The sequence below is a fragment of the Nothobranchius furzeri genome, chromosome 7, assembly GCF_043380555.1.
Source record: "Nothobranchius furzeri strain GRZ-AD chromosome 7, NfurGRZ-RIMD1, whole genome shotgun sequence".
Classification (NCBI taxonomy): Eukaryota; Metazoa; Chordata; class Actinopteri; order Cyprinodontiformes; family Nothobranchiidae; genus Nothobranchius; species Nothobranchius furzeri.
This window is the reverse complement of record NC_091747.1, coordinates 70,880,008-70,949,844: the sequence shown is the minus strand read 5'-3', so window position 1 is coordinate 70,949,844 and position 69,837 is coordinate 70,880,008. Positions and strand designations below refer to the sequence as shown.

Here is a 69,837-nt window from a genome sequence, read left to right as displayed (position 1 = left end):
TGCAAAGAATTTTCCTAGGACTGGTTGTTAAAGATCCCTTTCAGCACAACAATTGAATGAAAACTTGGTGGAGTGAGCTTTGCCATAGATTTCGTGATGAAACCGGCGTGACACATCTTCTGTTGTGTGCCCCGACCTCATTGGGTGTTTCGGCCACTTATCACAATACACCCTCTGCCGGGGTTGGCACACCCCTGGCTGATCAGACCCGGGAGTGTGTCACTCGGAAGCACCACGTCATCATTTGGCAGCCCAAATTGCATCCCTTCATTTCAGCCACAGCCAGTGACTGCTCTGTTCCGCTGCAGTGGCAAGCTCTTTGATTGACCTCCTTTGGGCCTGGCCTCTGATTCCTACTTCCTTCAAAAGTCTTATTATGGAACTGGCTACAAAACCTCTGCATCCCACTTCCACTGACCACACCTTCACCCCCCCCCCCAACACCCAACTACTCCCAGCCTTCGCTACCTAAAGAAGGCGTCAAGCCTTCCCTCCTATGGCTGGAACTGCCACCTGCTCAACTATCTTCGTCGCCGGCAGTCCTAAACCACTGCGAACGATCCAACCCCCCAGGATCTGGTGCCACAATGACAGGTCGACCACGCACCCCACCTTGGTAGATCTGCCACCCTTTTGTTCTCTCCGGCCTCATTACCCGTAACAAGGACCAGCCAGCGTCCAATCACCACGCCCTCAGAATCCGGCAACTCCCGTCTTCTGTCTTTCACAATATTAAGCATGTTTTTAGAACAACTTTCGCGCTGCTACCGGTCTGTTGGGTTCAAGATGTGTGACGCATAAGAGTAATTGGGCACCCCCTAGTGGTGATATGTGGTTACAGCATCTGAAAACAGAGATTTTCATGACCTGTCACCACCAGACATGAATAGATTCTCCATTGAATGCTGGAGGACGTGGGTGGGTCTCCTCACTCTCCAAACCCAACTGGAGTCAACGCAGAGTGAGTAGCCCTTGTTTGTACAGCCTATGGTTGCAACAACCAGCGTACTATTGAAAACAGATCACGTGGGACTTTTCTCGAACTTTTGTAGCCTACATGTACTTTAATATTTCTAAAATGTGTTTTATGTAATCATATTTATATTTTTAAAGATTAAAGTCCCATAGATGTCACACACACTGGTGTGTTGTGCGGCGAAACTTTTCCTCTGCATTTGACCTATCCCCGTGAGGAGCGGTGAGCTGTAGACACGGCCGCGCTTCTATTTGGTGGTTTTACCTATCATGCCATACCTTTTGTCTGACTTTGTGAAAAAGCATATTAAAATGTGTTTTTTAGTTGGGTAAACACCTTCTTCAATAAAAATAAATGCACTGGGGGCAAATAGAGACCCATCTTAAATGGTGGCCAGCCATAACGGCTGCTCCAATTGGCCAGTCAATGGGTGTCTATGTATATATGTGTGTGGTCACCACAACTGTAAATTGCGTAAGTAAATGATCAGAATTATGAGCGATGAGGCTATTTTTAATACATTCATATTGTGAACATGTTTCTAATCCGCGTTTCTCCTGAAATATTTTTGTTTTTGACTAGAATTACGATGAAATAAATAATTTACGTTTTTGACACTTTTTATTTAAACACTCCAATCCAATCCACTTTTATTTGCACTACAACTGTGTCGACCAAACTGCTGTACAGTTAAATTAAAAAGCATAGACAAAACACTAAATACACACCAACAATATGACACATCACAACTTAAAATAAGCATAGATAATACACAGAAAAACATACAAAAACTCATACATCCATCCAGTTTCATAACCCGCTTATTCACGCAGGGTCGTGGGGGACTGGTGCCTATCTCCAGTTGTATTTGGACAAGCAAGCAGGGTACATCGCAGGGCACACCAAAAAGACATTACAACCTAAAACAAAAATGAGTAAATAAGTGGTAAACAAGAGTGCATGTCCAGCAATCAAGTCGTGTTAAACGCTAGCGAATAGAAGTGAGCCTTCAGAGAAGAAGCATATTGACAGGCAGCTGATTCCATAGGCCAGGAGCAGGCACAGTAAAATACCTATCACCTCTCTGCCTTAACCGTGCCGTCTCCAAACACTTTTGAGACCCATGTTTCAGTGAGTATTTTTATGTTATTTTTTCCGGCTTGCGTGAACTACTTTGCTGTTGGCCAGGAATATGACTCATTTAGAAGCATTTTAAGGATTTCTTATTCTTTTTTTTTTAAATAACCCTTCATTTCTTTTAAATAACAAAGAAACGTTAAATATGAGATTTTTTATATCTGGTGCGAAGGTGTAAACACTGGTGCAAGACTGCTGGACTTCCGGGATACACAGGAAATGGAATTTCAGAGCGCGCTTTGCGGTGGCGCGCGCACAAAGAGGAACTAGAAAGGCGGAAGAGAGGACAAACTTGAAAACTTCTAGCACACTGGCTAGAAACACATTTAGATATTATGTAAACAGTTGAAAGAGTTTCGTACTTGTGTACATATTTCGCAGGCTAATCAAACACCCTGACTAAATCCAGTCACTGCTGTCTCTACTCGCCACGCGAGTCGCGTCGGCTCGTGGAGTCGACGTTGCCCTGGCTCAGCCACCCCGAAGCCATTCTGTTCTTTTTACTAAGTTACACTTAGTAAAAGTCTTAGTCTGCGTGATTTCCAGTGAACCAAATTGGTTTTTGGTTTTGAATGAGTGAAGTTTTTCCTCCTGGAGGGAAAAGTTAGTCGTTTTGTTGACGATCCAACTAGAGGCCTGTCAGCAAGTGCGAGGACGAAGCCACACGACTAGAGTAACATGTCGGCCCAGGCGCAGATGCGAGCGATGTTGGACCAGCTGATGGGGACAGGGAGAGACGGTGAGCTCGACTCGTTTTGTCTAACCGCTGATTCATTCAGGGTCACGGCTAGCTTCGGTCGTGCCACAAGCTAATCTGCATCCGTGAGGTTGGCTAGCATGAAGACAGCTAGCTGCTAGCTAACCTGTTGTTTCTGTTTACAATTCAGTTCAATTCAAAAATACTTTATTAATCCCAGAGGGAAATTAGAGTTTCAGTACACACAATTCTGAGATCAGACAAAGATGCTATAAGGACGTGACCTTTATTTTTCCTATTTGTAGGAAGCAGATGTTTAGCACAGATCTTGGAGTTATTACAGTTTTGTATTTATACTGTCGGTTTCGCTCCCGCTAAGTTTTTCTGCTAAGAAGTGAAACATGCAGGCAGCTGGGGTACTAATGACGTTAATTCAACCATAAATCTATTACTTCATGGCTATTTTTGGCGCTTTTGTAATAGAAGGTGGAGGGCATTTTAATGCAAATAAAACGAAATTGTAAAAGTCATGATTTTTGCTCTCCAGGAGACACCATGCGGCAGAGGATCAAATTTACAGACGACAGAGTCTGTAAAAGTCACCTCCTGGATTCTTGTCCACATGACATTCTGTCTGGGACTGTGAGTATTACCTTTTCACTCACGCTGACCTGTTTCTTGTGATGATTTTAGTGATCAGATTTAAAAACTATTATGCAAAACGGAGAACTAAGAAAGTACATTTGTGATTTATGTAGGGTTAATGAACTACATATCTAGGAATTAAAAAAGTTAAGAAATTTATTACTACACAATTTAAAAGACAGTTTATAAAAGCTTTGGTATTAAAACAACCCTGTGTTTGGATGAATCTAAGGTGAAGTGTGTTTTATTTGCGGGTGAAGCAATGTCTCAGAACGTGTATCTTGGAGAGAGGACGCCCTCTGGGTGAAAAAACATTTGGCTTTGTCAATAAGCTAAGTTGTTCTTATTAAAGAGCATTCAGACGCAATCTGTGTTCTACCTCACCGTCAGGCGACCCTCGTCGTGGATCAGGACGTCAGAGGAGGATGTTGAACAGCCTCAGGGTACTGGGTCCGGTAGGGAAGACCGATGGTATTGACTCGTTCCGGTCCTAGAGATGCCACAGGCACACAGGTGGAACTGGTTTGCGTCTGCAGATTCTTAAGAAATCTCGTAGCATCAGCTTTGTTCTGCAGGTGTCGTTTTGTTGTGTCGGAGCAATTCTGCCAGCGTGACAGAAATCGCTTTGTTGGTTAAAGAGCGTTGGGCAGGGAGAGTCCCCATCAGCTGGTCCAATGGTGTGTGTGTGTGTGTGATATATATAGCACACACACACACACATGTACGGTTATCACGATGTGAAAATTTTACCTCACGGTTATTGTGACCAAAATTATCACGGTTTTCGGTATTATCGCGGTATTTTTTTTAATCGTGTTACATTTTCAGACAATTAAATAAACCCTGTATATCAGGAAAATATTGTCCTCAGTTTGTCTTAAAATTTGTTATTTTGTAATTATGTTGTTTATTTGTTTACATTTTTCCCCTTTAGTCTTTAAAATACCAATATTTGTCCATAACTTCTTATTTTTTGTTTGTTTAATGTCATCATTTTAAAAATGTTAGATCAGATGATACTCAGTACTCAAGTAGCCTTCTAATCAGATACTTTTTTACCCTTACTTGAGTAATAAACCCTATATCAGGAAAATATCGTCCTCGGTTTGTGTCCTTCCAGTGAGCTTTGCAGATGTGGGAAAATGTCATCAGGCAGTAATCATTGTTAAATTCATAATTATTCTCGGAGAGAGACCAACTCTTATCTGCCCCTGGGAGCCCCGTAATGCATAGCGCCATTTCAACATGGCGGTGTCCGCGACACGGTTTATATGCAGGTAGCGGCGCTGCGGCTGCTTTATATAGCGACTCGTTGCATTCTCCCTCAACCCAAATCCTCGGATCACGCATTTTAGCTAAAACGCTAACGTTAGCTTGCCTTGCGTTGACTGCAGAGTTGTGGGTGATGGTCACGCAGATGTGTCATGAGATTTGAAGCGTTGCTGCCTTTCACAGACACTTTTTCTGCATGTGCTGCAAACAGGATAGCCGTCTTCTATCAACTGTCCCTCGGCATTCTTCAGATATCCAAAAAATGCCCGTACTTCCCACTTTGTCTTCTTTGAGGGATAATAAATGTCCTGAGCGCTGCCGTCTCCTCCTTTGACCATTATTTCAGCTTTAGCTTCAAGAAAGTTTTGGTTGTAAACAACAAAGCGCGCATGTGCCGCCGGCAACTTCAGCAGATGGTACGGTGGCTGGTAAGGGTCACCGCGCCTACACCACAGCCACGGTAATCCACCAAGATAATATATGTTTTAAAAACAAGACGGTTATTATTTTTGTCAACTTTTTTACCGGGGTTTACCGCTACACCGGTTACCGTGACAACCCTACACACGTATGTGTGTAACACTGAATGCCAGTAATAAAACATTACAAGGGTGTCAGGATGACTTATTACAATGGACCATTCAATTCCCAATTATTTGTTGGATTGATTGTTGTCTGCTCTTTTGCTATTGAAAATAAAATATTGGTCTTTACTCAGGAACTAAAACCAACTTGGTTTTTATTTGAAACAATCTTGCTGTATTCAGCCAAGTTTTATGAATTATTGCACACAAATTCCTTTTTAGTGAATTGTGGTCTTATTCGCCACATAATCAAAATAAAAACAAAAGCCAGGTTTAAAAAATTACATCCTTTCTATTGTACTGTACCTTTACATTTTGGGCGTCACATTCATAAAAATCTAGCTCTAAGATTTTTTTATCGTAATTATTGCTTCAACTTTCTGAGCTGTCAAAATAATACTGTTAGTAATCATGGCTGCAAATTTAGCACCCCCGCACAGTAAAAGGTTAGCCTTTTTGTTGCCATCTACGTCCCCAGATGGAGGTTAAGAAGCAGTTAAAAAAAGGGGAACTGCTCCTTTAGCTTAGATCACTGTGGTCTACTGCAGGTGAGATACTGACTCATCAGAGGTCTTTGCAGAGTGGAGAAGAAAAGGTTTCATGTCTACTTCTCTAAGAGAACTCTAAGAGAACATAATGTTAATTTTGCATGACCAACACTCATTGTGTTGTTGAGAATATATTCATATTATTCTAGGATTTTCTGTTTTTATCTTTAAAACCAAAAAATGAATGTTGTCTTTGATAATTTCATAATAAGCATGGTGTGAACGGTACGGGGTATAACCTGTATGGCCTATGATATAGAATTGTTTACCACTAGCTACTAAATCAGATCAGACACGAGGAGTTTTTGTTTGGTACAAACAGAAATCAAAAGTTATCGGTGTCCCGACCAGGTATTTTAATATTTAGCAACAAATTTTGCTTTTCAAACGCTTTTTTTTTTTTTTTTTAATACTGTTTTCCTGTCTTGTCTGTCTCTTATCTTCCTGCGGCTCCTCTTTAAGTCCTCCAGAAAAACTGTTTCCTGTCTTCCTTCTTTTTCACCTCATGGCTTGATTTTGAACTGATGTTCATTTTAAGCATAGTTGAGATTAGGGATGGGTACCTTTGACATTTGAATCGATCCGGTACTAATTCCCGGTACCTACGAATCGATACCGGTACTTAACGGTACCAATTTTCTATACTTTTGAGTGTTTATTATTTTAATTCTCTTTTTTAATTAAATACATATTTTTCTCAATATAGAACCATATTTGATAAATATCACGATAAATAACATACAACTGTTTGTATTTTAACATCGTCCTTGTAGTTTTATAAGCTGATAATTAAACTGAAGCAAACATCTTTACTGTGAACTAAATTTACTGTGTATCTTCATTCCCTTTTACCGTCCTTTTTCATTTGATTTTTCCTACTGGGAAGTTAGAATTTCCGAGGAGAAAGCGAACGCACCATTAGCTGATAACAATGGTGGCAATGGAAGCTAACATATCAAGCTAACGTTATCTTTAACAGTTTATTTAACTGCTGGAGCAGATTTAAACGATGATGCCTCACACTTAGATCGTTGTTGCTGGTTTCATCTTCACCCAATCACCCGTCGCATTTAGTAAAGTGAAGCCAAACTTTAGAGCGCGTTCATGTTCTTCTAGTCGGAATTTCGGAGTTCTGAGGAGAAAGCGAACGCACCATTAGTGAAACTGAAGCTAACAAATCAAGCTAACGTTATCTTAAACATTTTATTTATCTACCGGAGCAGATTAAGATGAGGATGTCTCACTTAGATCGTTGTCGCTGGTTTCATCATCACCCAGTTACCCATCACATTTAGTGAAGTGGACCCAAGCTTTAGCGTGCGTTCTTTCTGCCATGCTGCTCTGTTTACAACTCGCTCGCAGGGACCGATGACATAACGCTCTTGCGCATGCGCAGCTGTCTAGGCAAGTTCTCTTTGTGAAGGACGAGTACCGAAACGAGGCACCGTTTCAAATGAAGTGAATCGGTGCTCGGTCGGTACCTTAAAAAGTACCGAATTCGGTACCCATCGCTAGTTAAGATGCACAACCACACGTCACTTCTAATGTCATAAACTCAGATGTAGCTAAAAGAAAGTAACAGAAAATGGTCACTGATGTATGCTTATCATGATGCAGCTGAAGGCGTGTGGTTGGCACATTTATGTTTCCTGATATGATGTCAGATAATAAGTGAAGTGAGCTGAGTGATTTTACTGTTTCTGTAGAGAATGGACCTGGGAGAGTGTGCCAAAGTCCACGACTTGGCCCTTAGAGCAGATTTTGAGATCGCCTCCAAAGAGCGGGAGTACTTCTTTGAGCTTGACGTAAGTCTCTCTAACACACACACACACACACACTGTATTCTGGTGTTTTATTTTCTTCTATCAACTCTTACTATTTTAACATGAGGTCTCCAAGCTTGCTGATAGCCTAAAACATTGTGTTTGAAGCCACTCTCCATAATTATTATTTATTTACATCCTTCTCTGTGATGAGTTTATAAATGGAGAATTCTTATTTTTCTGCATTTGGCTACTTAAATTACAAATGTAACATAAAGCAGGTTGGACTAAATGATGCTATTTTAACAGAGAAACCGTTTTATTAAAATGTTCAGAGAGATTAATGTTTCACAGTTTTCGTATCTGATAGATTTATCTGTTTATCTAGATCTGGTGGGTGATTTTATTCAAATTTATGAGATAATTTAAAATGTGCCGTTTTACGGTGACGGGGTAAAAATAATTAAGTATAATTGTAACAGTTGAGTGAGTTGGGTTCAGCCTGTGTGGTAGGGCTGTAGCGAAGCCTCGACGACGTTGACGGCTCGATTCTAAAAACGTCAGATCCGGAAGTCGACGCACCGCGCCCACTTGTTGCATCCCCAGGAGTTTGTAAATAGAGGAGGAATCTGCCTGTTTTTCCTCTAGTTCGCCCTCTTCTCCGCCTTCACTAACATCTCCGCCAAATACCGAAGACCGGAACAATGTCCGTCCACTACTAGATTATTTTCCTGTTTTGCCCGCCTTCGTCTCCCGGCAACGGACAACAACTTCCGGGGTCAGATGTGCTGCTTCGTCTCTACCGCAGATGTAGAACATCACCGGGAGCGTTTCTCCCTTCATTAAGGAGCTTCTTTCAGACATTAGGAGAGCTGTTTTGGTGGTAGCAGTCTCTCCTCCATGCTGCTCTGTTTGCTGGGTGTTTTTGGTTTATTTAAACTTGATAACTTGAACTTAACGTTGGTAAAGCTACTGTTAGCATCTTCGCTAACAGCTTCTTGCGTTGGGATAAGCTGTTACGTTTTGGTTTAGAGTTCATGTTTTTTGTGGTGCAGATCTCCCTTTTATTACATTTAGAGTGTTGTGGGTTTTCGGTTTAGTGTAAAATATCACCTGAGTTTGGTTTAACCGCCCAGTTTAGAGTTTGGACTTTTGGAGATTCTTATTTTGGTCCAGAACCCAGTAATCTTTGCCCAGTGGGACATCCCTACTTATTTGTACTTTGTTTTAATTCCCCACAGGCAGAATTAGTTTTATTACTCCCAACCTGTGGATGGAAATATTTATGATTTTTTGTAGTTGTAAATAAACCTGATCATCATTTTAACTTTTAAATCCCGTTATTGTCCCTTCCTTTTTGCACACGAGCCAAACTTCCCAGGAAGAGTCGTAACACCACTCGCCTCACGCACATAAGTGACCAAAACAAAGCAGCATGGAGACACTCCATCTTCTACCACCTCTCAGGCAGCAGCCTGCTCTCCCAAGTTCTACATGTCACCAGAACATAACCAACCAACACAATAAAAGCAGTGTTATACAAAATGGAAGGCCTGTAGTGTTTATTCTCTTACAGTAAGAATTTATCAGTTTTTTTGAGGAATTTATTTGAGATTTTCTGGTTTTTGTTAATTGTGCAATAAAAAATAATCATTAGATTAATTTTCTAAATAGTCATTAGAATAGTCGACTATTCGATAAAATAATCGTCAGAATAATCGTTTTAAAAATAATCGTTTACCCCCAGCCCTACTGTATGGACGTTCCTCTTATGGCTCTGAAAACTCAGACTTTCTATCAGCTTTTCCGTATCGGTCTACAGCTTCTGTAGAAATGGCGTCTGACTCCTCTCCCTCTCCCTTAGGCTGCAGAGCATCTCCAGTCTTTCATCGCCGACTGCGACCGCAGGACTGAGCTGGCTAAGAAGAGACTAGCAGAGACGCAGGATGAGATCAGTGCTGAAGTGGATGCAAAGGTGGCAAATACTTTTGTTGTAGTTGCTCATTGTTCTGTCAGGCCTTTGTGATAATGTGCCTGTATTATTACAGAAAGGGTTTATTCTCCTGGGGAAAGCAGCATGTCATGTTCTTGAACTCCTTTGACTTTAATCTTTTGTGTTCCCCCTGCTGTGAAAAGGCCGAGCGTGTCCACGAGTTGAACGAGGAGATCGGGAAACTTCTGGCCAAGGCGGAGCAGCTGGGGGGTGAGGGGAACGTAGATGAGGCACAGCAGCTTCTGGAGAAGGTGGAGAAAACCCGTGCCTTAAAGAAAGAGGCAGAGGTCTGTGTGTGTGGTTTGGTTTGGTTAAAAAGCATCTCGGTTTTGTCAGACGTCATCAGGCAGCTAGGGCCTGTTCAGGCGATCGGTGCACAGATTCGCCTGATGTTGCCTTAAGCAAACCCCTCTTTCCAACTGGACGCCATGACTTTTACTTTGAAAGTTTCCAGATGTTTTACCCTGCTTTTATATTTCCCGATCTGATCTGCGGCAAATCAGGTCCGGGTGGGAAAAATCAGATCTGACGATTTAAAACAACAAACATTGCCTTAAATTCATCCTGAAATAGAGATTTTCAAACTGAATAACAGTGGCTTCGTTTTAAATTCAACAAGTTCCTCTACATCAGCATTCTTTGTTTCACAGACAACACCGTAAAGTCCCACAATTTAAGCTAGTCTGGGAATTCACGCACCATAACATGTAGCAGTTAGCTAACACAAAGCATAGTTTACTAAATGTCTGTATTTTGGATGCATTTTTAAGTGAACAGCAAAGGGAGAGTAATAAACGTGTAATGTGTGCAAACTGAGCATTTAACGAGATGGACCCTGCTCAGTTCGCTGCAGCATTTAAGCTAAGTCAGCCGAAACTAAAGATACATTAAGGAACCAAGAAATGGTCTACGGAAAGCAAAAATGCCAAGATGGCAGCATCTTTTGTAGACTGGATGAGCGTCTGTGGTTGCAAACGTCGGGTTCTGCAGTCTCCTTCAGTCGTTGTACGATCTGCTTTCTCTTCCTACCTTTACAAACGCAGCAGCTCTGCAGGTGTTTTGTAGAAAAAGGTTACTCTGCTGCTCACCGTCATGTGCCGTGCCATCCCTGTTGCTGAAAACAGCCACACACCGACTAAAGGATTTAAAATATGAGCGATAAGGCTACTTTTATCTTTATTCCTATTAAAGTAAATGGTAAATAATTTATTTTTATTTTTAATATTAACATGTTCCTCAATAAAGTACTTACTAAAGAAATTACATAAATACAAAAAAAAAACAAACATATTAATGATTAAAAAAACTTTTATGACAACTCCAGTGTGTTTTCCTTTTTTCTTAATGCATTTCTAAAGTATCGACTCGGGACTCGGTAACTACTCAAAGTAATCAAAGCATTCCTTTGCTTCTGGGACGCGTCCTAAACGTTAAACATCGCAGTAGACAGGAACCCTTCAACCAAAATGGCGGCTAATTGGCAAGGCAGCTTTAGTTAGTAGCACATTTCAAACAGGGCAGTTCAGCGTGCTTTACAATTAGCATGAAATGGCACAATAGCAAACATGAGAACAACAAATTAAATGATACTTTGGAGCTAAAAGGAAAAGACAGAATTAAGGTTGAGCTATGACATCACAGATTACAGATGCAGCAAAAGTCAACCGTTCATTCAAAGGCTGATGAGTACATTAGCGTGTTAAGCTTTGATTTAAACAACACTAGAGTTGGGGCACATCTGGGGTCCAGGGGGAGCTGGTACCATATGTGTGCAGCATAGTAGCTAAAAGCAGCTTCACCCTGTTTGGTTCTGACCCGAGGTTCTACCAGCTGATCATTACGTAAGGATCTCAGAACCCTGCTGGGTGCATATACTGGGATGAGATCGGACATGTTTTTTGGCCCCATGCCATTGAGTGGTTTATAAACTAGTAGTAGCACTTTGAAATCTATGTAGTTTACTGGTAACCAGTGTAGAGATCTAAGAACAGGAGTGATGTGCTCCGTTCTCTTAGTTCTTGTGAAGACTCTAGCAGCAGCGTTCTGAACAAGCTGGCTGGTGGAATTAAAGCGACCGTTTCTGTTGCTGCAGGATGTCTACAGAAACTCAATGCCAGCCTCCAGCTTTCAGCAACAAAAGCTACGGGTGTGCGAGGTGTGCTCGGCCTACCTGGGTCTCCATGACAACGACCGCCGACTGGCCGACCACTTTGGGGGCAAACTTCACCTTGGTTTTATTGAAATCCGCGAGAAGCTTGAAAAGTTACGGGTAAGGATAATTATGGGCCATTCCCATCTGTACCGGGTCGGCCCGGGCCGGGTAGCCCCAGTCGGCCCCAGCCTGGCCCGGTTGATTCCACACATCCTTGCCTTAAGCCCATGTGGGCTGATTCTACCCACCAATCAGAGGCTTGCTCTAATGGAAGGTGTGAATTTGCTGTCAGCAGTGGGTGTGTTGGCCCTGGTCGGCCTGAAGCAGACCCCCTCGAGAAGAGGGTTGAGAATGAGCCTTGGCTGGCCCGGAAAAATACCAGGCCACCCAGATATGTAAACAACCTACGCTACCCGGCCCGGGCCGACCCGGTACAGATGGGAATGGCCCATTAGTCTGGAGTTGCCCATGAAGGCGTCTGTATCTAATAAATGTAGTTAAAGCATTTTAGTGTTGTGTGTTTGAGCTTTGGAGTTTTTCCTCAGTTATCCTTTTCTAATGCAGAAAGCTGTGGTAGAGAAACAAGAACGAATGCGTTTGAGACGACGAGAGGAACGGGACCGAGAAGACGAGAGAGAGCGACAGTGGGAGATGGAGCGAGAGAGAGAGCGGGAACGACAGCGGGAATGGGACAGAGAACGGGAACGCGAGCGGGATCGAAGGAGGTGAGGCGGAACGGTTAATCTGCACGCTGAAGAAGCTGTTCAGTCTGCATGACGCGTAATCCACATCTTCATGTCTGTTGTTGATGCTGCAGGTCAAGATCTAGGAGTGGAGAGCGGTACAGGTAGGTGTGTGTGTGTGTGTGTGCGTGCGTGTGTGTGTGTGTGTGTGTGCGTGTGCGTGCGTGTGTGTGTGTGTGTGTGTTAAAGGCTCGTTAAAGTTAACTGGTATACGATGAGTTTTCTTTACAGACGACAGATTTTTAATACTTTGCTTCTGCCTTCAGAGATGTCTTCATATCAGCGTGACATGACACGCAGATGACCCGTTTGTTTGTTTGTTTTACAAAAAAATGACGTACTTCATTCCTGCAGGATGCATTTAGCTTTCTATAGACAGTTAGCTGTTTTCTAGTCACATTTGGATTTACAACCATAATTTAAAGAACAATAGAAACTCATTTCCTCCTGGATTGTTAGAAGTAAACGGTTGAATTTCACCACAGTACGCTGCACTATGCTGCATTTTCTCACTCACCGATATAGGGCTGCTCAATTAATCAAATTTTAATCCCAATTACGATCTGAGTTTTGAACGATTATTAAAAACAAAACAAGCCGATTATTTGCTCCTCCCACTTGCGCTGCGCTGAGTTGCAAATGAAGCGCTCCTCCCTGTTGCCAACTTAGCGACTTTGACGCTATTTCTAACAGCTTCTCAGACCCCCTTCTTGACTTTTTAAATCTTAAAAGTATCTAGCGAACACCTCAGAAACATCTCTGGTAACCCTTAGCTACTTTCTGGATAACTGTCGTCGACATTTCCTGCAGGTTAGCTAAACACTCCACCTGCGCTCCCGACCGTTCTTCAGGACATTAGGAAAGGGAATGATGTAGTGATGTGTCGGTCGCTATAGAAACGGCTCTCAGAGCCGGCTCCCTGTTGGATTAACCAGAGTGAGTGACACACACACCATACCTGTGGGCTCCTGAGCCGCTAAAAACAACTAAATGTGCGCGTGCTAAACGCACATACAGCTTGCCCATGATTGCTGTGAGACTGGGGTGGGGGGTGGGGGGTGCAGCTGTGGTTGGGACAATTATTACATTAACTGATGGACTTGTAAATAAATAGTTTATAAATAAGGTAGATTAAGTTCCTCACGCTGATAAATAATAACTAATCTCTCTGAGGACACGGTGCTAGTGCACTCTCCTTCAGCACCTTGACACGACTCAATAAATGTTATACAACATTTTATGAACATCAATTTATTTGCATTTATTTGTTATAAATGCCACTGTATAATTCTTGCTGTCAGTATTTGCAGGATATTGGTATTTGGGTCTGTACTGGTTAGACTTAAATGAGTTAGCCCTTGGGTCATAAACTATGAGCTATAAGTATATTGGTCTTTTTATACTGGGAATCAGGAATTCTTTTAGTGATCATCTTGTTTCTTATTTTTGTCCTGATTGTGCCCTGAGCAATTCTATGACAGAATAAAAACTAATAAAATCAACATTAATTGAAAAATCGTCTTAAATAATCGAGATCTCAAATTCAGTCACAATAACTGTGATTATTATTTTTGCCATAATCGAGCAGCCCTACACCGATATCATAACTTCCTCCGATCGTCAGTAAAGAAGAGCATCTCTTGCTTGAGCAACAGGATTTAATTAATTATTGGTCAAAGTTTTACGGAAACCATATTAAGAGTCAATTATTTCAACTTCCATCCTGACTTTAATCTTACAGGATTAAAACAAACGGATAAATCTTTATGTAGTCAAACAGCCACTTTAACCTTTAAACATCAGTAACAAAGTCTGGTCATCTAAAGCAGTCACCTTAATCTGTTCATCGCACCGCAACTTGCTTTAAGTTATGTTGTATTTATTATCCAGGGAAGGGGGAAGTTCTTCGTCCCATCGCCCCAGACATCACCGCTCCTCCCGCTCCAGAGAAGATGGGTCGGACCGGGATCGTGAGCGAGACAGGAAACATCGACACAAGGATCGACATCGCTCACACTCGCACAGGCACAAGAAGAAGAGGTGTGAAGATGGCTCATCAGTCACGCTTCTGTCAGCTGAGGAGGTGCTGGTGCCGTCCAGCACCTCCTCAGCTGGATCATTCTGTAGAGCAGGAGAACTGAAGTTTTACAGCTTTTAGGAACTCTGGCTGATTGTTTCCGCAGATCCTCCAGAGACGGCTCATCTCACACTCGCGACAGAGAGCGCTCGCTGTCCCAGGAGAGGCCGCGGGAGCGCCCGGAGGAGGGGTGGCGCAACGACAGGGTGGAGTGTGGAGACTGGGAGGACAGGGAGCGCTCCGTTTCACCGGACATGCCCAGGAGCAAGGAACGAGAGAGATCCCTGTCGTTGGAGCGGGACAGACGCTCCAGCTCTGAGGAGCGAGAGTCCGGGGAGATATAAACAGTTTGGTTTTGATGAGATGTTAAAAGGAGCATGAGAAGAAGCGTGTGCCGGTGCGAGGGCGTTTGTTATCCGACTCTGTGCATGTTCAAGCCAGGACATGTAAATATGGCTGGTGGGGAACGAAGTAACACCAACTATGAGAAAGTTTACTGGACACAGTCTATTAGTTTCTCGTCTCGTCAGCCCAACAGGGAATTACTCACGGTGGCGCAGGATGAGCAGGCAGCAGCCCACATTTAACTTGGCTTTTATTTTTGTCACATGAAGTGCTATTTTTATCATTTTGGTTTGTTTATACAGGCATCTTCCATTTTCTGTTGCAGCCTTTGTGATGCTGTGACCCACAGAAGGTTCATGTGTTTGTTTTGTTTGCTGCCTTTGAGTCGGGACGGGTTTATTAGAGAAATGCGACGAGCATCGTTTAAGAGGCAGAAACGACCGGGTTCTTTAAAAATCAGCTCAGTGCCCCCCGAAACGGATCATCTTAATACGTTTCCTCGTCCGGAAAGATGAGACCATATTTACACACTCGTGCTGATACTGTGGTGCAGACTGGATTTACCTGGGGGGAGGGGTCTAATTTGGATTGGCACCTCAAAAGTAAATAAAATCTTTGCTTCTGTTGAAGTGTGGGACAAATCTTTCATTTTTTATATCTTGAAGAGTTTAGAAATAATTAAAACTCTTTACAGAGCTGTAAAATCAGTGTTTAAATGGGTAAAGGAGGCTGATAAACGTGTGTTGTAACAATTCTACCCAAATGATGGTTATTTCTTACATCAACAAAATGTGTTTTTTTGTTGTGTTTTATAAAAAAAATAATTACCAAGAATTAGTTTAAGAGCTGAAGACAAGCTGCTGAAGTGAATCATACCTAAAAAACATCCGTCCGTTATCTGTTGCTTATCCGGGGTCGGGTCGCTGGGGCAGCAGTCTGAGGAGCGAGCCCAGACTTCCCTCTCCCCAGCTACTTGTGCCAGCTCCTCCAGGGGAATCCCGAGGCGTTCCCTGGCCAGATGAGGGGCATGGTCCCTCCAGCATTTCCTGGGTCTTCCTTTAGGTCTCCTCCTATTTGGACATGCCTGGAAAACTTCAAGGAGGCTTCCTAACCAGACGCCCGAGCCACTTCAACTGGATCCTCCCGACATGGAGGTGCAGCGGATCAACTGAACCCCTCCCAGATGACTGAGCTTCTCACCCTATCTCTAATAAGGGAGAGCCCAGATATCCTGCGGAGCAAACTCATTTCAGCCGCTTGTATCCGCGATCTAATTTTTCCTGTCTCTACCCAAAGCTCGTGACCATAGGTGAGGGTAGGAACGTATCTACCTCTAAATTCAGAGCTTCAGATTTCAGATTTATTGGCCAAGTAAAATTACATTTACAAGGAATTTGTCTTCGGTAGATGTTCGCTCTCTAAAACATACAACAACCATAATAAATGAGAATAAAAATACCTAAAAACACATAAGAACATGTATACCCACACACATGTTAATTTACGCATACACCTATATACATACCCACACACGCACGCACGCGTGCACACACACACACACATATCCATAAGCATACTGATTAAGTATTAAAAACTATAGTAAAAGGATGGTAAAAGAATCTACAGATTCAGGAGAGAAATGGCTGAAGGAAAGAAACTGTTCTTGTGTCTGGTAGTTTTTGTGTACAGTGATCTATCGCGTCTGCCAGATGGGAGGAGATGGAAGAGAGTAGATGCAGGATGTGTGGCATCTTGGACAATATTCACTGCCTTTTTCCTGGTCCTGCTGATGTACAGTTCCTGGACAGAGGGCAGTTGGGCACCAATGATTTTTCCTGCTGTTTTAATAATACGCTGTAGTCTGCATTTGTCCATTTTTGTGGCTGACCCAAACCAGACAGTGATGGATGAGCAAAGTATGGATTCGACTGCAGCAGTGTAGAAGATGATCAGCAACTCTTGTGGTAGGCCGTACTTCCTTAGTTGCCGTAAGAAATACATCCTCTGCTGAGCCTTTTTGAGGATGGAGTTGATGTTTGTTTCCCACTTCAGATCCCTGGAAATGATAGTTCCCAAGAACTTGAATGAGTCCACCATTGACACTGGGCTGTTAGATATTGTGAGGGGGGGCAGCACTGTGGGAAGCTTCCTAAAATCCATGACCATCTCCACAGTCTTAAGGGTGTTAAGCTCAAGATTGTGCTGACTACACCAGACCACCAGCCTCTCAACTTCTCAGTGATAAGCAGACTCATCACCATCCTGGATGAGCCCAATGACAGTGGTGTCATCTGCAAATTTCAGGATTTTTACAGCTGAGTCATTAGAGGTGCAGTTATTGGTGTACAATGAAAAGAGCAGTGGAGAAAGGACACACCCCTGTGGTGTACCGGTGCTGATCAGCCTTGTGCCAGATGTTTCTCTGGCACTCACCTTCTGACTTCGAATTCAAAGATACTTTATTAATCCCAGAGGGCAATTAGAGAGTCGCTCTCTTCACCACGACAGATCGGTGCAACGCCCCCATCACTGCAAACGCAGCCCCAATCCACCTGTCGATCTCACGCTCCATCTTTCCTTCACTCATGAAAAAGACCCCGAGATACTTAAACTCCTCTACTTGAGGCACGACCTCATCCCTGACCCAGAGAAGGCATTCTACCCTTTACCGACTCACAACCATGGTCCCGGATTTAGAGGAGCCGATTCTCATCCCATCTGCTTCACACTGCTTAGAACCGCTCCAGCAAATGCCAGAGATGTATGATGAAGCCAACAGGACCACATCATCTGCAAAAAGCAGAAACCCGATCCTCAGGCCATCATAACGGATCCCCTCAACATCTTGGCTGTGCCCAGAAATCCTGTCCATAAAAGTTATGAACAGAATCGGCGACAAAGTGCAGCCTTGGCGGAGTCCAACTCTCACCGGAAATGAGCTCGACCTACTGCTGATGTGACAGTGTGAGCGTCCTGTCAGTGTCCCGATTGATCATGCGCCCTGGCTACTTGGCCAAGGGGATGTCCCTTTGGCTGACTGGTTAGCGGGCATGACTCTCACCCGGGAGTCTGGGGATCAAATCCCATCCGGGCCCTCGGTGCTCCACCTTGCCACACTGGCAATATGGGCCAAGCTCTGACACTGGTCATACAGGGACCTAACAGCCCTCATCAAAGGGCCTGGCACCCCATACTCCCAAAGTACCCCCCAACGGACGGGGTTGAACAAAACACGTGTAGATTGGTTGGGCGAACTCCCACGCACCCTCCAGGAACCCCCTAAGGGTATAGAGCTGGTCCAGTGTTCCACAGCCAGGACGAAAACCACAATGTTCCTCCTGAATCGGAGGTTCAACAATCCGATGGACCCTCCTCTCCAGAACCCCAATAGATCTTACCAGGGAGGCTCTGGAGAGTGACCTCCCTGTAGCGGTCCGCCTTTGTAAACCTAGAAAATAATTTTCATGAAAAGCTTCACTGGTAAAATCTGAGTTGCTACACTCAGTACGGCCACCAGGTGGCAGACAGCAGCCAAACGTTAGGCGTAATGACGTCAGAGAAATTTGAAAAAGATGCGGCAGCTCTTTCTTGCTTTGGTAAATAAACGAAACTAGAGCAATTTGAAGTATTTTCCTGCTACTATGGCGCTCTTGAAGCCGTTTAGTAAACTCCCTGGACTGAATACGGCTATTATCTTGGTAAGTTAGGTTTTTTTCGTCATTTTGCAACTAAAGGAGCACGTAAGTAGCTAATAAATGCTAATTTTGTTAGCTTCTGCTACATAAAATAGGTTTCTGCGTACTGCATTCAGTCTGCTAAAATAGGGGGTTTCCTAAAAAACACGTTCATGTCAGTTAACGTGTTTTATTCTGTTTGTCAAACATTATTTAGGAAGTTTTGCACTTGTTTCGAGTTATGCCTTCGTTCGGCTAAACATAAGAAACCCCAAAACAAGCCACGAGGCTGAAGTTAGCTTCCGATTCCAGCTTCTGGTTCGGGAAGTGGCTAAAGGGCAATTACACCCAGTTCTTCTCTCCTCTGACCATCTTTAATCTGCTCGAGCACAGACACTCTTAAAACCTGTACTAGATTATTCTAGACTAATAGCAGATTATGTAAAACAGTTAGTGATTTGTGAAACTTCAGTAAAACCAGATTTATGCATTTTTTTAGCATCAGGCCCACACTGGAACTGGAATCATCCCGACAATAAAACATTCTTTAAGCTGGACATGCTTTTTAAAATTTTAATTGATTAACTTTCCATATTCATGGCCACAACTCACTTATCAATGTGCAAGGATGTGTTCCAGGGCTGGGCTTTCCTGAGAGGATCTCCACTTAAAAGCACAAAATAGTTAACTTTTTGCTAATAGAGTTGTATCGTAAGCTTTTAAATAATACTAACCGATTGTTTTATTAAATTAACCAAATCATCCAATGATGCAGGTGATCCAGTCATTTTCTTTCAGCACCATGGACAAGAGCTGATAAAGTGTGTCTTCACCTTTGTTGCTTGTGGCTCATTGACCGGCTGTGAAGATCCGAACAGACAACCACACAAGCAAATGTTTTATCAAAACGTTATTCCTGAAGATACTCAGGGTGGGCTGCTCAGGCGTTTACTTTCATGTGGCTTTAAATTACTTATTGGTTCATTAGTTGTGTCACATGCTACAGCAATTCAATTCAATTCAAATTTATTTATATAGCGCCAAATCACGACAAGAGTCGTCTCAAGGCACTTCACATAATAAACATTCCAATTCACAGTTCATTAAGCCAATCAGAAATAATGTGTCCTATATAAGGAACCCAGCACACTGACGAGTGTCGGTGACTATACAGCAATCCTCATACTAAGCAAGCATGCAGCGACAGTGGAGAGGGAAACTCCCTTTTAACAGGAAGAAACCTCCAGAGGATCCTGGCTCAGTATAAGCAGCCATCCTCCACGACTCACTGGGGATCGAGAAGACAGAGCGCGCACACACACACACACACAGACACACACACACACACACACACACAATAATGTGTCTATAGTTCTATTCTATTGTCTTAGTAAATATTCTATTTGGTGAGATCAACTATTGTATTTATCCTAGTGGATCTATAATTAAACGGGTAGTCTGAACTATAAACTGCACAGACGCAAACCAGGCAAACGTGCACAGAGCTTCCTGTGTGTGTGTGTTTGTTAAAAATGACTCTTGCAGGTGTGCCCAAAGCGGGGAATCTGGTCATCCCTACTGTGAACTGGTCTGTCGCAGATGCGGTCCGAGTCTCTTCAGTGCACAGTTCACTTGAGTGAATAAGTTTTATGTGTCAAGTAGGCTTGGGCGGTATCCAAATTTGAATACCGTCTAACTTCCACTTAATTAGAAACGACTGCCAGCATATTTCCACCAGAGAAGAGGGTCTTCGTCCCCATGAATAACAGGTTCCAAACAGCACGCTGTTATTTCAGCTCCAGCTCGCTGCTCTGCGCTGATGGGACCCTCCGGCGCAGCGTCAGCGGCTCGTTTTTGCAGGAGAGCCCCCAGAGACATCTTTTTGCGTGGGGGTTCAGGTTGTGCTCGTTCCTCTGGTTCGGATGGCCACTGCTTCTGGTGCTGTTTGCCCCTCTAAGCTCACGATCTCAGCCTGTAATTCAGCTTTGATTTCAGCCAGTGCGTTGTCATCAAGCTCATATCTGCCACGGTAACGAGGGTCGAGGAAAGTGCATTTTCGCATTAATTTGCGCACTGAATCAGATTCATACTTGGCCTCCAGCTTTTTTAGAATTGTGGTTTTTATTGACTTTGTATTAGCTGGAGGTCATTTTCTGACACAGCCAACACGCTCTCCCTGCAGAGCTGGAGTATGGGGAGGATAGAGGAACTGGTCAGTCGCACAGCTGTTTTTCATGACTTTATTGGAACTGACACGTCGCTATTTTGTAATACCGCGTGTAATACCGTAATACCGCCCAAGCCTAGTGTCAAGACACTGATGAGAATCGTATCTTGATGGATGTTATCTCTGCGATGCGTAATGTTTAAAATGTCTGCACATCTGCAGGGATCATTATTAACAAACTTACGCATAGGCAAATAAATTTACAAACACCAAAGGAAACCCTGTGCGCCTCTACCCAGTTTGCATCTGTGCAGTTTATAATTTAGATGCGCTGTAGCGCATCACAGTTAATGAGCCAATAAGTAATTTAAAAACATATGAAAGGAATTAAAAATGAAGTGAAAATTTGAAAAGTCATCGCATACCTACAAGAAAGACATGGAAGAACTACAAACAGGACAAAGAGTTGGAAAGAAGGTGAATGAGAGCGTCTTGGTGTTGGTTGCAATTTCTCAGTGGATGTCCCCTCTATGAAGGTACCACAGCTACACAGAATGCCAGGTTGGATGTATGGTATCTTCTATGAAGACAGAACAACTGACAAAAAACAAAAAGTTTAATTATGCGAAACAAGTCATGAAGAAAAACTGGACATTTAAATAAAATGCGTTCTACTGTGGTCAGCATGCATGAAAAGGTATTAAATAACCTTTTATGTAGGGCTGCACAACATATCGTATATCTGGTTACTGCGTTCACCAGATATCAACATAATTATGATCCGCTTCTCACGTGTTAACCTCTTCGACATGTCAATGGCTGTGAACAAAGAGATACTTGTAAATAACTCATGAAAGAATAAAGTTACGTTAACGCCAAGCACACCATTGTTTTTCTTGTGAAATTCCCAGTAAGTTTTATGTGTCACATGACCCTCTTCCTATTAAAAAAAAAACAACAAAAGTTGGATCCAAAATGGCCACCATGGTCTTGAAAAGTTTGCCCCCTCACATACGTATACTAATGTGCCACAAACAGGACGTTAATATCACCAACCATTCTCATTTTATTAAGGTGTATTCACATAAATGGCCCACCCTGTATTTTTATCTCCAGATTAATGACAACTTTCTTTTCAAATGGTGCCAAGGTCCACGTCAGCCTTCTGAGAATTAGGACTTCAGTTTTTGTGTCATTCGGGAGTAAAAAGCTAGAAGCCATCCAGGATCTAACGTCTCTTAATTAGCCCAGAAGTGGAGAGACGTGTCCACCGGCCCCCTGCTGGAATGGAAGATAAATCTGGCAATCATCAGGGCCCAGATACTGTGGTGGACCACAGTGAAACAACTGTTGCCCAGGTCTGTGAAGGTTCTCAGTCATCCAGGTCATTGTAGTCTAATGAGCGTTGAAAGAAAAGCGTCTGGACTTCTTTGAGTTGCTTGAAGACGTTTCACCTCTCATCCGAGAGACTTCTTCAGTTCTAAGGTCAAATGGTGGAGAGTCCCAGATTTAAATCCAGTGGGAGTTTCCCCCCCGAGGAGGGAACAAAAGACCCCCTGATGATCTTCTAGATAAACACATTGAGGGTGGGTGTGGGACCTATTCAGCCAGAGTTTCGGGTGAGCTCATTGTGAAGCCTTGCCCCACCCTATCATGTGAATTCCTGAGGTCAGATGGCCCAGGATATGCGTGGGCATTGAGGCATCTGGGAAGGGATCTCAAAACTGGATTATAGATGGCAGACAGTTGGTGTCGTACACCGTCCAGTCCCGGCTGGACTACTGCAACGCTCTGTATGCTGGTCTGGCCCAGTACACGGTTGCACGGCTCCAGTTTGTGCAGAACTCTGTGGCTAGGTTCCTGACAGGCACTAGATGTCGAGAGCACATTACCCCAGTGCTGGATGCTCTGCACTGGCTCCCGGTAAAATATCGAGCTCAGTTTAAAATCTTAACTCTCGTTTATAAGGCCCTCCAGGGCAGTGCCCCCTCGTACATTACTGCGCTTTTGAACAGGTATGCTCCATCTCGGTCTCTTCGCTCAGCCGAGCAGGAACTTCTGGTGATCCCCCGGTCGAAATTTCGATCGAGGGGTAGTCGTGCTTTTTCTATTTTGGCTCCAACTCTGTGGAACGAATTGCCACTGAGCATTAGGCAGGCACCATCCCTTCAAGTCTTTAAGTCTCGTTTAAAGACTCATTTTTATTTGATTGCGTTTTAGCGCTAGGGTCATTTGAATTGCCCTGACATTATGGTTTTAACTATTCTTCTTTTCAACCCAGATGCTTGATTTTATTTTGTCCGACATTTGTTTTTTTATCTATTAGTCTTATTCCTATATCTCTCTTTATCTGTAACAGTGTTTGCTTGATATTTTATGATTTTATGTTTTTATCCTGCTTTTATGCCCATGTACTGGGAACGTTTTTCTTTTAATGATGTTGTTCAGCACCTTGGGCTTCCGATAATGTTGTAGAAGGTGCTCTACAAATAAAATTTGATTGATTGATTGAAACCACCGCCTCTGTTCAAAGATGGTTGCTCACAGTGGACATAACTGTTGCCCAGCTCATACATCCTGATGTAAATGCTGCATCCATAAATGATAAAAATTAAGATATTACGTCGGGATTGTTTGTCTTCAGTGTCAGCGTTGGAAGTAAAACACAGTCATCTCTTTTTATTAAGAAAAAAATATTTTAGTGTAATATCGTAGACTGTGGCATCCAGGCCCATTCTCTCATGCTGGGGTTTTGGTGAGGATGTGATGGTGGATAGGACACACCAGTGACTGTGTGTGTGTTTCTGCTTACAGCTGGTGGAGAACGAGGAGAAGCTTCAGCTGAGATTAGGCGACGCTCTGCTGAAGGAGACCAGCGTTGTCGTGAATGTGTGAGTCGTGCTGCTCTCATCCTACCTTCAGATGTTCTCTGCTCTCCACTAGAGAAGCTCCTGAAGGACAGAACTTTACTGTAATTGTATCATCTTCAGTAATTTTGAGTTTAAAGGCAGACAAAACCTTTATTTTTTTTGACTGATGTATCTGGCAGGAGGCTTGCTAAGAGTTTACCTCTGCCTGTGAATGAGAGGCGTCCCAGGATCGACCTGGTGGTGTTCATAATCAATCTGACCTCAGAGCCCAGGTAACGCTTACCTCCAAGTTCTAATCTCATGACTACGTGAAAACACAGGCAAAACCTCCTAATCCTGTAGTTTTAGTTGGACACTCGTGGAACCTTTCATGGCGACAGACTTTATATTTACAGGTTATTATAGAATCTACCCGCTAACAGAATTATGAAATAAGTATTTTTTACATGCGAGGCTAATAGATGCATTTATCTATTTGGCTGACTTTTACACTGCTAATAAAAATGAAATGATATTTAATTGAAGTCATTTGGTTGAACAATTCGTGTTACTCCTGTTAGTAAAAGTAATCCCATGTATGCTTCTTGTTCTGTGATAGTTTCCAGTCTGCTGAAGCTTCTTTGAAATATTTGGACCCTGGATATTTCCTGGGAAAAGTCTGTTTCATGGTTACTAAGGGTATGACTCCCACTCCTAATGGTGCTGTGACTTGTCAGGTTCCAGAGGTCTCTGTGGCTCTCTGATCTTTGCTTCTACCTCCCGTAGCTCGTAATGCCTCTGTCCCCACAAGGCGTCTGGATGCCGTCAGGATGTTAGCTGCATCGCTCCACTGCCCCCTGTTGTTTGCGGAAGACCAGGTTTGTGTGCACCAGACTGTCTGACAGTTTATACTGGTTGTTCAGTAAACAGGGTACAGCCTTAGTTTGGAGAAATAGGGTTTACATCTTTAAGGACTGATGAGCTAACAGCTAGTCTCAACATACAGGGAGTGCAGAATTATTAGGCAAGTTGTATTTTTGAGGAATAATTTTATTATTGAACAACAACCATGTTCTCAATGAACTCAAACAACTCATTAATATCAAAGCTGAATGTTTTGGAAGTAGTTTTTAGTTTGTTTTTAGTTTGAGCTATTTTAGGGGGATATCTGTGTGTGCAGGTGACTATTACTGTGCATAATTATTAGCAGGGTATCCGCGGGTCCTTAAAAAGTCTTAAATTAGCTTTTCCTAATTCAAGGCCTTAAAAGTCCTTAAAAATGACAAATAATCCTTAAATCCAGTTTCCAAAGGTCTTAAATGACCAAAGACCCAATAAACAAGATTCTTTTATTTCTATAAAAATTTCCTGAATTTCTAGTTGGTGTTCAGCATTTTTTGTGGATGATGTTGGCGTAAGCGGAACCGTACGCAGTCAGTTTGGTTGTGAAAGGAGGCTATTTTTTTAGATGAGCACATTAGCTGGTTAAGCTAGTGGGAGCTTGCGCCATGGGGAAGGGCAAGTTTAATGGTAACTGGATGGCTAATCCCACGTTCGCGACGTGGTTAGCACCGGCTCCAGGCAATAGTTGGAAATTATAGCTTAAATTTAATTTTTAAAATAGCTTAAATTTGGTCAAAGTGGCCTTAAAAAAGGTCTTAAAAAGTCTTAAATTTGGCTCCCTTAAACCTGCAGATACCCTGTATTAGGCAACTTAACAAAAAACAAATATATACCCATTTCAATTATTTATTTTTACCAGTGAAACCAATATAACATCTCCACATTCCCAAATATACATTTCTGACATTCAAAAACTATACAAAAACAAATCAGCGACCAATATAGCCACCTTTCTTTGCAAGGACACTCAAAAGCCTGCCATCCATGGACCCTGTCAGTGTTTTGATCTGTTCACCATCAACATTGCGTGCAGCAGCAACCACAGCCTCCCAGACACGGTTCAGAGAGGTGTACTGTTTTCCCTCCTTGTAAATCTCACATTTGATGATGGACCACAGGTTCTCAATGGGGTTCAGATCAGGTGAACAAGGAGGCCATGTCATTAGTTTTTCTTCTTTTATACCCTTTCTTGTCAGACACGCTGTGGAGTACTTGGACGCGTGTGATGGAGCATTGTCCTGCATGAACAACATGTTTTTCTTGAAGGATGCAGACTTCTTCCTGTACCACTGCTTGAAGAAGGTGTCTTCCAGAAACTGGCAGTAGGACTGGGAGTTGAGCTCGACTCCATCCTCAACCCGAAAAGGCCCCACAAGCTCATCTTTGATGATACCAGCCCAAACCACTACTCTACCTCCACCTTGCTGGCGTCTGAGTGGGACTGGAGCTCTCTGCCCTTTACCAATCCAGCCACGGGCCCATCCATCTGGCCCATCAAGACTCACTCTCATTTCATCAGTCCATAAAACCTTAGAAGAATCAGTCTGGAGATATTTCTTGGCCCAGTCTTGACGTTTCAGCTTGTGTGTCTTGTTCAGTGGTGGTCGTCTTTCAGCCTTTCTTACCTTGGCCATATCTCTGAGTATTGCACACCTTGTGCTTTTGGGCACTCCAGTGATGTTGCAGCTCTGAAATACGGCCAAACTGGTGGCATCTTGGCAGCTGCACGCTTGACTTTTCAGTTCATGGGCAGTTATTTTGCGCCTTGGGTTGTCCACACGCTTCTTGCGACCCTGTTGACTATTTTGAATGAAACGCTTGATTGTTCGATGATCACGCTTCAGAAGCTTTGCAATTGTAAGACTGCTGCATCCCTCTGCAAGATATCTCACTATTTTTTACCTTTCTGAGCCTGTCAAGTCCTTCTTTTGACCCATTTTGCCAAAGGAAAGGAAGTTGCCTAATAATTATGCACACCTGATATAGGGTGTTGATGTCGTTAGACCACACCCCTTCTCATTACAGAGATGCACATCACCTAATATGCTTAATTGGTAGTAGGCTTTCGAGCCTATACAGCTTGGAGTAAGACAACATGCACGAAGAGGATGATGTGGACAAAATACTCATTTGCCTAATAATTCTGCACTCCCTGTAGACTAGATCAAACTATTTTGCTACCATATTAAATTGACTTCTAATTAGGGATTCTCCGATCTGGTCAAGTGACTTTCAAAGAGTCAGAATGGGGTGAAAAAGGTCTAATTTTACCTTAGAAAACCACAAATATGACGTTTTAAATTCTTCATGAGATAGAGGTTTTTTCTCAACAAGTTCCTCTACCTCAGTATAACTTCTTTCTTGGAAGAAAACGACACCATTTACTTCACAATTGGTGTTTCACTATGGGAATCGCCTCAGCGTGACCAACTACAGAAGCTCCAATGACATCACATCTATCTTTGACAGACCAGTTGCATCGTGCACCGGCTCCTCCTGCCCGGGCTCCACCCACCCAATATTACTACAGCCAACCGACCCCTCCTTCTGATTCTCGCTTTCTTCCCATGAGAAACTACACTTTGCTCCCTTAGAAAATTTCTAAGGGATGCTTTGGAGTATTCAAGCCCCTGCAAGAAGCTGTTTTTCTCTGTCCGTCACTGCTGTGAGAAGGCACACACACACACACACACACACACACACACACACAGCAAAGAAGGATGCAGTATCAGAATCAGAGTCTCCAAAAGCAAGACTGCTCAGGCCACATAATGGAGACACTGCAGACTTCTCCAATCTTTACGTGCTTGGAGATGCGCTCATGACCTCACAGACCCCCCCATGTGCTCAATCACATCCGCATTCCTAAGGCAGTGTGGAACAAACGCGACAGGGCAAAGTCGAGCTATTGCTAGTGTGTAAGTGGCATAACATAAGTCAGCAGAGAGCAAGAGTGCTAGCTGTGTGGCGGGTGAGCGTCAGAACTGGACAATGAATCAGGCTTGGAATCTGCTACAATTTTAGCTATCTTTGCTCGAGTGGTGTGTGTGTGTGTGTGTGTGTGTGTGTGTGTGTGTGTGTGTGTGTGTGTGTGTGTGTGTGTTAGCGGCTCGCCCCTATGTAGGAGCATTCTCCAGGGTTGTGTCTGTACTGCAATTGCTAAGTGCGACATGACTGTGGGAATCTGCAGTGTCTGGGTCTGCAGCAGTGTACTATTGTGGACGAGACGAGGTTTAACGTAATCCAAGCATCTTATTTCTGAATTGGCACAAGAAAATAACTTAAATTTCATAAAAACTGGCATCTCAATAGTAGGGATCTGTATTGGTGAAAATCTGGCGATACGATATGTATCATAATACAGGGGAGATGTATTGTGATACATTCAGCCAGATGACATTAGCAACTTTTTAGACTGAATTTATTGTAGAAAAATAAAAATAAAAAAACAGTCCAAACCAATACTTAACATGTTTAACATGAGGTATTTGAACCATGATAGGGGGATTTACATTTCAATGGTAGAAACAAAACCCACTGCACACTGCTGCCAACTAGGGGTCGGCATTTGAACTGCACCCCAAAAACTTTAGATAAGTTAAAGTTAAAGTCCCATTAGTTGTTACACACACACAGGTGTGTGTGCGAAATTTCTTCTCCGCATTTGACCCATCCCCTGGGGGAGCGGTGAGCTGCAGACACAGCCGCGCTCGGGAACTATTTGGTGGTTTAACCCCCCAATCCAACCCCTTAATGCTGAGTGTCAAGCAGGGAGGCATTGGGTCCCATTTTTCAAAGTCTTTGGTATGACCCGACCAGGAATCAAACCCCTGATCTCCCAGTCTCAGGGCGGACACTCTACCACTAGGCCGCTGAGAAAGGTTGTAATGTAAGTTCTTCTAAATAATCCAATACATAGCTTTTGAAAATCAAAATATCGCAGGAAAATATATCACGATATATTGCCATATCGATATTTTCTTACATTCCTACTCAATAGTGCCAACGGTAATATTTTATCATACAGTATATCTATTTTTACTCTGGAAAGTGCAATAGCGTGATACAGGCCCTTTAAATTTCACAGTTGCTATGAATAAACATTTATACCTCCATCAATTTTGCGTCACGTAATTATTTTGGAAATTTTTGAAGATATGTATGTGTATGTGTGTGATATCTTGTGTGCTACTGCTGCTGTCCTGCTGTCCCCACTGAGGGACTATAATAAAGGTATTCTTATTCTTATTAAGATGTTTGAATAAGAGCTTCTGCAAAAGTGACTCGACAAATATGAAAGGATTCATGCTAGCTCATCAGTCTTGTAGGAAATGAGCAGTATTTCTCCTAACATAGACCATTCAGGAAGTTATGTAGAGTGGGTAACAGAATAATCATTTAAAAACTTACACAGAAGCACATTGCTGTTCTTCTAAACCAAAATGTTGTTAAATAGGTGTTTTGTTTTAGGTGCTAACAAAATATGAGCATGTGGATTTCCTCCATTTATCTGGACTTTTTTTTTATTCTTTCATTTATTTAGAGATTTTACATAATTATTTACAGTAAATGTTGAATAAATCAAAGCTCCTCAGTAGAACAACGTGTCACTCTGATCCGTTTGTTTCCATCACTCCAGACTCCAGAGGGTGTCTTCGGTGCAGCAGACCGGCTGCTGACCATCCTCAAAGGTGCCGCGGGCCTCGTTCCCTTCACTACTCCTCTCTACCTGTCACACCTGACTAGATGCACTTTGCCACCAGACGTCGACCAGCCCAGCTTCGATTAGTTCTTCCCTGTTTTCTTGGTTTTATTTATTTGTGTCATGAGTTAAACCTGAGTGGATTCGTTCTTCCTGCAGAATCCATATTTCAGTATACCATAGTATAATGGACATATTACATAGTGTTTACTGCACCGTGGGTGTTTTCTTTTCAGATACTTAATCTGTGCTTTTAATAATAAAATGTCAAAGCTCATAAATTTGAACTCAATTTGTCCTAAAAAAATGGAGACAAAGGTGTTGAACAGCCGCGAGTCTTAAATCCTCAGCGCAGAGGACATTAGAGGAGACCGCGATGACGAGGTGTGCCTGATGTCACGTCTGCACACCATCACACACACTATTAATAGTTATCATTTTGGCGGTTGTCCATCACACAGGTCATATAAATGGATGACTGCAGACAAGGACAGCAGGAGGTCAGAGAGACTGAGGAATTTCAGTTTTAACACTGATGACATTGATTCATTTGGCACCTCAAAGGCAACCAGTACCCAGAATGTCAACATCAGCAGGACATTACCCAGTCAGCTCAAACAGGATGTTGGTGCCTTAAAACGCTCGTTTAAAAAAAGCACAGGTGCTCTTTTAGTTGTTTTAGGAAAATACTTTATAAACAGAAACTCAACAACAAAACCATTATTTTTTTAAGTGATCCACTGAAGGAAATGGGATTTAAATCCCAAGTTAAGGTAAAAGTTCACAGCAGACGGGAGATGATGGTTACTGACTGCCCTAGGCTCCTCGGATGATTCTATTAAGCACACATGGTAGTGATGGTTCTGGGTGCATGGCGGGACCATTATGGTCTATTTTTTTAAGCCAAGAAGGTGTGGCTAAAGTTGCAGTTTCATCGTCATCCACTAGGGTCTGGCGGCAGAAGTGAGCAAATCCTCATTGACTCCCATGTTAAAAATGTCCATTTCACAGCAGAAATAAACATGTTTACAGCCTGGTTCACAGAAACATTTTAGGTTTAATAGATCTAGTTTACATCCCTGACAATTCGGGGGGGGGGGGGGGGTTACATTTTTTGTAACTCCTGTTTAAGTAGAATGAAATGCTTAAAATTCAGAATAATGAATGAGCATCTGAGTCATGTGACTTCAGAGCTACTTCCGGGGAAAGGCCTCAACCTCACGTTTATAGATGTTCGGCCATTTCAACTCTCTGAACTTTAGTGTGTGTGTGTGTGTTTAGATGTTAATCATGGAATTATTTGGACACAGAGGGCAAGCTCAAGACTCAAGACAACTTTATTAGTCCCCGAGGGGCAATTCGAGACAGCATTGTGAAGCAGCCGGCACTAAAATCTCTAAATTCTAAAAACACATCCAAATTACACATTTGTAAAACCCATAAAAACCTATATACACATTCATGTCATAACCTCACATGTGAATGACCAACAATGATTAAAACTTTGGCTCACACACACACACACACATGTAACTACATGCACGCACACATACAAGTAATGCACACTCCCCCTATCTGCACTGAGAATTAAGAAGAAGCACAGCTCTGGGAACAAGTGGTGTGCCCCACCTGCAAGCTGTGGTTATTGACTGCAGTAACAAATCATCCAAGCAGTTTCTGCTTCTTTTTATTAATAAGTAAAATCATATTTCTGTACTTTATTTCCCTGGGGGGAAACGCTGTGTCATTTGGTCAAATATGGTAGCGGCCTTAGGCGAGTTGCTAGAGCAGGTGGTTGGCCGTTCCCATTTCCTGGGGCAGCCGACGCGTGGACCGGCTCCTATGCCGGCTGTAGTCATGCTGGTCATTTGTGGATTTCTGAGGGAGATCACAGAAACACCGCAGCATTTTTAGTTGATGCTGTTTACTTTTGAGTCGATGTCGATGGGCGGGACATGCGGGACGTTTAGAAATGCTGTGTTGTCAGTGTGAGCGTAATTACTGGAATAGGTTACTGACATGGTTTTGGGGACGAGTTTAACCCAAGACATGCAGAATCTCCACTCGCGCACCAAACAGGTAAAAATAAAGTTTCTTTATTAAAATAATCGGGAACTGAGGACGCACTGGATAAGGCCCAGTGGATTGTAACGGAACCGCAGCGTCTGAGGAGGGGAGAGAAGAGGAGCAGGTGAGTACAGGGAGGCAAGCCAAAACTAGTTAGGTGCAGAGTTAAGACTTACAGGGAGCTGAGGAGTTAGGGAGGGTAGGTGGAGTGCCGGGGTGAATCCAGGAAGGGGGGTGTCCAGGAGAGGGAGCTCGAGGAGAGCGGGGGAAGGCTGTTGTTGGTTTAGTGTCCATTGTAAAAGAGTTCATTTACATCTAATTAAGGACCCGTAAGATGTAAGATTCCATAGTAAATATGAAATCAATTTCACGGACCGTTGGGTTATTTTAACCAGAAGATTGGAACTTTTTATTGCAGGGATTATGTAACACTTGTATTAAGTCAGAGACAAGAGAAGAGAGAGCCACCTTTAAAACTTGTAAGAAGATTTATTTCTAAACAATTTTAAACAAAACTAACTCTAACTCTAAGTGATGAATGGGTCTGGTGTGAGTGATGTTATAACCAGAACTCTCGTATCCGGAGAAGCAAGTCTAAATGATGTTGTGATGTTTTGCTTTAGCTATGATCAGAGTTTGATCGGAGTTTCTTAAACACATGAGACGCCACATTTGTCGCTCTACACATACCCTTGAGATGAGACCTCGATACAGATCCAGAATGCCAGGTCCTCGGACCCCCCCCCCCCCCCCCCCCCCCCCTTTCGGTAATGGAGCCGATGAAACAGCGTCAGCAGTACGTCAGACTAGTCTTTGGATTGTCTCCAGGTAAAAAGCGACAGTTGGTTCACAGCGTCAGTGAGTTTAGCTTTTATTCTGAAAGGAACCGTTGCTTGGTTGGTGAAATGCAACAGATTTTATCCAGCTTGTTGGTTCTTTGCTTAAAAAAAGAAGTCCGGATGGCCGGTCCGACACTTCGCTTAGCAAGCGGTGAACTGTAGAGAACTCAGAGAACTGATGAGAGCTGAACTAAGATGGCGTGGGACTGGTTTTATTAATCTGGATGTTTTGATTTCTGGTCAAATCAAAGTTGGCAGATTTATAAACACCACAGAGACTATGCCACGCTTCAGAAAGGAAGGTTCTGATTGGATGAGTAAACAATGTGTCATGCGTTTACATTACGTGTAGTCCAGTGGTTCTTAACCTTGTTGGAGGCACCGAACCCCACCAGTTTCATATGCTCATTCACCGAACCCTTCTTTAGTAAAAAATAAAATATGATTTTTTTTACTGGTTTACGAAATGAATTGTGCATTAATATCACCTTGTTTAAATAACAAAACCAACACAGTGCATGAACTCAAAACAACTTACCTCAGTGTGACTTCTGCTGTTGCCTTTGAGAGACCAGTTCAGATATGCGTGGCTTCACCTTGGAAAGTGCCAGTCTCATGTCATTTTCACAGCAAAGTCTGTTCCTTTTCTTAGTTTTTATGTCCAGCATCCTCGAAAACGATTGCTCACAAAGATATGTTGTAACAAATGGTACAAAAAAATCCAGGGCCTTCTTAGCAATAACTGGATACTTTTCCATTTGTTGACACCAAAACGTTGAGAGCGTTGTTGTTCCGAAGAGTTGCTGTTGAACCTGGCTCTGCTGAAGTTCAATGATTTCGTCGAGGTATTCATCATTGACATCTGCTGTCTCAATAGCAAACATGAACGGCTGTCTCACCCATGCTGGATATGATGCTCTTGTTGGGAAGTATCCATCGAGAGACTTCGCAAGCTCATCTAAGTGTGTGGCAATTGTTTGCTTCAGTTCCATGGGTACAGATATGTCTCCAAGTCCACACACATCTTCGATCTTACTTACACAGTCGTCCAGAAGGGGGAAGTTTGCGAAGTTGTTGTTCTCTGCTCGTCGTTTCCATAACGGTAACTTTTTTTGAAAAGCCTTCAGGTTTTCTTCTGCTTCCATTATGTTAACTCCACCACCCTGCATCTGCTGATTTAGATGATTGAGAGCTGCGAATATATCAGCCATGTATGCTAAAATGAGAATGAACTCAGAATCTTTGAAGCAATCTGCATGACAATGTTGGTGCTCTTGCAAAAACTGGGCTAATTCCACACACATGGCAAAAACACGATTCAGCACCTGTCCCCGGGATAACCACCGAACATTCGAATGGTAAAGAAGTACCTCGAATTCAGAGCCCATTTCTTTACACAGTTCACTGAAGATGCGGTGCCTCAGAGCACTATTGCGCACATAGTTTACACATTCCACTACAATTTTTAATACTTCTGCCATTTTGGGCGGCAAGGTTTTTGTTGCCAACGCATGCCTGTGCAGAATGCAATGTGTAACAATGATGTGCGGTGTGTCGGCTTTTACTAGCGCGCCAAAACCAGACTTTCTTCCCAGCATCGCTGGAGCTCCGTCCGTACAAACTGCAGAAACCATATCCCATGAAAGGTTGTTGTCTCTGAAGAAGTCCTCCACAAGCTTCTTCACATCAGCTGCCTTAGTTGTTGTTGTAAGAGGCTTACAAAATAAAAACTCTTCTTTTATCATGTCGACTTTCACATAGCGCACAAAAACGGCAAGCTGGCTTAGACTGGAAACGTCGGTGGTCTCGTCGAGTTGAAGGCTGAATTTTGCCGGGCTTGAAATCAGATCCGCGACTACTTGAGCCAAGATGTCTTTACTCATGCACTCTATTCTGTCGCTGATGGTGTCATTTGAAAGAGGAATTTGGGATAATTTACCTTCAGCCGCTGTTCCGAGTATCAGATTCGCCATCTTTAACGCAGCTGGTTTTACGAGTGTTTCGCCAATGGTTTGCGGTTTGCCCTGCTTTGCGATCAGATAAGCAACTTCATACGATGCTGTGAGGATCGGTTTGTTGATGGGTACGAATCCAAGAGCAGGCAGAGTGGCCTTTTCGTCGAATCTGGCTCTCTTCACCTTGAATTCAGCAAGCGTTGTGTTCTTGTATTCCCCATCTCCATGCAGCTTCAAGAAGTGTTCCTTCAGTTTTGCAGGTGCGAGACTAGAGTTGCTCAACTTGGCATTGCAAATCATGCAGATGGGACGCTGACTCCCGTCACGTTCCGTGATACATGTAAATCCATGTTTTACATATTCGTCCGACCACTTTCTTTTTTTGCCCGACATAGTTAGCATGGATTAAAATATTCCGTAAGAAATCACACGACAAACCGACAGTCACACGTTTTGGCGGTTGGAGGTGGACGTGGGGTCGGCGTCACGCTAACCCAACGTCACTGACGCACACCGCTGGTCCCGACTGAGAAGGAGGTCTCACTCTGCTGCTTATCCAGCGCTCTCAAAGTGGACCTGTAGGGAGTCTCACTCAGACACATATACAGCCCATATACAGAGGTCGCACTCTGCTGCATAAACCAGCGACCTCAAAGCGGACCGGTAGGAAATCTCAGAGCAGGACGCATTCAATGGCTGTGCCCACTAACTGCAGACTAGACTGAGGGGTGGACCTCTGCGGCAAAGGCTCCACCGAACCCCTGAGACCGACTCACCGAACCCCTAGGGTTCGATCGAACCCAGGTTAAGAACCACTGGTGTAGTCAGAATGTCTAGTGCAGCTAGATTAAAGTCATATTACTTATTAAAGCATATTAATCATAACATTGTCATTTCACAGATCTGTCAACATCTTATTATTGACTAACACTTTGTTTTATTAGCTTTATTAATAATGGAGTTCTTTGATTTATTAAAAAGAAAGAGTCCTTTGTCTTCATTCTGCTGTTGAGCTGGAAAGGAAGCCGTTTAGAAGCGAATGCATGACGATGAGGCAGTCTCATGCAGCTTAGTGTCAGAGGCATCTGTGGAGAGAGAGTAAATAACCTTCAGTGGAATAGCACCTCCGTTATGTTACACCATGAAACAGCAGAGAACCTCTCAGCTAGAAGCAACTCATTAGAATTAACGACTCCACCACACAGCAGCACTCCTTCAGGCTTGTGTTTGTGGAGAAAAAACATCATTATTGCAGAGAAAATCGTGTCAGACGCACATCTAATAAGAGATGTCCAGATATCAGGAAATATCAGGACCAAATCCTGTCGCCTGAAGCTCAGCTGTGAAGTGGCTCACTTGTAGCTCCTGAAAATGCTGCACCAGGGCTCCCCCGAGTACGACTTCCTACTACAGACCACTGCAAATGAATGGATTAAACAAGCATTCAACACTTTTACCAACTGGTTTTGCACTTGTGACCATTTAAAATGGTGGTTCAGATTTTTAGAAGTAGGGTTCTTTGAATGGCATCAGTCTGAAGAAACTTCTAAAAAATACATAAAAACAAATATTGATTTAAAACTTTCATTTTGCCATACATTTCACATTTCCTGGTTGTCCAGACAGAACCATTAAGAACACCCTAGATGCATAGTTAGCTAGTGCAGTTTCAAATGATCCCAATGTGCTGTTTATGGTGGTGTAAAATATTTATGCAGAAGAACTACCCAGGGGCGTGTCCAGGGAGTGGTCTGGGGTAGCACATGCCACCCTTAGAATCTGATTGGCCACTCCAGGTGCCACCCTACCAAGTTCCATTTTAAACTGACTTTACATTGTCGACAAAAGTCTTGGGTTGTAAACTCCAAAATAGTGTGGTAGCATGCACCTTTAACATTGTTTACTAGCCCAGGCCTACAGAACATTTCTGTGGTATTAATATTATTTATTACTTTTTCATATTTACGTAAATAGTAGTTAGTGTCCCACTCAACTCCAGTTGGTGGCAGTAATGCAACAAGAAGTGACTTGCTAATCACAACAAAACTAGAAGATGAAGAGGAAAAAATGGTGATTGTGCAATGTGAAACTCAAAAATTCACTAGAAAGTAAAGAAAAAAACTAAATAAACGATTTGTGTAAATAAATAAATAAGCATAACCATTGGTGCCCCCCATGCATGAACAAGTGCCCCACATGGGCCACCCCATTTTAAAAGTCCTTGACACGGCTCTGGAACTTGCTCACTTTCCTCTGAATATGGCACAATGCTGGTACAAAGACTGAACTGAAAGTTGGTGAAAAAGAAGCCAAAGTCCAAAGAAAAAGATCCTTGGAGAGAAATGTTAATATCACTTACGTAGTTCTTCAGAATTCATTAAATGTTTGCAGAGAAAAGCACGTATGCTACGGGTTATTGATAGATGCAGAAATCTCTTCGCCGCAACAGAAAACGTACAATACAGCAGAATTAAGATGGAAGCAAGAAGATTCATATGTATTAGAACTGTGGTTCGCAAACTTTTCACTCAACAGAATACCTGGCATAGATGCAGGGGCGTGTACAGGGAGTGGTCTGGGGTAGCACATGCCACCCTTGGAATCTGGATGACCACCCCAGGTGCCACCACACTAATTTACCTTTAAATAGGCTTTTCATTGTCCACAAAAGGCTTGGGGGTAAAACAAAAACAAAAAAGCATAACCATTGGTGCCACCCATGCACAAAGTTGTGCCTCACCTGGGCCACCCCATTTTAATAGATCTGGACACGCCACTGGAACTACCTATTTCTGCTGAAATTGTGCAAATGTTTCTTCCTGTAAAAACTCCAGGGACGAGTATTTGATGTATTTCATGCAGCCTGTCTCATCTTTGGTGTGCTCCACCTTCTCTGGATTTATCCCAACAGTCAGACGTTTCCCCTTTGTGCAAAAATGACAAACACTCAAAAGCATTCATGTGTCTTGTTTTTAGAATTAACTTAAAACCTTTGAAAAAGCCAAAAGAAACTCTGGACAACGTTCAAATGAGTGAAACAAAGTGGACATCAGATGATGGGATAACACCAGCTGGTAGAGTGAAATCCACACAAAGCGTATTGTTGTCTCTTTGTTTTCTCAACTTGCTTTGTTTATAAACTGGTGGAGTCCAGATGTAAAGGAAGCCGATAAAGCCTTTTCCCTGGACGCGTTTTATCACAGCAGGAAGAAGCTTTGTTTACGCTGACTGACGCTGTTTTCATGTGTCTGACAGGAACTTTTAGCTGCTATACAATCCAGAAATAACAGATTTTAAATTGGTCAGCAAACTGATCTGTTTCTCTTGTGTGAAATTATTAACTGCAAGTGAATGAGCGTTTCAGATCAATGTTTAATGACTTCTGTGAAGGTGATGAAAATCTTTGCTTTTCGCAGTTACGTCTTGAAGGACATTTGGTTTCTGAGAGTGAAGTGGTGCATAAAGGAGTCTGGGAGCAAACAAGCTGCTGTGTTGTTTGTTTATTTTATATTTATGTGTAAAACAGGTGTGACAGAATTCAGGGTACCTGCAAGATGTCCTTCCACTGGTACATTTGATTACTCTACAATTTGAGGACGTGCCGTCAAGCATTAAAACTAAAGCAGGGTATCCGCGGGTCCTTAAAAAGTCTTAAATTTGCTTTTCCAAATTTAAGGCCTTAAAAATCCTTAAAAATGACAAATAATCCATAAATACAGTTTCCAAAGGTCTTAAATTACCAAAGACCCAATAAACAAGATTATTTTATTTCAATTTTCATGAATTTCTAGTTAGTGTTCAACATTTTTTGTGTACGATGTTGGCATAAGTGGAACCGTACACATTCAGTTGGTTGTGAAAGGGGGCTTTTTTAGATGAGCACATTAGCTGGTTAAGCTAGTGGGAGATTGCGCCATGGGGATGTGCAACTTTTATGGTAACTGGATGGCTAATCCCACGTTCGCAATAGCTGGAAATTATAGTTTAAATTTAATTTTAGAAAGTAGCTTAAATTTGGTCCAATTGGCCTTAAAAAAGGTCTTAAAAAGTCTTAAATTTGGCTTTCTTAAACCTGCAGATACCCTGTAAAGAGCAGCAGGATGAAAGCATAACATTTTTTTGAGCTAGTTCATGTTACCTGTTGCTTATCATTTTAGGATTGTGTGTGATTTATAAACCCTGATGTGTGAATTACAGTTTTTCTCATTTTTAGTTGTTGAAAAATACATTTTAGAACTAGGTGCAAACCCAGTGATTATTAATTAATAATTTTGTTTAATCAACACCAAAGTTCTCCCACTTCTCCCTCCTATTGGCTGAAAGTGGAATTACAACTGTTGTAAACAACAAAGGTCTGCTGTAGATAATGCTAACAAGCTAATGCTAACACAAACCAGCTGATCCTAAAATAAGCCATGACTTAAAAAGAGCCACCCTGGACAAAAAACATTATTACTTAGAAGTCCAGTAGCAACAAAGCTAGGTCACCATCAGCCTGTAATTACGTAGCCTCCTTTAGCTCTCTCAGACGAGTAAGCGATTGTAGATGTTCATTCTGGTTTTTGCTCTTTGTTCCACTTCCAAAGGCATTGCTCTTTTTTACTTCCATTCTGTCATGATGCCAACATAGAACGAGCAGAATTATTTTCCTTGAGCTTTTTATTGTTTGTTGCTGAACTGAGACAGCCAACTGCTAGCTTTTAAATGAGCTACCAGCGCTGTAAACAGCTATTGTCGTAAAGCAGGTAGAATCCTTCCAGAGTTCCTACCTGAAACACAAAACTGTTAAATAGAGTATCTGGTTGACGGTGTTGTTGTCCAATGTGAAGTTGTTCACATTTCTGGTTGAAGAACCACTGAAACCAGTTTAAAAGCATTTAAAATGTTAAAAACTCTTTAGTGTTGCTTTAAAATCCATCCCATGTTTCCCATGCAGTTTGTGATAACAGCCGGCTGTTTCTCCGATTCTAATATCATTGAGTGGAACCTCTCACACCAATAGTGTCCTGTTTAATAAATACACAAGTACGTAATGGATGGAGGACCCAGGGAAATGCTGAATGTTGGCGAGACCGTCAACCAGGTGGTCCAATAGTTGCTTTTGGTCCGAGCTGCGTTTTTGGCAGAGGGTTTCAGGCCCTGTCCACACGTAGCCGGGGATCTGCCAAAACGTAGATATTTTTCTACGTTTTGGCCTGTCATCCACACGAAAACGGAGTTTTTTCACACGGAAATGGATCTTTTTAAAAACTCCGGCCAAAGTGAAGATCTGCGTTTTCTCCGTTTTGGGTGTCTGCGTGTGGACAGACAAAACCGGAGTTTTAAGATCCGCAACGTCACTTTCCGCGACAGAAAAATGCTGACATCACGTGTGCGACCTGTGTTTACACTAGCCGACAGCATGGATGCCCTCAGAGCTGCGCTCGCTTTATCAATCGTCCAAGCGCGTTTTGCTTGTTTGTTTTTGCAAGCGGAATTACTGCTCCTTGTGGAAGACCACAGACGAAGGACGAGGTTAAGAACGGGGGAAGTACTGCCACCCACAGGTCTGGCATGTCCTTAACAACGTATTTATCCGGGTACGTGTGGACAGAGTCTGTTTTTAAAACGCGGTGGTGTGGATGCAAGTTTTTGGAGGGGCGGATATTCGTTTTTAAAAAACCCCGGCTACGTGTGGACTAGGCCTCAGTCTGGTTAAAATATCCCCTGTCACAGTGTCAGCAGGCTACAGAAATAAATTACAGGGGCGAGTGGGAAATCATCCATACCACTTCGTCACAACCACTAATAATTATTTTTTTGTTTTCTCTTCACAATATATTTATAGCTGTAGTTAGAAAGTTGTTCAGAGGCATGAAAAATGTTTAAAGCTAATTTGTTTTCCACGTTTGCTATTACAGCTTTAATGATTCGGTTGTTTGTTGTCCAGTGATCAGTGAGCTCCTCTGAATCCCTTCTGAACCCGTTCAGGTCCAAACCAACAACAGCAGGGTCATCTGAAAACTTCCTTTCATGATTACAGGAAACTTAGTGGAACAATCATCTGAGAGTTTGCTAATGTCATTAAGCCGAGGCGGACATCTTGTTTTGGGCTGACCGTCCGATAATTAGTCTGAGTTTTAAAAAACGCCACCCAGAGCTTCGTGAGATACGGTGCTAAGAGGCATACATAAAATTAGCTACTCACATCTAAAGCTAATGTGTGAAATCTTAGAACAGTGTCCTCTGGTTTTACGAGGAAAAGCAGCCTGCCGATGTCACTGTGTCGCGATTCTCTGTTGTCCTTTTGAAAAACGGTGATCCTGATTGTCTTTAACTCAATCATCAGCTGCTCAGACTTTAGAGGTGTGTCTGCACAGAGGAACTGTGCATAGTGTCACGTTTGCACGTACGCACGCACACACGCACACACACACACACACACACACACACACACACACACACACACACACACACACAATTTAAACGTTATCATCATGGCAATTATCCATAAACGGGTTGACCAAACATTGTTTCTGGCTTCCAGTAAGGAACTGGAAGGATGACAGGAAGTCAGCGAGACAGAGAAATTTCCATGACAACTCCTTCGTTCACATCCAGGCCCTTGTGACCAGAGACACTCAGCCATGTTTTTCCTCTTTGAAAGATAAGGCTTGTGTCTCATGGAAATATGATTGTATGATTGAGGTACTTTATTTAGGCGAAGTGAGTCTCTGTCCCATGGACGTAATTTGGGGGGGGGGGGGGGGGGGGGACAGGTCCCCCCCACTTTTTCCAAAGTCAAGTTTTGACCCCTGCACTTTTTAACATCCAAAAACAATATTACTTTATATTAAATTGACACTGGTTGAGCTCTAGGACTAAGCAGAAAACAACCGTTTTTTTGTATAAGCATGTTTCCCATTTGAACATACTGTAAAGATACCCCACCCCCACCCCCACCCCCAGGTCCCCTGCACTTCTAAAGTGAAAATTACGTCCATGCTCTGTCCTTATGTTGGACACTTGAAAAGATGGAGCTGAACACGTTTTAACTGCAATGATTATTTAATACTTTTTATTCTTCTATTATTTTGTTTTGTTTTCTTGCACTAAATATGGAATCTGTGTGACCCAATTGGTTTTATTTTCTCCCACCATTAACTTTGATCCAGCAAGTCTTACAATGTTCTATTGTCATTTTGTTGTTCGTTTTATGTTGCCAAGTTTCTTGATGTCCTTTCTTCGTGTTTTCCTCCCTGTGAGAATGGGTCTTTCACATTTCACCCTGTATAACTATGTGCTTCGCTTGTGTTCTTTATTTTATAAAATGTCCAAAAGAAAATACGTAGAATCACTGGAAAAGTGAGCTCAGTCTCTTTCAATAATAAAAATGATCTGATCTTTATCATTATCTTTTAACCTTTGTTTTCAAAGCCCTGAGCGGTTTGGTCCCAGCTTACCTGGTAGATCTGGTTACTCGCTATGTGTCAAAACGGGCATGGAGGTCGGCTGATCATCTGTTGTTTTGCGTTCCCTCCATGAGATAGACAGTGGGTACAGAAAGGATTCAGACCCCCAACAATTTTTAACTCTTTGTTATTTTGCAGCCGTTTGCTAAAATCCATTAAATTCATTTTTTCTCATTGATGTACACACAGCACCGCGTACTGACAGAAAAACAGAATTTTAGAAATGTGTACAAATTTATTAAAAAAGAAAAGCTGAAATATCACATGGTCCTAAGTATGCAGACCCTTTGCTCAGTAATTAGTTGAAGTACCCTTCTGAGCTACAGCCATGAGCCGTCTTGGTACAGACGCATGGACGTAATTTCAAGGGGGGGACAGGGGGGACATGTCCCCCCCACGTTTTCCAAAGTCAAGTTTTGACCCCTGCACTTTTTACCATCCAAAACATTACTTTATATTAAATTGACACTGGTTGAGCTCTAGGACCAAGCAGAAAACAACCGTTTGTGTTGAAGCCGGTTTCCCATTAGAACATTCTGTAAAGATACCCCCCCCCCCCCCCCATGTCTCCCCCACTTCTTAAGTGAAAATTACCTCCATGTACAGACACAACAAGTTTCTTACACCTGGATCTGGGGATCCTCTCCAGTTCTGTCAGGTTGGATGGTGAACTTTGGTGAAAAGCCATTTTTAGGTCTCTCCAGAGACGCTCAATAATAACTCATTTCCATTGACCATTTTGGCATGGAATGAGAAGGACCGGCGTGTTCCGGTATGGGTCTGCAATTTTCAGGCGAACGTTTCTATTGCAGTTTGGGTCCTCATGGTCTACAGAGCTACAGGCAAAAACAAAATGCTGACCATAAGTTCCACAAGTGACTCCAGAATGCGGTCACTGAGTCCAGAGGCCTGCCTTGCTGCCTTGGTCTGTTACTATAAATAGCATCCAGCGCCAGGGGCGTGACCAGGGAGTGGCCTGGGGTAGCACATGCCACCCTTAGAATCTGATTGGCCACCCCAGGTGCCATCCCATTAAGTTCCAGTTTAAACTGACTTTACATTGTCGACAAACGGCTTGGGTTGTAAACTCCAAAATAGTGTGTGGTTGCATGCACCTTTCATCTTGTTTTCTAGCCCAGGTGTGTAGTATTAATATTAATATTTTTTCATACTCACATACATAGTATTTAGAGTCCCACTCAACTCCAGTTGGTGGCAGTAATGTAACAAGAAGTGACTTGCTAACCACCACAAAAGTAGAAGATGAAGAGGGAAAAAAAGGTGATTGTGCAATGTGAAACTCAAAAATTCACTAGAAAGTAAATAAATAAATAAACGATTTGTGTAAATAAATAAATAAGCATATCCATTGGTGCCATCCATGAATAAACAAGTGCCCCACATGGGCCACCCCATTTTAAAAGTCCTGGACACGGCTCTGTCCAGTGCGTCGTAGCACCTCCTTGTATTTCTCCCATTTTTCATTTAAAAAATCCACTCTGGCTGTTTCCATCCTTAACATTTTTATTGGGCTTTAACTTTTGGACCTAAAAGAAGGAGGCCAAAAAAGTCTTGTGACCGGCACGGTCCGGGTAGGTTGTCTGGATCAGTTTTACAATGGAAACAGAAAAATTAGCGATCAGATCCTTCCCTTTCCATGCCAAATTGGTAAATGGAAATTAGCTATATGTCAGGACTCTGGTTGGGTTAGGGGCATTCAAGAACAGTCACAGAGTTGCCCTGAAGCCGCTCCTTCATTATGTTAGCTGTGTGCTTAGGGTCATTGTCATGTTGGAAGGTAAACCTTCGGCCCAGTCAGAGGTCCTGAACACTCTGGAGAAGGGTCTTGTCCAGGATGTCCCTGTGCTTGGTTGCATTCATCGTTCCTTCGATTCCAACCAGTCGTCCTGTACCTGTAGCTGAAAAACACCCCACAGCATGATGCTGCCACTGCCATGCTTCACTGTGGGGAGCTTTCTGTCCTACACTGACCAGAGGCTTCCGACGAGCCACTCTACCATGAAGCCTTGAGTAGTGGAGGGCTGCAGTGATGGTTGACTTCTACAAATTTCTCCCATCTTCTGACTGTCTCTGAAGCTCAGCCACAGCGATCTTTGGGTTCTCCTTTACCTCTCTCACCAAGGCATTTCTCCCCAGTCGCTCAGTTGGGCCAGACGGCCTGCTCTAGGAAGGGTTCTGGTCGTCCCAAACGTCTTTCATGTAAGGATTATTGAGGCCACCGTGCTCTTAGGAACCTTAACCTTGGTCAGATCTGTGCCTTGCCACAATTCTGTCTCTGAGCTCTTCAGGCAGTTCCTTTGACCTCATGATTGTCATTTGCTCTGACATTGCACTGTGAGCTGAAAGGTCTTATGTAGACAGGTGTGTGGCTTTCCTAATCAAGTCCAGTCAGCATAGTTAAACACAGCTGAACTCCAATGAAGGTGTGGGACCATCCCAAGAATGATGAGAAGAAGTGGAAAAGACTTGAGTTAAATATCGGAGCAAAGGATCTGAATTCCTTCTATGTGTTTTTATTGTTGACTATGCTTTTATTGCCTTGTGCTTGATTTTAATCCGAACAGCATTTCGGTTAGCTGCCATGCTGTTTCAGAAAAAATTTTGCTATGGTATGATATTCAAATCTGCTGAGTCATTGTCAGACCAGAACAAAACCAACATGGCGACGTGAAAAAGCTATTTGTACTCAAATATAGAAACAGATTCAGGATCAGCCAGGCATGGACGTAATTTTTTTGGGGGGGGGCATGTCCCCCCCCCCCCCCACTTTTTCCAAAGTCAAGTTTTGACCCCTGCACTTTTTACCATCCAAAAACAATATTACTTTATATGAAATTGACACTGGTTGAGCTCAAGGACCAAGCAGAAAACAACCGTTTGTGTTGAAGCCGGTTTCCCATTAGAACATTCTGTAAAGATCCCCCCCTCCGTGTCCCCCCACTTCTAAAGTGAAAATAACGTCCATGCAGCCAGGAGCCTCTGATCAGATCTATAGAGTAATGATCACCAGTGTGAGCTCCTCTATAGAAGCAGGAGTTTTCTGGTCTGGAGCATACAGGTGTGTGTTAGCACAAAGAAACATCAGAAATGATCCTAAAGCAGCAACTACCACCATGCTGCCAGAACCCCCTTCCCAATAAACGTTTAATTATTCAGGGTGGACTCTAAACAGAAACAGAACCTCAGAGAAATTCAGTGTAGAGACGGGAAAAGCGTGATCTTATTTTTAAATGTAGGAATGGAAGTGCGAGACCCAGACTGGCTGATGAATGTCCCGCCGGGCATTCATTAATGGAACGAAAGGCGCATCTGAAGGACTGACCTTTACCTCAGAGTCTGTGACAGATTCTGCCATGGCCGCCATCTTAAATTGTGTTGACTTTCATCCAGTGAAGACTTTCTGTGAGACTCGCTGGTTTGTGTTCAAACAAAAGAAGAGGCAGCACATCAGTGATCAGTGAAGAGCAGCAGAGTTTTATTAGTAAAATCAGATGATGATTTATAACAGTTGTCTCAAGGATTCTGGCATTTTGAGTGAATTCTGAAAATCTGTATGATTCCTGTCAGCTAAGTACAACAATCCAGAATGTAAAGAGAGCATGGACGTAATTTTGGGGGGGGACAGGGGGGACATGTCCCCCCCAATTTTTCCAAAGTCAAGTTTTGACCCCTGCACTTTTTACCATCCAAAAACAATATTACGCTATATTAAACTGACACTGGTTGAGCTCTAGAACCAAGCAGAAAACAACCGTTTGTGTTGAAACCTGTTTCCCATTAGAGCATACTGTAAAGATACACCCCCCCCCCCGTGTCCCCCCCACTTCTAAAGCGAAAATGACGTCCATGAAAGAGAGTCTTGTGTGTGTTTAGTAATTCTACTCGTTACTATCAGCAGTCTGATCGCGTTTACAGACGATACAGGTGTGTGTTTGAGAGCCAACGCAGGTGGATGTTCTGGTTCTCTCAGGTGGGGCGTGGCTCTATCCAGTAAAGCCCAGCTCTTTGTAAGAGGCCTCGATGTCGCTGATGACAACGGCCATCACGTTCCGGAGGGCCTGCTGGCCGGCAGCATCCAGCCCTGCCTTCTCCGCCATGACTTTCCCGATCACCTCGGAAATCAGCTGAAGGGAAGATACAGGAAGACACATGAGAAACACGGATATAGAAGAAGCAGAATGCGTGTGACGCCACCCTCACCCTGAAGTTGTTGATTGGGATCTTGTGCTTGGTAGCGTGGGTGTTGGCCAGAGGTTTCAGGATGGCAGCGTGGTTGCCTTTGGCCTTCAGCAGCTCACCCAGCTTTTTCAGCACGGTGGCGCCGTGGGCGGAAACAGCAGCGTTCCCGGCCAGCTCCCCCAGGGGGATGCCCACAAACTTAGGGAACAGCTTTTGGGTTTCTGGGTGCTCGTTAAATAAACTGGAATTGGAATTGTAATTATTAGTAATCAAATATCACTTTAAAGATAACAATACGGTTCATGTCGACTCGCTGCTGTGGAACTAGTTCATGTTTGTCGAGCAACAAGAACAGAGATCCACTGACCGGGTCAGAACCAGGTTTCCGTGGGCGTTGTAATCAGCTTCCACTGGTCCCCAGTGCTTCAGAATCATATCATAATCTGCCATGATCCAAGGAGACAGAACCTGGTGAGAAATAGTCTAGAAACAAAACAGAACCCTTGTTCAGGCAGAAAACGTAGGGTTTCACGAAGCTTTTGAGGTTTACACAAACAGTGCTATCTTGTGTGGCGTTGCATTTCTTCTGTTTGATTCGATGGCTGCAGGCCAGGAGCCACTTCATTCGAGGGCAACTCATTACCAGAGGGAGTTGGAGACATGACCTCGTCTGTCCTCGGTGGGTGTGTAATGCAACCCTGGCACGGCTCTGCATGATTAAGTCAAAATCAGGAGGTTTTGATCTAAATGTGCTAAAAATCTGCAAAAGCAGGTGATTACAGGAACTTTCTTCTTCCATAGTTGATGTTTTTTCTCCAGATCTGCTGCTTTTCTGTTTTCATTAAACAACCAACAACCATTTAATTCACTGCAGTAGAGCATTCCTGGAACCTTAAAAATGTACGCTAACAAACCCATGTGTGGTTTTCATTATTAGCATTTCATTACAAACGTGTTATTTTTACTCTGTTAGAACCTAAAATAAATCATTTTGCTTTAGAAACAGAAGAAAGTCACGACCCACCTGTGAGCTGGTGAGGTACCCTTTGTGGCGATCCCAGATTCCTTTTGGCCTGACCCCCCCCCCAGCTCTCTCCTTTTATACACCCACCCCCATCCTGCCATTATATTTTTCCAGCACTCCCATCAGTCCTCCTCTCTCACTGCACGTCTCTCAGTATGTTCTCTGCACCTAAACTTCTGCAAATCAATTCAATTCAATTTTATTTATATAGCGCCAAATCACGACGAGAGTCGTCTCAAGGCACTTCACATAATAAACATTCCAATCTCCATTCCTGCACAGTTATCATTACCCAGACTGACCTGGATTTCTGTCCAAATAGAGGAAAACACTCCTGTCTGTGTTTGTAAGAGGAGGTTTGGAATGGTTTGTAATAAGGGAAATGTTAGAATTTATTCAGAAAGGATTCTGTTAGATGGGTGTGTCACGTGATTGATGCTCTCACGCGAGATGATTAGATCTTATGATTATCAAATGTGGCAAGGTGAAGAAACGAGGACCCGGGCGGGATCGATCCCCACTCCCGGGTGCGAAACAGGGTGAGCATCCTCACGAACAAGGACGAAAAGACAACTCAGATGTGATGCATAACGATCTAACTGATGGAAATGTTTGTTGGAAGAGAAAACCAACAGACAGCCGTGTGCTGCGATCATCAGGAGGATCGTGTAAAATACCAGCAGCGTGGATGTTTTCTACAAACCAGCTTTGGTGTTTATTACAGACATCTGACGTTTCTTGGATCATCAGCCATGATCCTACAGGATCTTCTCATGTTTCATCCCGCCTGCACCTGTTACATCCTTTAATCAGCTTATGAGGAGGCTGATCCCCTCGTCACTAACCTGTGTACCACAGGAACCTTTCAACAGTCTGGCACTGATTAAGGAGGAAGATCTGCCCCATATCTCCATATCTCATGTACTGAAACTCTAATTTCCCTCTGGGATTAATAAAGTTTTGATTGATTGATTGATTGATTGATATTTCCTGCTGCAGGCTGTGTCTCCTGCACCTCAGTGGTGCTGACTTGTTTTAGTTCAGCGGAACCCAAAGTGCAGGTCTAGATGGTGCCATGTTGATGTTTTAGGGTTTAATGCACTTTATGCATTTATTAAATGCGATAAAACTGTTTGTTCACTGACCGTTTGTAATGAATTCATTTTCTTTAGGCTTTGCTTTTTAAAACATCAAAATGATCTTAAAGTTTGGTTCTGATGCGTTTTCTACAGGAAATGTTGTTGATCTTAACTTAAAACCAACACTGAATAGTTTTCTGGTAAATTAGTGAGAACAAAACCAGTTTTGGGATCTTTTTTTCGATTAACTGAACCCACATTTCAGTGGCCGTTACCCGGTGGGACTCCTGAAGTCAGCCTGCACACAATACACAGAGGTGACCAAAGATGGTGGGTGAAATGAGCCTGTGTCTGAGCTGAACTGTGAAATGTGATCACTTTCAATGCCTATTCAAAGCGCTATCAGGGAAAATGCAGAGTAGGCGTGCCGTGAGCGGTTTTCCCAACACTCACTTGACTGTCTATGCTTGAATGCGCACGTAAGCACTTACAAACATAAAGGTACACCCAACAGATGCAAGCCCAACTCCTTTACCAGATTTAAAGTAATTCAAAGTTCGTTTTATTCCACCAATAGGTTTCCTGTTCTTGTTGCCATGATAGAAGTTAGAAAAGATGGTCCAACGCAGAGAGGCTTCGGATCAGCTAATGAGGCTGGGTGTGTTTTATTTTATTGTCCCTTATAAAAGTCCCAAATTATCCCTTTTTCATATGATATGAATAATTCAAATATCACAACAACTTGCATTATTTTAATCATAACATTTATGTGTTTTAACGCTTATAAACATATAACGTCCATTTACCTGTCCAAAACCTTTAACACCTTAGCTCACAACAGAGACTCTTTCATGTGAGAGTATCAAATCACTGTTTCTTCACTGTCTCACCAGATCTCAGCATGAACAGGCTGACGCTTTCATCCTCCGAGCCACATAAAATCTTAAATGGAGTTCTTCAAGGTTCAGTCCTTGGGTCACTGTTTTTCATGATCTCATACAAAAAGTTCACTTCTATGCTGATGATCCAGTTATTTATTATTCTGTCGCCACATGGGAAGCAACACTAAGCTTAAAGGAGAGGTTCACGGAGAAAAGGTGTTTCTTAAATCTGATGGGTTACTCTGAGTTGCATCTACATTCTGAATGTGATAGTCTTCAACCCCTTTTGGCCACAGAAATAAAATAGACAGGGAAACGGTCTGCCCTGTTGCAGCAACCTTTATTGCAATTATTGACATTCTAAACACATAAAATGTATACCAACGAATGCATGTAGAGTCTTTTTCTATTGCCGAGGGCTTTATTTTAAATCTGCTGCTCCATCTGCCCTGAATCAGTTACAGAATGATTGAAATGACCCTGAATGAGTGTCTGTGCTGTCAACGCTTTTAAAGTTAGTTTTCATTTTTACTGCTTTTATATTTCTGATTGTACCTGAAATAGTTTCTGGAGTTTTCTGCAAGTAGGGGCTAGACACCATCTGAAAAGTTGTGCAGTGTGCCGATATTCTGTGTAATGGGTTTATCTATGTCATACACAAAACATGGCTCACAGGTCAGGTGATTGGACCATTGAGAGTGTGCACTGAAGGAGAATAATGAAAGTGATTTAATAAAAGTCTAATAAGTGTGAAAGTTTACTAAAACGCCAATTAAACAGATTCATTTTTCGAACGTCCAAAATAGTTAGAGCCATTCAAAAATAAATAAATAAATAAATAAATAATAAGGCTCAAGCTACGTCTTTATACATTTTTTATTTAACTCTTTGATGCGTAACGGTCACTACAGTGGACAGGTACTCAAAGTTGTTATTTATAAATTTTTGCTATTAAGCTCAGCTTTATTGCATTTGAGCCCCTTCATTTGGACTTAAGGCAAGCCAACACATTTCATGTTCAGAATGCACGCTGTCCACTGTGGTGGACATTTAATAAATGATTTGTAAATTATTAAATGTTACAAAAATATTTGTTGAAATCTTGTTTCATTCACACCTAAAGATGAATGAGAAAAATGTTTTAAAAAATCACGGTTGAAGATTTCATAATTCATGCATCAAAGGGTTAAATTTATGAAATCAAATGTGTTTAAACAGTTGTTTCCGTCACAACACCATGAACTGGCTTTTCATCACACATGCAGCTGGTCTGAGCAAAACCAGACAATCACACAGCTTATTAACCTCAGAAAACCTTAACAAATGTACATCATCTTCAGTCTAAACACCACTTGTTAGTATCTGTAAAGCTCTAAATGAATTTGATCTATATTTCTAATTAAGTGGCTTTGATTAGATCAGGTTGACAGAATTAGATTTTACACATTTCATCCACTCCATTTGATTATAAATCAGATTTTGTGGCTAAATTTCACAACTGAACCATTCAATATTATCAGTTAATTACAACAATTTATTTTGTTGAAGCTTTATTTCTTAAGTCTTTCATCTGAAGGATCTGACTTCTGTCTATTATAAAGCCAGCTGATGACTGGAACTTTATTTAGAGAAGAAATCATACCAACACACCACCATGAGGGCAACTGCAGAGGAACACATTGGACAATGTTTTTAATCCTTTTGACAACATAAAATTAATCAGATATTGGAAAAATATGACAAATTTGCTGAATCTGTCATTTTCTGTTTTTAATATGGTGCTCTTTCAGGATATCTAAAGCCAAAAGACAAGAATTAAGAATAAAGACGTTTGTGTCTGGCCACAAGTTAAAACAGCAACAAATATAAACACCAGTTTGGAAACCATGTTATTGAACATTAAACACATTAACAACACAATAAAATGCTCATGTGACAGAAATACCAGCAGTTTAAGTTCAAGGGAGACATGGAACAACATAATGAAATACAAAATAGAAGAGGAAGATGAGAAAAAGAGCAACAGAGGTCATAACTAAATGTTAAAATAATGTTTTATAAGTGTAAAGCTGCCATGGCTGCCACCCATCTGAACTGATCACATCATTCAGAAGCACTGAACTTAACCAGAAATAAATAAATGAGTCTTCCTTAAGATTTTAGGTTTTCATTACAAAAGTTAAATATGTCTTGAATTATATTATATTATATTATATTATATTATATTATATTGCCCTATACCAATAATGAAAAGCAATAAAGTTTTATTTTATTGTCACTTGTACAAAAATAATATGGTTTGAAAGAGGTCCAGTTATTTATCCTCATATTTTTTCTTCTTATGGAAGGACAAATTTGATGAAATTAATAGTTAGAGGTGGAATGACATTTTTTAATATGAAATATAATTTAAATTGCATATAAATGCATCTGGGTGAATATTTGATGGTACAAGAGAGGCACCTGGTTGCAGCAAAGTGCAAAATGTGAAACGTCTAGCGCGCCCTCTGTTGGTCAAAGTAAAGAACTGTAGCTAACGGGAATCAAGCCCCTCCTTCTCAAAACGCTGATTGGACTAAAGTGAACCATCAGGTTTTACTGCATCCAATAGCAGCTCAAGCTACCCTCGCGTGTCACGTGATCAAAATCACCCAGAAGTTGTCAGTGAGAGAAAAAACAAAACAAGAACAAGTGTAGAAAGCCGGTTAGTGTGTCCTTAGCTTAGCTGTATTTAATATACACTTATTTAACTGTTGGTCAACAAAAGTATTCCCTACGATGATTCAAGCTCTGAAAGGCGTCAGACACGTGACTTCCGGTACAATGAAACAAGCAGGTAACTTATCTTGTGTGTGTGTTAAATTGTTTTAAAAACAGAACTGAAATAAGGCAAATATAGTCGCCTAAAGGTAGTTACTTTGTTTGAAAACCCAAAGGATGGCAACTCAATCAAACTCTGGGTAAAGTGGTCAAAATGGAACATTTAGCCAACAGCGCTGTTTTTTATTTTTAACCTTTGTGGACTTATTAAACAGTCTCGATTGGACCATTGGACTTAGTCTTTTAAAAAGTCGCCTGAGTGACCTCAGTGATAAACACACTCAGGCTGTGTTCTTTCATTTGTGTCTGACTTTGATTGTTTTGTCCATTTGCTCTGTAGATGATAACATTTATTCTTTTTCACTTATAAACGTAAATTATACCTTAAATCTCAAATGCGTTGATAAAATAACTGGAGATTTAAAGCGTCTTATTTTGTAAGGCTAGCTCAGTCTTGATGAGGGATCTGAGGTTTTAGGCTGTTCGGTTGTAATTAAGACAGTCACAGTAAAAAAAAGGTTACTGGAGTCATGTTATTGTCTAAGATAGGTGTTTAATTTGGTTTATTACCTTTCACCTGTAATACGGCTTTTCTCCAAGGAAGTTTCACAATAAATCTCTGCTGAACAAAGTGTGACCTTCAGGTCACATCAGGCCTTATTTACATGTGACCATGACCCAAAGTGATTCATGCAGATTGAGGATTTGGATCAGATGCGTTCTGTTTTATAATTTATTCTGTAGTCCATGACAAAACTCCGTGATGCACACGTCTGTGTGGACAATCTGAGCAGACGGCTGCTACAGTACGCAGTTCTTTACTGGTTTTGAAAGGAAGTAAACATTTTAGGATTGTAAATGTGTAAATCTATACATGCGTCTAGTTTCAGAGCTCCTTGTACCGGTTCCATGGGGGCAGATCAGAGGAAAAGTCTGGGGTCCTGATCACGGTCGGCCCGTTCTGTGCCTTCATGGCTGGTCAGATAACTGTGGCTCATTCAACACCCTCCTTCCCCTTCTACCTACAGGTAAGAATAACGCGTTAAGATTTTTGGGTTCTGAAACATTAACGCTGAAATGTACTCTAATTAAAGCTAAAAATGATCTAGACTTTAATTACTAAAGGTACAGTCACTACTGCTGTAGTCAGTATCCAAACTAGGGAGCTAGAAGTTTATCTTTTGTGCAAATAAAACAGAGAAATGATTTTATTTTACCAAAGGTCTTAATTATTGAAACTCGTGATATTGTTTTATTTTTATTTCATAAGGATAAAACAACGACATAGGCTTTGGTTTACTAAAACCTGTATATGCACTCTTAACTCGAGCGTGATTAACACAGTTACTCGTTTAATAAAAGTCTAACCAGATTTCTGTCTGTCCCTCTGTCAGACTTCAGATATGTGGCCGTGGACCTGCCAGGTCATGGCTTCTCATCACATCGTCCTCCTGGAATTATGTACAATTTCCCCTCCTACGTGATGGATGTTCGCAGAGTGGTTGAAGGTATTTGAGCCTCAGAACATACACGGCATCTTAGATTTTTGTTTAACTTGATAATAACAGAACACCTACAAGGCTGCAAGAAAGTAAAACGAGTGAGAGAGAGAGGGAGATTGAGGACTTTATGAGGCAGAACTGGTGTGGTACACTTGTTTTGGACCTGCCCCAAATTAATTTTGGGCCAGCATTTTTGATGATTGTAGTGAAATGTTCCAAAAAGATATTCCAGATCCGGTGTCGGTACAAGATCTGCTTGGGTGCAAGATCGGCTCGGGGTCCGTCGACTGCCGATGACGTCAAAGTAGTTGATTGGCTGAACATGAACCTTACGGAATTACGTAATCACGTTACGTTCTTATCACGTTACGTTGGTCCAGGCAAATCTTTGTGTTGGAAAGATGGACAACTTTTACAAAGAAATCCATCATTACCTCTTTGAAAATACACTTTTAGCATAGAGCTGCATGTATATTAGGGCTGAACGATTAACTGCATGTGCAATTAAATTGGGATGTGACAAAAGGAGATTTTCTAATCGCAAAGGCTGCATTTTGGCAGTGAGTGGTTAGCGCAATGCTAATATACATGGAAAAACCCATAGGAATGCTAATGCTAATATCACTGATTACATTCTTACAAATTATGAATTAGAAACGTGCCAAATGATTACATTTGGAGTCTAATAGAAAGTAAAACTACCATCAATCAAATAAGTAGAGACAGGTATTTTAGTAAAGCCAGAAAACTTTTAACTCCAGAGTTTTGGCTAGCAGCTATGAGCGTAACTGAACTACGCATGGACAAGATGTCAAAAACTAAACACAAAATACTTCAATAAACGGGACACACTTCTTTCCTGCAAATACAAATACCATTATAAACACAAACTTACGTCTTAAGAAACATTATTTTAATAACGAAACTGCTAAATTCTTTCCAACAGTATAGATGTGTAGTGTATTTTGTCCGAGTGGGTTTGCCGTACTTTGACGTCATCGGCAGTCGAAGGACCCCAAGCCGAATTTGCACCCGAGCAGATCCTGTACCGACACCGGCCGGACTGTGGGGTTGCGGTGAGCACGGATCGTTCCGCTACCGGTCCTCATCCATGAAGGGGAGGGCGGGGCACGAACCGCTTCGCTGTAGAGAAGGCCCGCGGTTTGTTTTGCTGCCGTGCGTCGTCTGTGTCAGCACAGAAGGCCTGGCGGGTGTCTTGTAAAGCGCTGGGGGGGAGCCCTGTGCACCAGTATATTTTCCCCCAAAGAACGACGTACAGGACATTGATTCCCACTAGAGACCACTGCAAATGCATTGGTTAAACGAGTGAACCACACCTTTAATCTTGTATCTCATAATGTTGTACGATGCGATCCTAACCAGCTTGATGGTTGTGTGGAATTCCTTCCACAGCTCTTAAGTGGAGCAAATTCTCCATCATTGGCCACAGCATGGGTGAGTTAAACAGCAGAAAATAACTTTAGCCTAAAAGTCTTCCTGTTTGTTTCTGTTGACGTCTGATTTTTCTTTCAGGCGGTAACATAGCTGGGGTGGTGAGTCTCTTACGACGTGTTAGTTCTCATTCTCACGCTGTGTTGAGTTTTGTCGTCATCCACGTGGTGTCTTCCTTAGTTCAGCGCCGTGTTTCCTGAGATGGTGGATGCTGTTGTGCTGTTGGACTCCTTTGGATTTTTACCCACAGATTTGGTAAATTTGTCATCACTTGGCTTCATTTTGAATGCTGGGACAGTTAACCTGTTATCACTGGATGTATTCATTACAATAAGAAAGGCTTAGAGCATTTGAAGGACTTTTTATCTGTTTGAAGACAGAGTTTTAAACTAAAATCATCTCATGTTGGTTAGGTTCTAGAATCATGCAGTCTAACACGATATTGCAGGTTCTTTTACAATCACTCAGCTCTTAGAAAGTGTTTTGTGAATCACATCTAAATTTACTACAGATATCTGCAAAACGGCCCGAGTAACAAGTAGGGGTGGGAATTTATACTTTTATCAATACCAATGCCACTGTCGGTTCTGTCTTTCCATCCAATTCCCTTATCGATTCCCGAGTTCCCAATAGGTGTCAAAAATTGTTACACATGGTCCCTTGCATTATACCTGTCAGTTTATTATTGATAAACAATTGGAATAATTATACCTTGTATCGACTGGAATGTCATTTTTTTCTCTTTGTGAAATCAGAGTCATCTTCTTGTTCGGTTGTTGCAGTTTTTGCTAAACGGTTCAAATCTCACCACAGGTCAGACTTTAGTCGCTGGAGTCTGCTAGTGTGGAGGTGTGTATATAAGTTAAACGATGCTAACGTGATAGGCAGCGTTAGCTGATTAGTTACCTGCAGTTTTAACAGGAGAGGATGTGCAAAAGTCACCGCTGCTGCTGCTGCGTTGAAATTCACTAGTCTGGAACGGGTCGAAACACGACATTCGGTGTAAGTGTGTATTTTGTGCACAAATGCTTTAGCATGTTTGTAGTGTTTCCTCCCTTTGATGAAATATTTACTTTGCAAGTACTGCAAGTTGCCCTGTTGTCATCCTTTCTCGGAAAGTATAACCAAACTTTCAAGAGTGTGTGCCCCTTTGGTGCCATGTTTCCTGCTGAGTTAGTTCATAATCTATGCAACAATGGCAAATGATTCCTAGGATTTGAAACAGTGGGAACCGGTTCTCGACAAGAACTGGTTTTCGATTCCCACCCCAAGTTAGAACCATTTATGTGGTGCTAATGTTATCATTAAAGGAATATTCTACCCCTAAATAAAATTTAGTCTGTTGCTTTATTCCCCATGGTTGGATAAGTGTGGAAAAAACAATTTGTAACTGGCCCAGTTATTCTTCTAATCCGGCAGTACACTATTAGCTTTAGCTTAGCATAAAACAATGTAAGTGAATGGTAACCACTAGCTTTGTGTGTGAAACAGTCATAATGACTCAATAGTGGTTCTTATTTTGCTTGGTGACCTAAATAATTATATAGACTGCAAGTGAAAATAATAATTAACACAATTGAGTCAAATATGCCATTTTAGACTTGGGACTACTTTGTGACAAAGCACAGCTGTAATGTCTACCAAAGGGTGCAAGGACATGACACCCAAAGCCACCTAGCCTGGCAAGCCAGACTTAAGACTAGCTCTGCAGCAGATAACGTCCCCGTCTAGCTCTGTAGCGGATAACGCCCCCGTCTAGCTCTGTAGCGGATAACGTCCCCGTCTAGCTCTGCAGAGGATAACGTCCCCGTCTAGCTCTGTAGTGGATAACGTCCCCCTCTTGCTCTGTAGCGGATAATGTCCCCGTCTAGCTCTGCAGCGGATAACGTCCCCGTCTAGCTCTGCAGAGGATAACGTCCCCGTCTTGCTCTGTAGCGGATAACGTCCCCGTCTTGCTCTGTAGCGGATAACATCCCAGTCTAGCTCTGTAGCGGAAAACGTCCCCGTCTAGCTCTGCAGAGGATAACGTCCCCGTCTAGCTCTGTAGCGGATAACGTCCCCGTCTAGCTCTGTAGTGGATAACGTCCCCGTCTAGCTCTGCAGAGGATAACGTCCCCGTCTAGCTCTGTAGCGGATATCGTCCCCGTCTAGCTCTGCAGCGGATAACGTCCCCGTCTAGCTCTGCAGCGGATATCGTCCCCGTCTAGCTCTGTAGCGGATAACGTCCCCGTCTAGCTCTGCAGAGGATAACGTCCCCGTCTAGCTCTGTAGTGGATAACGTCCCCCTCTTGCTCTGTAGCGGATAATGTCCCCGTCTAGCTCTGCAGCGGATAACGTCCCCGTCTAGCTCTGCAGAGGATAACGTCCCCGTCTTGCTCTGTAGCGGATAACGTCCCCGTCTTGCTCTGTAGCGGATAACATCCCAGTCTAGCTCTGTAGCGGAAAACGTCCCCGTCTAGCTCTGCAGAGGATAACGTCCCCGTCTAGCTCTGTAGCGGATATCGTCCCCGTCTAGCTCTGTAGCGGATAACGTCCCCGTCTAGCTCTGTAGCGGATAACGTCCCCGTCTAGCTCTGTAGCGGATAACGTCCCCGTCTAGCTCTGCAGAGGATAACGTCCCCGTCTAGCTCTGCAGCGGATATCGTCCCCGTCTAGCTCTGCAGCGGATAACGTCCCCGTCTAGCTCTGCAGCGGATATCGTCCCCGTCTAGCTCTGCAGCGGATAACGTCCCCGTCTAGCTCTGCAGAGGATAACGTCCCCGTCTAGCTCTGCAGAGGATAACGTCCCCGTCTAGCTCTGCAGAGGATAACGTCCCCGTCTAGCTCTGCAGCGGATAACGTCCCCGTCTAGCTCTGCAGAGGATAACGTCCCCGTCTATCTCTGCAGCGGATAACGTCCCCGTCTAGCTCTGCAGAGGATAACGTCCCCGTCTAGCTCTGCAGCGGATAACGTCCCCGTCTAGCTCTGCAGAGGATAATGTCCCCGTCTAGCTCTGCAGCGGATAACGTCCCCGTCTAGCTCTGCAGAGGATAACGTCCCCGTCTAGCTCTGCAGCGGATAACGTCCCCGTCTAGCTCTGCAGAGGATAATGTCCCCGTCTAGCTCTGCAGCGGATAAAGTCCCCGTCTAGCTCTGTAGCGGATAAAGTCCCCGTCTAGCTCTGCAGCGGATAACGTCCCCGTCTAGCTCTGTAGCGGATAAAGTCCCCGTCTAGCTCTGCAGCGGATAACGTCCCCGTCTAGCTCTGTAGCGGATAACGTCCCCGTCTATCTCACACAAACCTATAAAATTAGTCTTAAAGTTGCTGTCATGGAAAAGAAGAGTAGCTGAATTTTATTTAAATGGTTTCAAATCTTTCTGAACTCAAAGGATTAAATAATCTTTGCTTATTGATAAATCTGCCAAACATCAACAGTGTTACGAGGCCAGATCTACCAACATCAGCGCATGTGGAGTTAGACAAACTTGACTTGTTCTGGAACCAGCCTACAGGATTCTTCCCAGTTTCCATTTATGTTGATGGTCCAAACGCTCTCTTTATGTTACAACATTACTCATCCTGATAAAATTACACGAGACACGTAAATTGTTCTACTTTTGATTGTTTGCTATAATCCGTGTCTGTTTCTTTGCAGAAAAAGATTCCTGTAATAATTAGGCAGGGGTTTGATGAGATGATAGAGTTTGAAAAGCAGCCAAAAGAAAAGACAACAAGAGTTTATACTTACGAAAAGGCTGTTGAGAGGTAACGCTACACCTTTTACTTCAGCAGTTGTAGAAGTCTTATGTTTACACTCAACCCTTTTATGTATAAATGTTCAGGTTGTTGGCTGGGAACGATAGTCTGACTGAACAATCTGCAAAAGTCCTTTTGGAGCGAGGTCTAGTTCAAGTTGAAGGAGGTAAAACGTTTTATCTGTCGTTCTGATCTGTGTAAATCCTCATTGGGCTGAATGTGTAGTTATTATTATTTGTTGTTGTTGTAGGGTTTGTGTTTTCCAGGGACTTTCGTCTTAACCTGGTAGGTGAATCTTCAGCATTTTTTCCTTTGGCCCGGTTCACGCGAACACGAGAGCCCATGCACGGTGATAAAAAATCACTTATACAACAACTTTGGTCCTACTGTGTGTGGTGTGTGGCAACGAAGCAAAAGCTAAACACAAACCAACTTCACACAGAAAGATTTCCTGTTCAGACTGTGAGTCACGTAAAGCCTACCGATCAAACGTGACTTTGTGGTAAACGGACATGGTGGAGGACAAGGATGCAACGCAACTCTGTCCCTGGATTTCTGATTGGCTACACGTCAAATTCAACAAGTGGCAAGCTTTTTGTCCTTGGGGCGCACCACACAGGTCGCATTAACGGGAAAAGACAATCCAACATGTTGAATATCCCAGATTCTGCTTCTGATTGGTTAACAGCAACACAACTCTTCCTCTGCCCAAGTTTGCTCTTCTTTCTAATAAATATAAGGTTTATGTTTTATCTCCACAAAGAACACAAGGCTGAACTTGTGAACTTCCATGTTGTGGATTAGCTAAGGGTTAGCTTCTACTAGCCGAGATGAGCTCTGCTCTTTCATTCCAGTGGGCGGTCCCAAGCTTAAGTGGGTGGGTGCATAAATACTGATTTTCTCTTCGTGATTCAGAAGAGTCTGACCTTTTCCAAACTAATCGTTACCTCATCTTATTTCCTTTCTGCGACTAATGAAGGCGAGAGGTTTTCATGTTCAGCAAGCATATGCAGGTCAAAGTGATGATCGTATTTCACAGACAACTAGTATTATAGGTTTCTTCTTTAGCACACCGTACACGGTAGGAACATCTCATTTAAAAGTAACATGAGAACCATTACACGGAGTGCAGAATTATTAGGCAAATGAGTATTTTGTCCACATCATCCTCTTCATGCATGTTGTCTTACTCCAAGCTGTATAGGCTCGAAAGCCTACTACCAATTAAGCATATTAGGTGATGTGCATCTCTGTAATGAGAAGGGGTGTGGTCTAATGACATCAACGCTCTATATCAGGTGTGCATTATTATTAGGCAACTTCCTTTCCTTTGGCAAAATGGGTCAAAAGAAGGACTTGACAGGCTCAGAAAGGTCAGAAATAGTGAGATATCTTGCAGAGGGATGCAGCAGTCTTATAATTGCAAAGCTTCTGAAGCGTGATCATCGAACAATCAAGCGTTTCATTCAAAATAGTCAACAGGGTCGCAAGAAGCGCGTGGACAAACCAAGGCGCAAAATAACTGCCCATGAACTGAGAAAAGTCAAGCGTGCAGCTGCCAAGATGCCACTTGCCACCAGTTTGGCCATATTTCAGAGCTGCAACATCACTGGAGTGCCCAAAAGCACAAGGTGTGCAATACTCAGAGACATGGCCAAGGTAAGAAAGGCTGAAAGACGACCACTACTGAACAAGACACACAAGCTGAAACGTCAAGACTGGGCCAAGAAGTATCTCCAGACTGATTCTTCTAAGGTTTTATGGACTGATGAAATGAGAGTGAGTCTTGATGGGCCAGATGGATGGGCCCGTGGCTGGACTGGTAAAGGGCAGAGAGCTCCAGTCCGACTCAGACGCCAGCAAGGTGGAGTACTGGTTTGGGCTGGTATCATCAAAGATGAGCTTGTGGGGCCTTTTCGGGTTGAGGATGGAGTCAAGCTCAACTCCCAGTCCTACTGCCAGTTTCTGGAAGACACCTTCTTCAAGCAGTGGTACAGGAAGAAGTCTGCATCCTTCAAGAAAAACATGATTTTCATGCAGGACAATGCTCCATCACACGCGTCCAAGTACTCCACAGCGTGTCTGGCAAGAAAGGGTATAAAAGAAGAAAAACTAATGACATGGCCTCCTTGTTCACCTGATCTGAACCCCATTGAGAACCTGTGGTCCATCATCAAATGTGAGATTTACAAGGAGGGACAACAGTACACCTCTCTGAACAGTGTCTGGGAGGCTGTAGTTGCTGCTGCACGCAATGTTGATGGTGAACAGATCAAAACACTGACAGAATCCATGGATGGCAGGCTTTTGAGTGTCCTTGCAAAGAAAGGTGGCTATAATGGTCACTGATTTGTTTTTGTATAGTTTTTGAATGTCAGAAATGTATATTTGGGAATGTGGAGATGTTATGTTGGTTTCACTGGTAAAAATAAATAATTGAAATGGGTATATATTTGTTTTTTGTTAATTTGCCTAATAATTATGCTCAGTAATAGTCACCTGCACACACAGATATCCCCCTAAAATAGCTAAAAACAAACTAAAAACTACTTCCAAAAACATTCAGCTTTGATATTAATGAGTTGTTTGGGTTCTTTGAGAACATGGTTGTTGTTCAATAATAAAATGATTCCTCAAAAATACAACTTAAGTAATACTTCTGCACTTCCTGTACAGTAATCGGACATGTCCTTCACCCTCCCACTGTCTTTATGGGGTCCACGTGGCAGGGGTGAGGAGTGAGCACCACCTCACCCCTGCCACGTGAACCCAAGGGATAAACCATCAACCCTGCTCAATGGTCAACTTTCCTCGCGGGGTCACCCCCATTTGGACAGTGGGAGGGTTAAGACTGTCTGAAGGGGAAAATCGGCCCAAATCTACATAATTATTTTGCCGTCTGAATCAGACCTTAAGGCGCTCCATGTCGATAATGAAAATTTGTTTTGTGTTTCCAGAAAAATGTGGTACGCAACACCGTGGAGCAGTGTCTGGATATGCAGTCAAAAATTCAAGCTCCTGTTTTAGTTCTTCTGTAAGACCTTCCCCTGCCTGGAGTTTTTTTTACACGTACGAGTCTGAAGAACCCACACTAAACACACGTTTGGGTTTACAGGGCAGAAGGAGGCTTTGAACAAAAGTTTCTGGAACCAGAGCAGAAGAAATGTTTTACAGTAATTCTTCAGGCCTACAGGAACAGAAATGTGAGTGAACTTTCCTTTTTGGAATGTTTGAATCTTGTCAAGTTGTTCAGCTTGTTTGTGGTCGTGTGTTTCACGGTTGTAAAAGTCCAGTTCTCTGTTTCAGCACACCGTGGTGAGTGTTCCGGGTGATCACCACGTCCATCTGAACAATCCTGAAGTTGTGGCTCCACTTGTGTCCGACTTCCTGCAGAACAAAGCTAGCTCCCACTCGTCAAGACTAAAAGACGCTCATACTCCTAAGTTATAGTAATCATGCATGTTTAGTTCATTCATAATCCCACTTTTAACACATCTGCTGAAAGTTGTGCGTTATCATATTGATGGAGGCCTGTTTTCACTCACGCTAGCGCTTAAACTAGATGTTTTAGCTGCTTGGCTTGGGTAAATTCGTGTTGGGCACTTTTGTCTTTGGTACTAAAGAGTTTATACTTAAAAGGACTCTGATGTGTTTTAAGAGTTTACAATGAATCAGAACAAACGTCTGTGGTTATTTCGAACAAAGAACGCTATATAGCTTGATGATTGTACCAACAAACGGTATCGTGTGTCTGTTAACAGGAATCTAACACCAACCATGATGGAATTCTAGTAAAAATCTATCAGAAGTTTATTAGTCATGACAACTTTATTCCAATTTAGCCAATAAAATCTGTTTTAATAGTCTTTTTGTGATTCTTCAGCTTTAAAAGTCACTTCCCTGCAGTGGGACTCGGGTTGCTGAAAGGTTCACTGTGTTTCAGATTTTATTATTTTCATATTAGGAGGTTTTAATCAGTTCAGTTTCATTTGAGATTGGATGAAAAAAGATATAAAAATAAGACTTTTTACAGAGAAGAGACCAGCTGGACTTGACCTGCTGTTCTGGAACTTTGGTGTTGTCTAAAATAGCTCTGGCTTTTTTTCCAGCACTGAACTTGTACCAAATCGTGTTTTGGGTCCGTGGTAGGGTGATCAGGTGTTGATTTCCAGTAAAAGAAGACGGTAGCTACGTTTACATGGGCACAAGTAATCAGAATGAATGTCCTATCAGATCAAAAATTCTTCATGTAAACATATCAGTCGGGATATTCTGATCCGATACGACCCAATCGGAATGGAATTCCATTCCGATTGAGAGAGGTGGTTTTGTCCGATCATCATTCCGATTGACATCCATGTACACACACACACACACACACACACACACACACACACGAAAGAATGCCCGCTGGACGTCTTTCTCTGTATTTCTGTCCGAGTTTTGGGAATTGGTTTCTTCTATTGTTTTAAGCTATGACATTACTTTAATTTGGGGTCATTTGAATTTTCACATGGAGAACAATTCCAGTGAATATCTTGCCACTATGAAATATTCATTTTTACTTTTACTCAGCATGGACTTAGCCCAACTCATAATCGTATTCACACACTAGACCAAGTTTTTTCTTTCGGGTTACCAGTCTTGTCACCAAACGTTGAGGACGTTGGTACTTCAGATCTTTATTGCTTAAAGTTTAGCCGTATGTTTCATCCTACTGCAAAACATAAATTGCTCACTTATTTTCGCCCCCATAAATTTGAACTCAGCCAGAAATCCTCAGAAGCTAGCTTGACCTCAGCAAACTTTGTTGATGTTACTTCAGAACAGCTTTTTATTGACACAGACCAGCTAGTTATTGGTTTTAATTCAGTTTGCAGAAATGTCATGAACTGAAAACAAAAACAGAGTCATCAACCCTGGGTAAATAATACCAGTGTTGCCAGATAATTATGCAGAAAGGCAGAATGATGCTGGAAAAATGTCTTAGAAACTTCAAAAAGTTATTAAATCTGCAAGTACACAATAGTTTCCCTCTCTTGTAGAAAACCAAGCACTAAGAAGAACCCAAAGGTTATTTTTAATGCTATAAATGTTATCCTCAAATCTTCAGATAATACCCACATGTCAACTGTCTCTTGTGAAGATTTTAAAAATTTCTTTACTAAGAAAATTGAACACTTGCATGCAAGTGTAACTCCTTGTGACCCCTCTGTAGAGCCATGCTGCCTCGCTGACTTTAAAGAATTCCAGCCTGTGATTTATGTTTCTCTGTGACTTGATCTCACATACAAAACCCACGACCTGTCCTCTAGATGTCACCCCTACACATTTTTTAAAATAAGTCATGGGTCTACAATCAAGTTGGGTCTACAATCCATCAATCCATCCATCCATCCATCCATCCATCCATTTTCAGCCACTTATCTGGAATCGGATCGTGGAGGCAGCAGTCTAAGCAGAGAGGCCCAGACTTCCCTCTTCCCAGCTACTTGGCCCGGCTCCTCCAGGGGAATCCCAAGGCGTTCTCTGGCCAGCTGAGAGACGTAGTCCCTCCAGCATGTTCTGGGTCTTTCCCAGTTGGACATGCTCAGAAAACCTCATCACGGAGGCGTCCAGGAGGCATCCTGACCAGATTACTGAGATAATAAGCATGAAATGGCACAACAACAAACACGAGAACGCAAATTAAAAACACAGATAAAATTATTAATTAGAGCTAAAAGGAAAAGACAGAATTAAGGTCTTTTATCTGTAATTAAATCACAGATTACAGTGGAGACGATGCAGCATAAGAACCAATTCATTTAAAGGCTGATGAGTACATGAGGGTTTTAGGTTTTGATTTAAACAACACTAGGGTTGGGGCACAGCTGAGGTGCTGGCGAAGCTGATTCCATATGTGAGCAGCATAGTAGCTAAAAGCATCTTCACCCTGTTTGGTTCTGACCCAAGGTTCTACCAGCTGATTGTTTCCTAAGGATCTTATGGCAAGGTGGAGAAATGAGGGCTCGGGCGGGATTCGATCCCCCAGACTCCCACCCGGGCCCTCGTTTCTCCACCTTGCCACATTTGGCGTTGTTGGCAGGTCAAGTAGGTCCATGGATTTGAAGTTTGTGGAAAGAGGGGGGAAGATGTGACAGTGTGTGAGCGTCCTGTCACTGTCCCGATTGATCTTGCACCCTGGCTACTTGGCCAAGGGGATGTCCCTTTGGCTGACTGGTTAGCGCGCATGACTCTCACCCGGGAGTCTGGGGATCAAGTCCTGCCTGGGCCCTCATGTCTCCACCTTGCCACATACAGGAATGAGATCAGACATGTATTTTGGTCCCATGCCATTGAGTGATTTATAAACTAGTAGGAGCACTTTGAAATGTATTCTGTTGTTTACTGGTAACCAGTGTAAGGATCTAAGAACAGGAGTGATGTGCTTTGTTCTCTTAGTTCTTGTGAAGACTCTAGCAGCAGCATTCTGAACAAGCTGCAGTGGCTTCACGTCTTTTTTGGAGAGACCAGTTAGGAGACCATTGCAGTAGTCCAGCCAACTAGAAATGAAAGCATGAATAATTTTCTCTAAGTCTGGTCTGGACATGAGACCTCTGACTCTTGATATTTGATGAAGGTGATAAAACGCTGATTTAGTTATAGCCTTAATATGTCCAGAGAAGCTCAGGTCTGAGACGGTACCTGTCCTAGATTCAGTGTTCAAAGAGGGGTTAGACAAGGATGTAGTGTTTCACCCCTATTGTTCATCTTGGCATCAGAACTGCTAAATATCGCAATCACTCACTCAGAAGTTAAAGGTAGATAAACACAATTAAGATTAAAACAAGAGTCTTAATTTTCTGCTTAATAATTTATTTTTAATTCTAGAATATTTTATTCTCAAATGTAGATATGCCAAATCTACCCCCACTAGGTCTGGTTTCTTGGGAAATCTGAAAACCTTCCAACAATATTTAAGCTTTGTTAAAAAACCCTCAGCTATAAAGTTACAGTCTGCGCTTTGTGAATGTAAATTAATTTTACAAATCCCTTATTATTATTATTATTCGTCTTCGTCATCTTCGTCTTCGTCTTCCTCCGCTTATCTGGGTCCGGGTCGCGGGGGCAGCATCCCAACTAGGGAGCTCCAGACCGTCCTCTCCCCGGCCTTGTCCACCAGCTCCTCCGGCAGGACCCCAAGGCATTCCCGGACCAGATTGGAGATGTAACCTCTCCAACGTGTCCTGGGTCGACCCGGGGGCCTTCTGCCGGCAGGACATGCCCGAAACACCTCCCCGGGGAGGCGTCCAGGAGGCATCCTGACCAGATGCCCAAACCACCTCAACTGGCTCCTTTCGATCCGGAGGAGCAGCGGTTCTACTCCGAGTCCCTCCCGAATGTCCGAGCTCCTCACCCTATCTCTAAGGCTGAGCCCGGCCACCCTACAGAGGAAACTCATTTCGGCCGCTTGTATCCGCGATCTCGTTCTTTCGGTCATTACCCAAAGCTCATGACCATAGGTGAGGATTGGGACGTAGATCGACCGGTAGATCGAGAGCCTGGCTTTCTGGCTCAGCTCCCTCTTCCCCACGACAGATCGGCTCAGCGTCCGCATCACTGCAGACGCCGAACCAATCCGCCTGTCGATCTCCCGATCCCTCCTACCCTCACTCGTGAACAAGACCCCGAGATACTTAAACTCCTCCACTTGAGGTAGGACCTCTCCCCCGACCCGGAGGTGGCAAGCCACCCTTTTCCGGTCGAGAACCATGGTCTCAGATTTGGAGGTGCTGATCCTCATCCCAGCCGCTTCACATTCGGCCGCGAACCTACCCAGCAAGAGCTGAAGGTCAGAGCTGGATGAAGCTAGGAGGACCACATCATCCGCAAAAAGCAGAGACGAGATTCTCCTGCCACCAAACTCGACACACTCCACACCACGGCTGCGTCTAGAAATTCTGTCCATAAAAGTGATGAACAGAACCGGTGACAAAGGGCAGCCCTGGCGGAGTCCAACCCTCACTGGGAACAGGTCCGACTTACTACCGGCTATGCGGACCAAACTCACGCTCCTCTGGTAAAGGGACTGAATGGCCCTTAACAGAAAGCCACCCACCCCATACTCCTGGAGCGTCCCCCACAGGGTGCCCCTGGGGACACGGTCATAAGCCTTCTCCAAATCCAGTAAACACATGTCGAATGGTTGGGCAAACTCCCATGCCCCCTCCATCACCCTTGCAAGGGTATAGAGCTGGTCCACAGTTCCACGGCCAGGACGAAAACCACATTGCTCCTCCTCTATCTGAGATTCAACTATCGATCGGACCCTCCTCTCCAGTACCTTGGAGTAGACCTTTCCAGGGAGGCTGAGGAGTGTGATCCCCCTATAGTTGGAACACACCCTCAGGTCACCCTTCTTAAAGATGGGGACCACCACCCCGGTCTGCCACTCCCTAGGAACTGCCCCCGATGACCACGCAATGTTGTAGAGACGTGTCAGCCATGACAGCCCTACAACATCCATAGCCTCGAGATACCCAGGACGAACCTCATCCGCCCCCGGGGCTCCACCGCTGTGTAGTTGTTTGACTACCTCAGCAACTTCTGCCCCCGAGATCGGACAGTCCATCCCCAGGCCTCCCAGCTCTGGTTCCTCCTCGGAATGCGCATTGGTGGGATTGAGGAGCTCCTCAAAGTATTCCTTCCACCGTCCGACTATAGCCTCAGTTGACGTCAGCAGCTCCCCATCCCCACTGTAAACAGTATTATTATTATTATTATTATTGTTTATTTTTTCCTTTCTCACATTCATTTTTTTATTTTTTAATTTACAATTCCCCCTTTTTGTTTTACTATTAACTGTGTTAGCTTCCTTATCTATCCACCAAACGTTCTTATAGTAATGGAGATTTGTGTATCACTGTTTTGAACTTTATTCAGATTGTGTTGTTCTTTGTATTTGTGATCAAATAAGTTCAATAAAATAAAATTAATAAAAACATTGTCCTCTAGTGGCAACGGAATATAAAATAACAATAAAATAATATTAATAATAATATAAAACACCTGTGTAAAACCCACGGAAAGTGAAAATAGTGCAACTCTGATGGACTGAGCGGAAATGACGTCACCGTCATTCAAGGTCAGTAAATGTTATTGAAAACGTACCTGTTGTTCACTTAACCCAATCAAATGAAACCGAAATTAAACATATTTAATTATTTTGAACGTAGTTAAAATATTTTCTAGCTACGTCTTTAAGAATCTCAACTCGTCGTCGCATAGTTACGTCACACTACGTAATACCTAAGCGTCAAATTCAAAATGACACCGAACCAGTTTTGCAAGTTTGCAGGTTTTTTTTTTAATTGACGATGCGAAATAAACCCAGACGAAATAAAAATCTGCAGAATGCAGCGAGCAACGCCGAAGAAGGCCGAGAGCGACCGACAGGACCGATCGTGTTGTCGAGCAGCTCAGAAGACGATTCAGCTGCTGACAGAAAAGAGAGCAGAAGCTCCCGCAGAAAAGGAGCCAATATCGCCACGGTCTTTCTCCGTAATCAGCGCGGGACGAGTAAGCGGAGCTCTGACGGGGAGCCTGGTCGACCGGAAGTACGGCTTTTACAGAAAACAGAGCCGCTCCCGCAGAGGGATGACGTCAGAAGTTCACAGCTGACAGCAAACCACGGCCTTGCCGAGTCCTCCCGGAGGGAACAGATGACTCCTGCAGATTTACAAAGCTGTCTGGAAAAAATCAAAGCTTTAAATCCAGCATTTCCTGTTCAAAGTGTCTTCTGCTCTCTGCAGAGGAAGTCAAGGCAGAAGCTGCAGGAGGCTTCAGGTGACTGCAGAGGCGGACCTAAAGAGTTCCTCTCAGGTGTGCCAAAAGGTCCCAGCAGGGGGGCGGAGTTTACTATCCAAGGAAAATTAGATCATTTGTCATATTTATTATATTAATCATACACGAAACAACAGTTTATGTCAAAGTCTGCCTTTTAACTTCAAGTTGTTCTTATGCCTAAACAATTAGAGATGAAAGAAATCAAAGGTTCTGTGTATAAATGTATCGGAACAACGAGAACATCTTAAGTAACCAAGAACTGTTTTTATTGCAGTGATGGAGAAAACAATCCACCTTGAACTGCACTTTGAACTGCACTGCACTTTGATCTCATTTGCCAACTGCTTATTCCTCAGAAGGGTGGCAGTGATGTGGTGCGAGGACAGGTGTCCACCCACATCCAGGGAGCTACAGATAAATAAAAGTATCCAGATTTACTATAAAAGTTTAGTTTAGGTCACTGATGGCATTTTGATAATTGGCCTGTATTTGTATAGTGCCTTCTTAGGGTTCTACAACCCCCCAAGGCGCTTTACAACACAATCAGACATTCACACGCTGGTGGGGATGAGCTACAAAGTAGCCACAGCTGCCCTGGGGCACACTGACAGAGGTGAGACCTGCCCAACACAGGTGTCACCGGTCCCTCTGACCACCACCAGCAGCAGGTAAGGTGGGTTAAGTGTCTTGCCCAAGGACACAACAGCAGCATTCTGTGGTCAGAGCCAGGATTGATCCTGCAACCTTCTGATTACTGGACCACCCGCTCTCCCTCCTGAGCTGCTGCTGGCCCCATCTCACACATCTTGGGTGTTTATAAAGGCAGAAAAATTATTTAACGAATTTTCTTTTCCCTTAAAATGTAAACACATCTTTGATGTTTATTGTTCAGTGATGAAGATTAAAATGTTTTAAAACACAGATTAAAAATAATCCTTTAAAACTATGTTTTCTGGTAATATGACACTTTTCTATCCTGTTGAATCTTTTTGATTGTTTTTGTTCTACTTGATTAAATGTAAAATAAAACCTTCTGTTAATTTGTTCCTGACTGTCTTTTCCAGCAGGAGACTCCTCTCATCCAGACACGTCCTGTGAGAGGTTACCGAAGCATCCGAGGTCTAGTCCCCCCCCAGAAGCTGCTGCAGGATCCTGTTTTGTGCCTGGACAGGAAGTCCATGGAGGTTGTATCCCTAAGCAGCAGCGTAGCGACAGAAAGCTGAGTCGCTCTCACAGACTAAAGCAGAGGGAGCGTCTCCATCCCACCACGTCTGACAACCTGAGAGGTGGAGCTCATCTCCTCCTGATCCTGTTTCTGCCTCTGGAATCTGCTTTAATTAGGTTTTCTCTTGTCTAGGTTCCTGCTTGGAGGATCGACTCTGGACGGATAAATACTGTCCTCAACATTCAAACCAACTTATTGGGAATTCTGCCTCAGTCAGCAAATTACACAGGTCATTGTTTTAGTTTTAGCTTCAGCGCTCTCTGCCTCTCTCTGTCTTACTGTCACTGTCTCACACTCTATACAAATGTGTGTGAATGTGTGTGTGTAGTGCATGTGTGTATGTGAATGTGTGTGTGTATGCATGTGTGTATGTGAATGTGTGTGTGTATGCATGTGTGTACGCATCCGTGTATGTAGTGTGAGTGTGTGTAGTGCTTGGTGTGTGTGTGTGTGTACATGCATCTATGTGTGGTGCGTGTGTGTGTGTAGTAAGAGCATGCATAGTGCATGTGTGTGTGTGTGCATGCATGTGTGTGTGTACATGCATCTA

The 69,837-nt window shown here is 42.9% G+C and overlaps 6 protein-coding genes across 10 annotated transcripts in view; 4 read left to right on the top strand and 2 right to left on the bottom strand.

Moving 5' to 3' along the window:
- Window positions 1–2,564: 2,564 nt before the first annotated feature.
- Window positions 2,565–15,159, top strand: zgc:158803 (LUC7 domain-containing protein). Its single transcript, XM_015954426.3, has 10 exons — window positions 2,565–2,852; window positions 3,358–3,452; window positions 7,566–7,664; window positions 9,487–9,597; window positions 9,759–9,902; window positions 11,708–11,884; window positions 12,332–12,492; window positions 12,585–12,614; window positions 14,401–14,550; window positions 14,694–15,159. Exons 1-10 carry the CDS (start codon window positions 2,792–2,794, stop codon window positions 14,929–14,931), a joined length of 1,266 nt encoding a protein of 421 aa, XP_015809912.1. The 5' UTR covers window positions 2,565–2,791; the 3' UTR covers window positions 14,932–15,159.
- A 3,287-nt stretch (window positions 15,160–18,446) lies between these two features.
- pane1 (proliferation associated nuclear element) lies at window positions 18,447–29,508 on the top strand. Its single transcript, XM_015954427.3, has 6 exons — window positions 18,447–18,630; window positions 23,588–23,664; window positions 23,823–23,915; window positions 24,242–24,321; window positions 24,409–24,500; window positions 29,165–29,508. The coding sequence occupies exons 1-6, from the start codon at window positions 18,574–18,576 to the stop codon at window positions 29,312–29,314; spliced, it is 549 nt and encodes a 182-aa protein (XP_015809913.1). The 5' UTR covers window positions 18,447–18,573; the 3' UTR covers window positions 29,315–29,508.
- Window positions 29,509–32,672: 3,164 nt separating this feature from the next.
- Window positions 32,673–34,481, bottom strand: LOC129167040 (protein FAM200C-like). Its single transcript, XM_054750948.2, has one exon. The coding sequence runs from the start codon at window positions 34,479–34,481 to the stop codon at window positions 32,673–32,675; it is 1,809 nt and encodes a 602-aa protein (XP_054606923.2).
- A 10,910-nt stretch (window positions 34,482–45,391) lies between these two features.
- On the bottom strand, window positions 45,392–46,850 carry mb (myoglobin). 3 transcript variants are annotated; one of them, XM_015954428.3, is made up of 4 exons: window positions 46,764–46,850; window positions 46,107–46,222; window positions 45,761–45,980; window positions 45,392–45,684 (listed from the first exon to the last, which is right to left on the bottom strand). In XM_015954428.3, exons 2-4 carry the CDS (start codon window positions 46,187–46,189, stop codon window positions 45,544–45,546), a joined length of 444 nt encoding a protein of 147 aa, XP_015809914.3. In that variant the 5' UTR covers window positions 46,190–46,222; window positions 46,764–46,850; the 3' UTR covers window positions 45,392–45,543. The 3 variants fall into 3 exon arrangements, with proteins under 3 accessions (XP_015809914.3, XP_054607744.2, XP_070409777.1); XM_054751769.2 differs by lacking the exon at window positions 46,764–46,850 and adding an exon at window positions 46,383–46,448; XM_070553676.1 differs by lacking the exon at window positions 46,764–46,850 and adding an exon at window positions 46,296–46,416.
- Window positions 46,851–51,351: 4,501 nt separating this feature from the next.
- serhl (serine hydrolase like) lies at window positions 51,352–62,097 on the top strand. Its single transcript, XM_015954430.3, has 12 exons — window positions 51,352–51,559; window positions 52,428–52,571; window positions 52,938–53,051; window positions 54,459–54,500; window positions 54,579–54,598; window positions 54,678–54,752; window positions 58,134–58,243; window positions 58,321–58,400; window positions 58,485–58,519; window positions 61,192–61,268; window positions 61,350–61,437; window positions 61,541–62,097. Exons 1-12 carry the CDS (start codon window positions 51,502–51,504, stop codon window positions 61,682–61,684), a joined length of 987 nt encoding a protein of 328 aa, XP_015809916.1. The 5' UTR covers window positions 51,352–51,501; the 3' UTR covers window positions 61,685–62,097.
- Window positions 62,098–67,482: 5,385 nt separating this feature from the next.
- atad5b (ATPase family AAA domain containing 5b) overlaps window positions 67,483–69,837 on the top strand; it is a 10,508-nt gene continuing 8,153 nt past the window's right edge. The window contains exons 1-3 of one of the 3 annotated variants that reach the window (XM_070553673.1): window positions 67,483–68,062; window positions 69,127–69,348; window positions 69,420–69,516. In XM_070553673.1, coding sequence (XP_070409774.1) covers window positions 67,594–68,062; window positions 69,127–69,348; window positions 69,420–69,516 — 788 coding nt within the window. In that variant the 5' untranslated portion in view covers window positions 67,483–67,593. Of the gene's footprint in view, window positions 68,099–69,126; window positions 69,349–69,419; window positions 69,517–69,837 lie in introns of all 3 variants that reach the window. The other 2 variants (XM_070553672.1, XM_054751765.2) reach the window with 2 other exon arrangements.

Bases quoted from the DNA above. Each gene is read 5' to 3' on its own strand.
- mb (XM_070553676.1), bottom strand. From the start codon at position 46,379: ATGAGTTGCCCTCGAATGAAGTGGCTCCTGGCCTGCAGCCATCGAATC. The intron at 45,981-46,106 runs GTCAGTGGATCT...TTCCAATTCCAG, and splicing joins GGAAACCTGGTTCTGACCCG to TTTATTTAACGAGCACCCAG. The intron at 45,685-45,760 runs GTGAGGGTGGCG...TCTTCCCTTCAG, and splicing joins TCCCAATCAACAACTTCAGG to CTGATTTCCGAGGTGATCGG.
- serhl (XM_015954430.3), top strand. From the start codon at position 51,502: ATGATTCAAGCTCTGAAAGGCGTCAGACACGTGACTTCCGGTACAATG. The intron at 54,599-54,677 runs GTGAGTCTCTTA...TGTCTTCCTTAG, and splicing joins GCGGTAACATAGCTGGGGTG to TTCAGCGCCGTGTTTCCTGA. The intron at 58,520-61,191 runs GTAGGTGAATCT...TTGTGTTTCCAG, and splicing joins GGGACTTTCGTCTTAACCTG to AAAAATGTGGTACGCAACAC.
- zgc:158803 (XM_015954426.3), top strand. From the start codon at position 2,792: ATGTCGGCCCAGGCGCAGATGCGAGCGATGTTGGACCAGCTGATGGGG. The intron at 9,598-9,758 runs GTGGCAAATACT...TGCTGTGAAAAG, and splicing joins GTGCTGAAGTGGATGCAAAG to GCCGAGCGTGTCCACGAGTT. The intron at 9,903-11,707 runs GTCTGTGTGTGT...CTGTTGCTGCAG, and splicing joins CCTTAAAGAAAGAGGCAGAG to GATGTCTACAGAAACTCAAT.
- pane1 (XM_015954427.3), top strand. From the start codon at position 18,574: ATGGCGCTCTTGAAGCCGTTTAGTAAACTCCCTGGACTGAATACGGCT. The intron at 18,631-23,587 runs GTAAGTTAGGTT...TTCTGCTTACAG, and splicing joins TGAATACGGCTATTATCTTG to CTGGTGGAGAACGAGGAGAA. The intron at 23,916-24,241 runs GTAACGCTTACC...GTTCTGTGATAG, and splicing joins AATCTGACCTCAGAGCCCAG to TTTCCAGTCTGCTGAAGCTT.
- LOC129167040 (XM_054750948.2), bottom strand. From the start codon at position 34,481: ATGTCGGGCAAAAAAAGAAAGTGGTCGGACGAATATGTAAAACATGGA.